Raw genomic sequence first — 72,089 nt, 5'->3', positions numbered from 1 at the left:
TTACAAAACATCGTACGGCCGCCCTTAGTGTGAGGTTCGGAACACCCTGTGGAACGTAGAGGCCCAAGTCTTCACATGAGACAGTCCGGCCAGTTTGTTGTAAATTTAGAACGAGACTCCTTATTGGTTAAAAGTAATATTTTAGCGGAGGGGCGGAGCCGAGTACTGGCTTCCAGAAAGTCCAAAACGTGGAGTCAGCGGGTTGGCCAAAGAGAGAATTCGAGAGCAGAGAGGGACGTGAGTAAGACTTGTTCAGAACTGTGTCCTTACGTAGGTTAACACTGAAAGCATAGAAGTTGTTGATTTATTTGTAGCCTTGTCATTGTGGAGAGTTTTGTAAAATCGACTGAGTGGCGCACTGGAAGACGCCCAGACACAGAAGGTAGAGTTTGTCTGGATAATGAAGCGAATACTACTTCTCCTCCGGCCATTGAACATACAACTTCACCTCCAAGAGCCGAGCAGAAAACGGACGAGGGCCGGATCCCTCTCGGCCAGCAGCACTTAACAGCAGGTCATGACTTCTGCTCACGTCGTGCAGGATACAGCAAGATAATACCAACTTCAGCAAACGACTGAGGAGACTCAGAAGCTACTGATATGCGTAATGTTAGGATGGAACACCAGTTTCGGATCATGTTATTTCACGGAGAGTTCTAGGGCACATTCAGTTCATTTCTTGAAGTAGCATCCATGTGTTAGATTACCAAACTTTCAGCGTAATCACGCTATCATTGGACAGATACCGCAAGTTCGTAAATGTGCTGATGGGTTATCAGGCGATAAGTTCACACAACCCCTTCTACTTTGGTCTTTTCCAAGACTTTTGTATTTCTCGTGTTTAATAACTAATTAACCCCTGTACTTGCGGTTTCTGACCTTCAACCAGGTCGCATGACTAAATTCATGTCTATGTTTACTAACCACCACTTCTGATAAATTAATTTGGTTTGGAATCCTGTTCAATTTGGTGTTTAGACGAGATCTTTGGCTCAGGTTAAAGATATTACTATATGGTCAACCCAAGAATCACGTCTCATTATGACATTTTTATTAAATAAATTTATTCGTTGCGCACAGTTCAGTGAATTCACATTAGACTATGGGAGTTCAGTAATGTCGCAAACGACCGACCTTTAATACTAACGTCAGCTGTAAAGGTGCTGGAAACTGCCAGCAGAAGCTTCTTGCAGATACGATCGAGACACCGTGGTCAAGCGTTGTTGAGTATCAGCAACATCTGCAAATGTTCGTGAACAACTGTGTTCACAATTTCTTTGCTTTCCTTCAGCACTGCTGCTCTCATTCCCAAAGACAGGCGCTGGTCATCCGCAAGCATCCGTCGTACTCGTTCGATAATGTCTGGGATCGAGCGTGTTGATCTGAACGCCGCTCATCCTGGACACCGTCCTTTACGTTTCTGAAGCTTTTAAGCCACTCACATACAAGCATTTTACTCACTGCTTCAACACCGTGATTGAATGCTTATGGAATATCGTCTCAGTTACGCGATTTCCTGTCAGAGAGGTCACAGTTCGTAGTAATTGACAGAAAGTCATCGGCTAAAACAGAGGTGATTTCAGGCGTTCTCCAAGGTAGTGTTATAGGCCCTTTGCTGTTCCTTATCTATATAAACGATCTGGGAGAGAACATGAGCAGCCGTCTTCGGTTGTTTGCAGATGACGCTGTCGTTTATCGACTAATAAAGTTATAAGAAGATCAAAAAAATTTGCAAAGCGATTTAGAAAAAAATCTGAATGGTGCGAAAAGTGGCAGTTGACCCTAAACGATAAAAAGTGTGAGGCCATCCACATGAGTGGTAAAAGGAAGTCGTTAAACTTCGGTTACACGATAAATCAGTCTAGTCTAAAACCCGTAAATTCAACTAAATTCCTAGGTATTACAATTCCGAACAACTTAAATTGGAAAGAACACATAGAAAATGTTGTGGGGAAGGCTAACCAATGACTGCGTTTTATTGGCAGGACACTTAGAAAATGTAACAGACCTACTAAGGAGACTGCCTACACTACGCTTGTCCGTCCTCTTTCAGAATACTGCTGAGCGGTGTGGGTTTCCTTACAAGATAGGACTGACGGAGTACATCGAAAAAGTTCAAAGAAAGGCAGCGCGTTTTGTATTATCGCTATATATGGGAGAGAGAGTCACAGAATTGATACAGGATTTGGGATGGAAATCATTAAAAGAAAGGCGTTTTTCGTTGCGACGGAATCTTCTCACGAAATTTAAACCACCAACTTTTTCCTCCGAATGCGAAAATATTTTGTTGCCACCGACCTACATAGGGAGGAACGATCACCACGATAAAATAAGCGAAATCAGAGCTCGTACGGAAAGATATAGGTGTTCATTCTTTCCGCCCGCTATGCGAGATTGGAATAATAGAGAATTGTGAAGGTGGTTCGATGAACCCTCTGCCAGACGTTTAAATGTGATTTTTAGAGTGGAGATGTAGATGTAGATGTGCGCTTGCAATAACTCTCCACGAGTCTCCGTCGCCGTTTTCCCTAATATGAAACAAATTTTCATGTGATAACACTGCTCCACTTTGCGCTCTACATTGAAGTGACAAAAGTCAAGGGATACCTCCTAGTGACGTACGACGTGTCGGACCTCTTTTTACCCGGACAACTCGGAGTAGTATGCAGACAACAAATTGTTGAAAGTCGCCTGTAGAAAGTTTGAGCCATGCTTCTTTATATCCGCCCATAACACGAAAGTGTTGACGGTGCAGGATTTTGTGCAGGAACTGACCTCTCGACTATATCCCATAAATATTCAATAGGATTCATGTTGGTCGATAAGGGTAGCCAAATCATTCGAGAATCAGTCCATAATGTCCTTCAAACCTATTGGGCACAATAATGGACTGGAGACATGGCGCCCTGTCATCCTCTAAAATTACATCGTTGTTTGGGAACATAAAGTCCATGAATGGCTGCAAATGATCTCTGTATTGAATCATATTATTGTTTCGTTCTCTTCTGTTCTTATATATACAGGGTGGTCCATTCATCGTGACCGAGCCAAATATCTCACGAAATAAGCGTCAAACTAAAAACTTGCAAAGAACGAAACTCGTCTAGCTTCAAGGGCGCTGCCATAGGTCAAACGGATATCAACAGCGTTTTTTAAAATAGGAACCCCCATTTTTACTACATAGTCATGTAGTACGTAAAGAAATATGAATGTTTCAGTTGGTCCACTTTTTTCGCTTTGTGATAGATGGCGCTGTAATAGTCACAAACCTATAAGTACGTGGTATCACGTAACATTCCGCCAGTGCGGACGGTATTTGCTTCGTGATACATTACCCGTGCTAAAATGGACCGTTTACGAATTGCGGAAAAGGTCGATATCGTGTTGTTGTATGGGTATTATGATCAAATTGGCCTACGGGCGTGAGCTGTGTATGCTGCTCGGTATCCTGGACGACATCATCCAAGTGTCCGGACCGTTCGCCGGATAGTTACGTTATTTAAGCAAACAGGAAGTGTTCAGTCACATATGAAACGTCAACCACGACCTCCAACAAATGATGATGCCCAAGTAGGTGTTTCAGCTGCTGTCGCGGCTAATCCGCACATCAGTGCCGGACAAACTGCGCGAGAATCGGGAATCTCAAAAACGTCGGTGTTGAGAATGCTACATCAACATCGATTGCACCCGTACCTTATTTCTATGCAACAGGAATTGCATGATGACGACTTTGAACGTCGTGTACAGTTCTGCCACTGGGCACAAGAGAAATTACGGGACGATGGAGGATTTTTTGCTCTCGTTCTATTTAGCGACGAAGCGTCATTCACCAACAGCGGTAACGTAAACCGGCATAATATGCACTATTGGGCAACGGAAAATCCACGATGGCTGCGACAAGAGGAACAACAGCGACCTTGGTGGGTTAATGTATGGTGCGGCATTATGGGAGGAACGATAATTGACCCCCCATTTTATCGATGGCAATCTAAATGGTGCAATGTATGCTGATTTCCAACGTAATGTTCGACCGATGTTACCAAGATGTTTCACTGCAGACAGCATGGCGATGTACTTCCAACATGATGGATGTCCGGCACATAGGTCGCGTGCGTTTGACGCTGTATTGAATAGTATATTTCATGACAGGTGGATTGGTCGTAGAAGCACAATACCATGGCCCGCACGTTCACCGGATCTGACATCCCCGGATTTCTTTCTGTGGGGAAAGTTGAAGGATATTTGCCATCGGGATCCACCGATAACGCCTGGCAACATGCGTCAGCGCATTGTCAATGCATGGGCGAACATAACTGAAGACGAACTACCCGCTGTTGAGAGGAATGTCGTTACACGTATTGCCAAATGCACTGAGGTTGACGGACATCATTTTGACCATTTGTTGCATTAATGTGGTATTACAGGTAATCACGCTGTAACAGAAATTCGTTCTCAGAAATGATAAGTTCACAAAGGTACGTGTATCACATTGGAACAACTGAAATAAAATGTTCAAACGTACCTACGTTCTGTATTTTAATTTAAAAAACCTACCAGTTACCAACTGTTCGTCTAAAATTGGGCCATACTTTTATGACTATTCTTGCACCATCTATCACAAAGCGAAAAAAGTGGTCCAATTAAAACATTCATATTTCTTGTACATTCTGAGCTGTGGGGTTGATCTGTTATTCTGTTATTCTGCGCAACGGGTTAATCTGAGATTTACCCTTTACCCTGTGGCTTCTGCTAGATGCAATTTCCACCCCCACACTACTACAGAAGTCAGACAGACGCTCCTAACGTTCTATAGAGAAGTGCCTGAAAAACTTTCAGCAATAAATATCTTCTGGAGTCGTCGGTTTAAGGAAATGACACAAAAATTCACAAAATTTCTTACGTAACTAGTGGGATAGTTGGGTACTGGAGTAGTGCTAGTTAGTGTAAGAAAAACATGAAACTAACGAAAGTTATTATTTATTTTGCAAAAATTCTGGGAAATCACAATGGCACTTTCAGTTATGAATTGAACAAGTTATATCCTGGTTCTTTTCGGAATGTGAAATTACCTCTCAAGGATAGGATTCGCTAATGAAATTTCTATACAAGGTTGACTTGTCAGAATGGCTGAAAGGCGCGCCTACTCAACTTGAATAATTATCCTTTAGAATGTTGCTAGGTACGGTCGAGGCTGTCGCGTGTGAAATGCAGTGAAGTGTACTGTTGTGGAGGAAATATGGGGCTCACAATAGCTGTAGCGCACAATACCGTAAGCTGCGATGACTGCTGTCTGCGCCGTTCGCTGCTGACAAATAAGATAACTCTCTTTCTATCTGGATTGACCTTCGCCAATCAAACTCTCCCTATGCCTTGATGAAGTCATGGATTCCTATTCGCCCCTAGTCGAACTATTGGCGTGGTACACCGGTCAGATAACCAGTCCACCGCGATGCCACTCAAAATTCGCTCACAGGCGTTTAACTATAACTCTGTCTGTTCACACCGCACAATAAGTGTGTCGGCCAACACAGTGAACAACGATTAATCGCAAGGACTCAATATAGAGTCGCACTTCGATTCGCTCTCGACAGAGGTGCTCTCCCAGTGAAGTACTGAGGAGACTTGTTCCTCGCTCCAAGAGCGACAAGGGAACGGCGCCTCTCCACGCCAGACGTGAAGGGGTATATCTTTCGGTCTCTTCCATTATTCCTTCAGCTCAAGGCGTCAGAAATATCGTCTGCCAATCAGCATTGCTCTTCTAAAACGGGAGAATGACGTTTCGTTTAAGGTGAACAATCCGGAAATCTGTAGCATTGGAGTTTGGCGTTTGCTGTCTCCCTATGAAAATCTCTGAAACTGCATGCTGTGTGTAAAGAATGCGTAGGCTGGCCACTCCCACACAATGTAGCGGAATTTGCTTTTAAGCCGGACACGGGGTTGTTCCCCCCTTTCACTCGGGCCCACGCTGTGCGCTACAAGGTCGGTCACCGGCCGACATAGGCTGGGTCGTCCTCTGAAGGGACGGGCGTCCCATTGTGTGGCTTCTCTGCCAAACCAAAGGCTTCTGTGACCGTCGTGTCTGGAATGTATGTGTGTACGCCAGCCACGAGTATTTCAACCACGGTGCGCTTACTTGTTAATTGCATATCGTTTACATGAATTCATACAACATTGACTTTATCTTATCGAGCTTGGGTTCGAATGAAGCGTCTTGATGTGCGGAATATGATTGTGAGGGCGGAATATGTAAGCAGTGAAGGTCAGGAGACCACGACGTCTTAGAACGTACTACACAAATATGTAATATAAAATGGGCGTTTAAAAAAACCCAGTTGATATCCGTTTGACGTATGGCAGCGACATCTAGCGGGTCAACCATAGCACCATCTGGTTTCCCCCTTCAAGCTAGACAAGTTTCGTTCTTGTAGTTTCTACGTTTGACTCTTATTTCGTGAGATATTTGGCCCGGTCACGATCAATGGACCACCTTGTATAAGCTATATGTAACGAAAGCTAAATTAACGAGTTGTTTTGTGGCAAGGATAATGTTTTGATACATCGTTAAATATCTGTATGAAACAAAGTAAGAAATACGCACTTCAATTCATTAATTCGTGTATCTTCACCATTTTGTTTCGGGAAATGGTAGCGTGCGGTCGTGTGCTTGGAACGTCTTACCAGCATTGTTAAAAATGTGTTTCTTCACCGTTCATTAAAAGTACTCTGAAATGTTATTAGAAAAGGAATATTAATTCGCACAGTTATAAAGCTAACTCCTGTCTGTTCATCATTTCACTCGCCGCCGAGATCCTGCACCGAGAGATTCGCTACAGACAAGAGTAATTTACGCGGTATCCGGAGGAGCGTTCCTGCATCAACATTGTCACACTCAAGACTAAACACAATGCAATTAATGTGGAGGTAATGACTCAGACTTGATAGGTACATATTGAACTTGGTTTAATTATACTAAGAATATTGCGCTTCATGCGATTGATCGACAATTTCAATGGTTGCGGTAATTACTTGGTACCGCACGCTATTGGAAGCAGCAGTACGTAATGCAATTGTGTTTATTGACCTTGAATGTAATGATATTAAAGTTCTGTTGATACTGGTACCAGTTAAATTCCACCCAAAATTGTGCACAGATTTATAAATTACCTTCAAAAAATTTTTAAGTAATCTTTCCAATCAATTTTTCCAATTATTCAAGCAGTTATTAATTCATTTCCATTTCCTCATCCCTATTCACCTTCAGGTAGCCAACATAACAATTTCCGTCCAATGAACGGCTCAGTTGTACCAGAGCACCTAGTCCATTCCATGCAAACACAGCACACACCATTATGGAGCCACCATCAGCTTTTACAGTGCCTTCTTGACAACTTCAGTCCATGGCTTCGTGAGGCCTGCACCGCACTCGAACTCTGTCATCAGCTCTTACCGTCTGAAATGGGCACTCATCAGACAAGGCCACTGTTTTCCAGTCATCTGCTGCCATAGCCCATTAACACCAGATTTCGCCGCACTGCCCTAACGGATACGTTCGTCGTACGTCCCACATTGATTTCTGTGGTTATCTCATGCAGTGCTGCTTGTATAAGTACACTATATGATCAAAAGTATCCGGACACCCCCCCAAAAAATACGTATTTCATATTAGGTGCATTGTGCTGCACCTACCGCCAAGTACGCCATATCAGCGACCTCAGTAGTGATTAGACATCGTGAGAGAGCAGAAAGAGGCGCTCCGCGGAGCTCACGGACTTCGAAAGTGGTCAGGTGATTGGGTGTCACTTGTGTCATACGTCTGTAAGCGAGATTTCCACATTCTTAAACATCCATAGGACACTGTTTCCGATGCGATAGTGAAGTGGAAACGTGAAGGGACACGTACGGTACAAGAGCGTACAGGCCGACCTTGTCTGTTGACTGACAGAAGAGAGTCGTAATGTGTAATAGGCGGACATCTATGCAGACCGTCACAAAGGAATTCCAAACTGCCTCAGGATCCACTGCAAGTACTATGACAGTTAGGTGAGAGGTGGGAAAAACTTGGATTTCATGGTCGAGCAGCTGCTCATAACCCACACATCACGCCAGTAAATGCCAAACGACGCCTCGCATGGTGTTAGAAGCGTAAATATTGGATGATTGAACAGTGGAAAAACGTTGCGTGTAGTGACGACTCACGGTACACAATGTGGCGATCCGATGGCAGGGTACGGCGAATACCCGGTGAACGTCATCTGCCAGCCTGTGTAGTGCCAAAAGTAAAATTCGGAGGCGGTGTTGCTACGGTGTGGTCGTGTTTTTCATGGAGGAGGCTTGCACTGCTTGTTATTTTGCGTGGCACTATCACAGTACAGGTCTACATTGATGTTTTAAGCACCTTCTTGCTTCCCACTGTTGAAGAGCAAATCCGGGATGGCGAATGCATATTTCAACACGATCGAGAGAACCGTTCATAATGCACGAATTGTTGCGTAATGGTTACACGACAATGACCTCCCTGTAATGGACTGGCCTGCGCAGAGTCCTGAACCTGAATCCTATAGCATACCTTCGGGGTGTTTTGGAACGCCGACTTCGTGACAGGCCTCATCAACCGACATCGACACCTCTCCTCAGTACAGCACTCCGTGAAGAGTGGCCTGCGAGAGTGGAAGCTGTCATCCAGGCTAAGGGTGGACCAACACCATATTGAATTCCAGCATTACCGATGGAGGGCTCTACGAACTTATAAGTCATTTTCAGCCAGGTGTCCGGATTCTTTCGATCACATAGTGTACATTAGTACTGACAACTCTGCTCAGACGCCACTGCTCTCGGTAATCAAGTGTAGGCCGGGGTGAGAGATAATGCGTGAAACTTGTTAGTCTCGGCACACCCTTGACACTGTGAATCAAGGAATATTGAATTCCCTAACCATGATAGGAATTGGATGTCCCATGGGGTCTAGCTCCAGCTACCATACAGCGTTCAAAGTCTGTTAATTCCTGTCGTGGGGCCATAATCACGTCGGAAAGCTTTCCACATATCACATGAGTACAAGTGACATCTCCACCAATGCACTGTCCTGTTATATCTTGTGTACGCGATACTAACCTCCATATCTGTTAGTACATATCTCTATCCCATGACTTTTCTCACCTCAGAATATTTTGTAATGACAAGACTGCGAAGAATGCTTGGGGGTGATCGCAGCTGTCTTGGAAAATGAGAGCAGATGGGTTGAAGATAAGCAGAAACAATATAGATACTACTGTTCACGAACGTCCATAGACTTTGCAGATACCCAACAACGCGTGACCACGGTGCTTCGAACGTATCCACAACAAGCTTTTGCTGACATTTCCCATCACCTTGATAAGCGATGTTAGAAGTGTGTTGTAGCTAACGGTGATTTCTTTGAAAGTCAGTGTACATATCTTTCTCGCAACTCTTTTTTCCTTTACTTTCGGAGACCATCTATCACACTTTTCAGACGCACCTTGTATGTTGTACATTTGTGTGTCTGCCTCCTAAGTAACAAGTGAAAGAAAGCATAAAATACGCGCTAAATTATTCAGCTGAGGATTGCCTGTTTGAAAATAACATTTCTGAGCAGACGCCATCAGATGACTATTTTGTACTGCTTACATGTCTTTAAACACAATAATTCCCTTTTCAAAGAAATGTCGTGATGAACGTGCGTAAAGTAATAGAAAAGAAACATTCGATTTGCGTTGATGAATTGTCATGGAAGCACTAGTAACTATTGTACTATGTATTAATTCGTAACAGTTGTTAATGAGGCAGGTATATGTTCTTTCGGTATATTTATGTTACGTTATTCTTCCTTTTCGTTCACGGGGCATTGGTTTGCACCCAGTACTCACACTGAGCAGGATCAATTCCCCTCTGTCTGTCCAAACTTAGATTCTCCATTTTTTGCCTAAGTCGCTGTAAGCGAAAGCCGTGATGGCTAGTTTGAAAACGACACGGCCGATTCTCTTACCAAGCTTGTTCCAGGAGAACCTCTACTCTGTCTTAAATCCGCAAGTCTAGATGAAACATTATACAGGGTGAATTACCTAAAACTTTGACCTCAGATATTACGGAATTTGAAAGTGCTAATGATGTGCGGTTTTCACAATATGGATTGGCAGTCGGGGCTCATATTGTAAGCCAATAAACAGATTGTAACAATACTTATAAAGTGTATTTCTCATGCAAACATACACTTTTTGAATGGAACAATGCCTATTGAAATTAGCAGACTAAAAGTAGGGTAAATTATGATGTCAGAGGCGTTTTTTGCGTGATTCTAGTGCCAGCCGTTTACGAGATATCGTATTTTGAAAAGTTCCCACGTCGATATTTGTACAGAAGCTGAGGTAGTACACACTAAAGAACAAGAAGAGCGCATACACTGGTTATGTGGATTCTGTCAGGTAACGAGACAATTGACCATCACAGATTGTGTTCAAAATGACCACTGGCAGCAGCAATACACGCTTCCAGTCTGATATGGAACGACTGCCGCCCACGTGACAGCATTTCAGCGGAGGTGTCCGAGGAGGCTGCAGTAATAAGTCGTTACATATTATCGGGTATATTTGGTATGTCCTGCTAGACAGTGTCTTTTAGCTTTACCCACAGGAAAAAAGTCTACAGGAGTCAAATCTGGGGAACATACCAACTAAGACACAGGTCCTCTGCGTCTAAACCAACGATTAAGAAAGAATTCTTGAAGACATGCTGTAGTACTTCTTGTACTATGAGCTGAACAATCACCATGTTGGTACCACAGATTCCTCCTAGGCTGCAAGGAAACATATTTTAGTATCCATGGAAGATGTACTGTTAGGACACTGTGATAATTCATTGCTCCTTCTGTGAAAAACGGGCCTATGAGCTGATGCTTCGCTGTCCCACACCACACGTTTACACTATATGGACGCTGACATTCCGGGATTTGTCAGCAGGCCAATAGTGCATGTTTCGGTGGTTTACCTGGCCGATATTGATAAATGTGGCTTCACCGCTAAACAAGAAACGTGATATACAGGGTGGTCCATTGACAGTGACCAGGCCAAATATCTCACGAAATAAGCATCAAACGAAAAAACTACAAAGAACAAAACTCGTCTACCTTGAAGGGGGAAACCAGATGGCGCTATGATTGGCCCGCTAGATGGCGCTGCCATAGGTCAAACGGAAATCAACAGCGGTTTTTTTTCTTTTTTTTTTAAATAGGATCTCCCATTTTTTATTACATATTGGTGAAGTGCGTAAAGAAATATGAATGTTTTAGTTGGACCACTTTTTTCGCTTTGTGATAGATGGCGCTGTAATAGTCACAATCGTATAAGTACGTGGTATCACGTAACATTCCGCCAGCGCGAACGGTATTTGCGTCGTGATACATTACCCGTGTCAAAATGGACCGTTTACGAATCGCGGAAAAGGTCGATATCGTGTCGATGTATGGCTGTTGCGATCCAAATGCCCTACGGGCGTGTGCTATGTATGCTGCTCGGTATCCTGGACGACATCATCCAAGTGTCCGGACCGTTCGCCGGTAGTTTAAGGAAACAGGAAGTGTTCATCCACATGTGAAACGTCAACCACGACCTGCAAACAAATGATGATGCCCACGTAGGTGTTTTAGTTGCTTTCGCGGCTAATCCGCACATCATTAGCAGACAAACTGCGCATGAATCGGGAATCTGAAAAACGTCAGTGTTGAGAATACTACATCAACTTCGATTGCACCCGTACCATATTTCTATGCACCAGGAATTGCATAGTGACGACTTTGAACGTCGTGTACAGTTCTACCACTGGGCACAAGAGAAATTACGGGACGTTGACAGATTTTTTTGCACGCGTTCTATTTAGCGACGAAGCGTCATTCACCAACAGCGGTAACGTAAACCGGCATAATATGCACTATTGGGCAACGGAAAATCCACGATGGCTGTGACAAGTGGAAGATCAGCGGCCTTGGCGGGTTAATGTATGGTGCGGCATTATGGGAGGAACGATAATTGCCCCCATTTTGTCGATGGCAATCTAAATGGTGTAATGTATGCTGATTTCCTACGTAATGTTCTACCGATGCTACTACAAATGTTTCACTGCATGACACAATGGCGATGTACTTCCAACATGATGGATGTCTCGCACATAGCTCGCGTGCGGTTGAAGCGGTATTGAATAGCATATTTCATGACAGATGGATTGGTCGTCGAAGCACCATACCATGGCCCGCACGTTCACCGGATCTGACGTCCCCGGATTTCTTTCTGTGGGGAAAGTTGAAGGATATTTGCTATCGTGATCCACCGACAAACTCTGACATGTGTCAGCGCGTTGTCAATGCATGTGCGAACATTACGAAAGGCGAACTACTCGCTGTTGAGAGGAATGTCGTTACACGTATTGCGAAATGCATTGAGGTTGACGGACATCATTTTGAGCATTTATTGCATTAATGTGGTATTTATAGGTAATCAAGCTGTAACAGCATGCGTTCCCAGAAATGATAAGTTCACAACGGTACATGTATCACATTGGAACAATCGATATAAAATGTTCAAACGTACCTATGTTCTGTATTTTAATTGAAAAATCTATCTGTTACCAACTGTTCGTCTAAAATTGTGAGCCATGTGTTTGTGACTATTACGGCGCCATCTATCACAAAGCGAAAAAAGTGGTCCAACTAAAGCATTGATATTTCTTTACGTACTACACTAATATGTAATAAAAAATAGAGCCATCTAGCGGGCCAACCATAGCGCCATCTGGTTTCCCCCTCGAAGCTTGACAAATTTCGTTCCGTGTAGTTTTTTCGTTTGACGCTTATTTTGTGAGATATTTCAGTATTTTATCACGATATTTTACCTCACTTTGTATGTCATTTCTACTTCTCATTTTTATTTTAGCTGTATCTTTTCGCATAGAGGGCGGGTTTGCTTTGCAACGACCCCTTATGGTTTCTCGTTGTCATAGTCAGTTCTCGATGTATCACTTTATGTTTGACCTCTGCTTGAGACAGTGTTACTACTCAGGCACATATTCGTTGAAAGGTAAATTTGTATGTGCATTTTAAATGGTTTAATGCGTCTATATACATTTAATTGGTTTTACGTTGCTTTATGTACATTTATTCATTTGGTCACTGTTATTAATTATTTTTATTTTTGTTCTTGTATTTGTAGCACCGATGATGACTGTTAATCAGTTGTAATCGATTTGCAAAAGTAAATAAGAAAACATGATTTTGTGACTGCAAGTTCTGGTAATTTTATATTTGGCCCGGTCACGATCAATGGATCACCCTGTATATGGAGTATACTATCTTAATGCCCATGTACAGAAGTTAACACGATTCTCATATTCGCTCTCATGCAACTCTTGATGTAGAGAGATGTGGTGAGGATGGAACCTATGTAGACTGAGAATGCCTAGGACACTTGCCTGACTCATTCCACATCCTCGTGCGATTGCGCGGTAACTAACGTGCGGATCAACTGCAACAGCAGCAAGAACGTTCGTCGTCACTTGTTCCCTTCTGTTACATGGGCTAGGTGTTAACCATCATTTCAGGTAGCTGTTTGAAGAGTCTGATAAATAATTGCCAAGATGGTAGCTGTCTTTTGGGATATCTTGCTGCATACCCGTATACCCGTACAAGACCGAACTGCATTCTCTCTGCACTCCCCACACATAATGAGCATGTCGATTTTTTCTGCAGTGGTAAATCCCATCATCCACTCATGGCCTATTTCTTGGCCTGTCACATTAACTGATTATCAAGACGTAAAGCATTCAAGCAAGCTGTAGGCAAATATAAAAACATCCTAAGTAGCAACTAAGCAGGTTGAAAGTCGCAAACAAGTGTCGGTGTGGAAACTATGCACAATACGATATATCTTAAACGACTCACACTAGACTCCTGCAGCAAACGCCACTGTCACTCTAATTTACCCCATTTCTAGTTTCTTAATGTCAATAGGCAATGTTCTATTGAAAAAGGGTTTGTTTGCACAAAAATAAACTGTTTACGTAATATTAAAGTCTGTTTATTGGCTTACAATACGAGCCCCGGACTACAAATCAATTTTGTGAAAACCGCACATCAACACCACTTTCCTTTTCTGCAAAATTTGCAGTGCAAGTTTTAGGCGTTTCACAATATGGTTCAAATGGCTCTGAGCACTATGCGACTTAACTTCTGAGGTCATCAGTCGCCTAGAACTTAGAACTAATTAAACCTAACTAACCTAAGGACATCACACACATCCATGCCCGAGGCAGGATTCGAGCCTGCGACCGTAGCGGTCACGCGGTTCCAGACTGAAGCGCCTTTAACCGCACGGCCACACCGGCCAGCGTTTCACAATATATTCTACTGTTTGATACGCATCGTGTTTCCTAAACAGTCAGCCTGAGTTTATTTCGTTGCAGAAATTCAGTATCCTGTTTTTCAGAGGAGATGAACACGTCTAGCATTGATCACGAAAGTAGTTTGGAGTGGTGGCCCATTCTCACCGAACGAAATAAATGCCACCAGCGGACGAGGTCAGCTCTCACCGGCCACGACTCCATGAATATGCATGTCCCCGCGGAGGTTGTTGGGAACAGGCCAGTCTTATTAACACTGGACTCCAGCCAGTAGTAACACAGCAGCTATCCTCCCTTCTTTTGTCTCCTTTTTTCTCCTAAAGAAGTGAGAAACAGGTGCTGCGAATTAATCTTAACGACGGTGCTGAAACGCTGCGAAAAATACTTCTCAACGGTAAAGTAAAAAAGCAACCGCAGGCATACATTCCACACTGTTTTTCTCATGATATCTTTCATCGAAATTTTCTGTTTGCTATGCGATTACCAACTCATAACTCACAGGACAGAAGCAAATTATGGTCCACAAGACATCCGTTCTTAACTTCTCAAGGTCCTGCGCTACAGAATGGAATGCCTTCACTAATTCTTTGCAGTGTTCGATGTTCTACACTAGCCTAAAACAGTGCTTATTCTCGTGGCTCACCAGCTGGTAGAATTTTCCCTGAAAACGGGCATGTCATTTGGTTGTTAATTGCAACGAGTGTTCTGACATGAGAGTAACAGCATATTAGCAAACTACACAGGGTGTAACATAATTACGCTTCAATAATTTGGGAGATTTTGATATTTTTGATGCAAGAAACCGATATCTGAAAATGTTAAATAAAGATTTTACAGAACTACGAACTTTCTACACATTCGGCAGGATTAATGAAACACCAAGATACTGTAGTTTGGAAAAGTTTGTTGATAGTAGATTACGATCAAATACTGTAAACAGAATCTGTAGCTTCACACATACATAGCCTATCACTTAAATTACCTATGGATCTTATTGCACTCGCATCCGTAGCGAGCAGTCAGCGCGTCTGATTCCTATTCAAAGGACCTGCTGTCAGTTCCCGATGCTGCAACGGACTCCGCTTCAATGAGGATACGAGAAACGGGTGAACTTAGCCTCGTGGAGCCGAATGAGGTGCTACTCGAACGAGAAATAGCAGCTCCAGCGCGTAGAAAGATGACAAGGGCTGGGAGTGTAGTGTGTTGATACATTGCCCCTCCATACTGCTTACAAACGCCGCCGTTACGGCAATTTTTCACGGCCGCTGGTCAGCATCGCGTGGATTTTTTTAGCCCTACCATTTAGTTACTTTTATTTACTCTGTACTTGAACTTATTGTTGAGATTTTGCGTACGCTTTGGAACGTCACTGGAAACGAATGGCAGCCTTGATTTGACGTCCGTGGATTTCACCAGCACTCTCGAATATTAATTCCTGTTTTTACAGGACAGGAACTATTACATATATCAAGTCGCTTAACACGAAGCCTCCCTTCCGCGTACTCTTAGCTCATTACTAAAACATAAAAAATGCCAGAGAGTTTCTTGAAGAATTCGTCTCTGCAAAAGCTGTACACTTTCATTACTGGAATATGTGTTAGACTCATCAAAATGCACAACCACTAGATTGTAAATATCCTCAGAGTGTGCCTGAGAATAAATGGAGTGTCCGAAAAAAAAGGTCCCATTATTTACAGAGATTTTAGATGTAACAAGCGAAGAAAGAAAGTTTGCATAAACATTGGTCGTAAACCTCATGTTTCCGGAGCTAGCGCTATAGTCAATGATCGCCATGGACATTTGGAAATTTTTGTTAAGTTCCTACAGGACCAAACTGCTGAGGTCATCGGTCCCTAGGCTTACACACTACTTAATCTAACGTAAACTAACTTACGCTACGCTCAACACACACACCCATGCCCGAGCGATGACTCAACACGTGGCACGTGAATCGTGGCGAGGCGCCTGAGACCGCGCGGCTACTCAGCGCTGATCGCAATGTTTCTGCGCTACTCTTTGCAACATGTGCTCGATTTGACCGCCATCAACAGCAACGCAGCCTTCCACCCTACGTCTCATCGAATCACGCATTCGTTGGAACACCCCTGGTTGTTTCCGGATTGCGTGGCAGACACTGCACACGCGTTCTCGTAGTGTATCCACATCATTTATGGGGACAGCATTCAGCAAGATCTTTACATGTCCCTACAGGCTAAAATCCACAAGACGGGTAGATCAAGGTATTGGCCCTCCTGACCAATCCATCGCTCATATGAGATTGGTGTTAAGTCGTACCTCATCCGAAGTTGAAAATAGGTCGAACCCCATCACGCATTTATCACATTTGCAGTCGTTCATGTACAGGGTGACAATTATTGAACTGTATGAAATAACATCGTGGTAACTTCTGAGTGGTTTGCGTTAGGACGTTCAAATTGTACGGTTGGTCGCCGGGCATGGTGGGAATTAGCATGCGCTGTATGATTTGGTTTAGCGATCAAGCCCACATTCATTTGGATGGATTAGCACACGTTTGCAGAAACAACTGGCAGAATTTCAATCTGGCGGGTCGATCGTGTGGCAGCAGAGCTTGGATTCACTACACACGGAAAGGATAGAGCAACGGTTCATGAATTACTGTCCAGGCAGCAGACTTAGTAACACCTTCCGCTGCAGCTATTCGTCGAACATTCGTTACAGTCTGTCCTCCACATGTTCTAATGGCCGTTGTGCCACATAACGTGCGCGAGTTGTGTGAAGTCTGCAACGGTCCCGTGATCGTGATGCAAAGGATCCCGTTTCTGAATGTACCTGAATCACGGTACTAAACATCTTTACAGATGGCGTACGGCGTCGTGGATATTTGACAACCGAGGGGTACATGTCTGCAGGCTGTTTCCATCTGCGTGTCCGTAGCAGAAGAACCATATATGCCACCTTCTGTGTTGAATATTAGGCCTCCATTGGACAGTAACCTACTGCTGTGTCACAACAAATAATGCGCCATATGAACACGACCGGTGCACCAGATGAAAATAACACATGAAAATAATATACCTGGCCAATACACTAAGTACTGTAGCTCGTTGTGGAATTTTGTACGTGTTCTTATGTTGGGTGTGTGATTGATAGCAAACACGCGTTGTTGCGTAAAGGTCTAGTACGTACTCTGTTTCCTCATTTGTCTTGCGCCAAAGTGTTCGGTGTGCGAAATTTGCTCCTCGTACATACGCAGGTCATAACTCCAAAAATATGAAGTTTATGAACGATGTTTATCGAACTTTTTCTCTTCCCTTGATGCATGCTACATGAACTGTAAATATTGGAAATTTTTCGCCTTGTTCATATCAACGCATCTAAGACGTCTCATATTTCGACAATTATTGCATTTCTCTTGCATACTGTCCTGAGATCTCACTTCGACCAAGTAAGTCTTATAGTTCCGCTGCAACACTTTGGAATTTTCGCACTGTTACTGCTTCTGTTACTTCACAACAGTATAATGCAGCCCTTGACAATTTTTACGTGTCTTAACTAGAGCCGTTTAGTGTATGTAGCTGTCATGAGTGCCCTATAATTTCGTTTTATCATTTTGTGGATGACGATGACAGAGAAAGGACAGGATGAATTCCAGTACTGACATACAATAACTAGTCAAGACATTACGACTGCTGGCTTAATAGCGTGTGGTCACCTCTGAAATGCAATCCAGAAGCGAATCTGCGTGACATGAATTAGACAAGACACAGCCAAACGGCGTCCTTCCGGTTCAGATCAAGCGAACGTGGTGGCCGGTGGGTCAACGTGAGTTCACCATCGTGCTCCCCAAACCATTGTAGCACGATTCTGGCCTTGTGACATGGACAGTTATCTTGCTGGAAAATGCAGCCCTCATCGGAGATGACATCAAGCATGAAGATATGCACGCGATCTCATCGAAGACCTGGAGAAGGTCCGCCGTAGCAAAATAGTGCCTCCATCGGTCTGCTTCTGTGCTGAGGTGCACGCTTCGAACAGCCTTTCACCTGGATTACGGTGTACCCGGACATGGCCATCGACATGGTGTAACAAGAAACGTGATTGATAGAACCAGTTAAAAAATTTTCTTTGATCTACGGTCCATTCTCGATTATCTGCAGCCTCTTCAGCAGTCTCAACCCGTGGGCCGTGGCTTCTGACCGCTGCTCGTAGGAGTTAAAACCTCAGCGCTCTGTATGCTGGCTGTGTAGCGCTTTTCTTGTCAGCGGAAGCTCACTGTATTCAAGGGCTCTTCAGTCACAAAAGTGACTGTAGATGCCACGATCACCCCAGCTCTTACAAGTTGAACAGAGGTGAGCAGCTACGACGGTTGTGAGTTTGTGACCAGCCGCCGTCTTAGCGTCGGTGAGCATGCTTTGTGCATCGTTTGCCTTCATGGTTGGTGAGTTTGCTGATAATTAAATTCATCTCTGAGTTCACATTCACTAGAGTTCGTGGTTATGCTGCTAATCGGTCAGTACACAAGAGACTGGGAGCTATTTCAAATGATACTGGGCTAATTGTTTGAAGTGCCCTGCCCAAGTTTCCGTTACCTTTCATGCTTGTGAACAAAGTTCTCCATTTTTCCTCTCCTCGCACTCTCCCTTATTTCAAGGATAGATCGTTTTAATTCACTGCTTTTCATACGATTGAAATTTTTATATTTTATATTCTAGTCCTGAAGCAAAATTCATTAGGACCTGTCTTCATAAACTTACGGTTATACTCGTATAACAGACTACCTCGCCACTTGATTATGTGTTATTGGAGGAACAATATGCAGTCACGCTCATAAATTAAAGATAATGCTGATACATGGTGAAACAACGCTCTGGTGGGGGTTTTGCGGGTTTATATCACCTCAGGGTATGACCATGCGGTGCATCTGACCTGCGGACGTCGCACGGTGGCGATGGCAGCAGTCCACATACGCAGAGGTGTGTTGGTGCATGTCAGAGTACGGTGCAGCGAGTAAGTGTGCACACCTTTGGTGAGTGTGTGTTGAAAATGGCTCAAAGAACACATATTGAAGACGTTCGGATGGGTAGAATACTAGGGCGACTGGAGCCTGGTCAAACACAGCAGGTCGTGGCACGGCCCCTCCGTGTGCCACAAAGTGTGATCTCAAGATTATGGCAACGATTCCAGCAGACATAAAACGTGTCCAGGCGCTACAGTACGGGACGTCCACAGTGTACCACACCACAAGAAGAACGATATATCACCATCAGCGCTTGCAGACGGCCACGGAGTATTGCAGGTAGCCTTGCTCGGAACCTTACCGCAGCCACTGGAACACTTGTCTCCAGACACATAGTCTGCAGACGACTGAATAGACACGGTTTATTCGCCCGGAGACCCGCAAGGTGCATTCCTTTGACCCCTGGTCACAGGAGAGCCCGTAAAGCCTGGTGTCAAGAACACAGTACATTGTCCTTGGAACAATGGTCCCAGGTTATGTTCACCGACGAGTACAGGTATAGTCTGAACAGTGATTCTTGCCGGGTTTTCAACTGACGTGAACCAGGAACCAGGTACCAACCCCTTTATGTCCTTGAAAGGGACGTGTATGGAGGTCGTGGTTTGATGGTGTGGGGTAGAATTATGATTGGTGCACGTACACTGATGCATGTCTTTGACACAGGAACTGTAACAGGTCAGGTGTACCAGGAAGTAATTTTGTACTCCTTTTCAGAGGTGCAGTGGGTTCCACCTTCCTCCCGATGGATGATAACGCACGGCCCCACCCAGCTGCCATCGTGGAGGGGTACCTTGAAACAGAAGATATCAGGCGAACGGAGTGGCCTGCCTGTTCTCCAGGCCTAAACCCCACCGAGCATGCCTGGGATGCTCTCGGTCGACGTATCGCTGCTCGTCTTCAAACCTCTACGACACTTCAGGAACTCCGACAGGCACTGGTGCAAGAATGGGAGGCTATACTCCAGCAGCTGCTCGACCACCTGATCCAGAGTACTCCAACCCGTTGTGCGGCCTGTATATCTGTGCATGGTGATCATATCCCATACTGATGTCGGGGTACATGGCGTTTTGTAGCACACATGCTTCAGGATGATTTTCTCAATTTATCACCAATACCGTGGACTTACACATCAATATCGTGTGTGTTGTCTATGTGCCTATGCTATTAGCGCCAGTTTTGTGTAGTGCCACGTTTGTGTGGCACCACATTCTGCAATTATCCTTCTCATGAGCATGAGTGCAGTAGTTTTTACCAGAACAGACTCATTTTATCTTGTCTATAGTTTCTCTGTGTTGTCCTATACGTTATAGTAATTAACCATTAACTGAACCCCTGCTAGAAGAGAATTAACTCGGATCCAGCCACGGTCGAGACTGCAGCGAACATGCAAGTGAATGACAAACCTCACCACTTGCATAGAAATAGAGAAATTGTCAGCACAAATAATTATCTTGCCACGTCTCTTCAAACCAAAATTCGTTAGTACTCTGTAGCAGCCAACAACCGCTATACGTAGATCCTGAGGGAGTTAGATTAGGAAAAGCGTCGCTAAGTGTAGCAGATAAGATGAGTTATTTGGGTTCAAATGGTTCAAATGGCTCTGAGCACTACGGTACTTAACTTCTGAGGTCATCAGTCCCCTAGAACTTAGAACTACTTAAACCTAACTAACCTAAGGACATCACACACATCCATGCCCGAGGCAGGATTCGAACCTGCGACCGTAGCGGTCGCTCGGCTCCAGACTGTAGCGCCTAGAACCGCACGCCCACTACGGCCGGCAGTTATTTGGGCAGCATAAAAAGTGACTATGGCCGAAGCAGAGAGAATATGAAATGCAGATTGGCAAAAGGAAGAAAATCTTTTCTGAAAAGGAAAAATTTAACGTCGAAAATAAATTTAAATGTCAAGAAGATTTTCATGAAGGTATTTCTCTGAAGTGTAGCCGTCTATGGAAGTTAATCGTGGACGTCAAAGAGTTCAGACAAGTGGAGCACAGAAGCTTTGAACTGTGGTGCTACTGAAGGTTAAACAAACCTACGCCTATAGCATTTATGGACTTGGGGAACGCTATTGACAGTATTGACTGGAATACTCTCTTTGAAACTATGAAGGTAGCCAGCGTACAATTTAGGGAGCAAAAGGCTATTTACAACTTGTATAGAAACTAGACAGCAGTAATAAGAGTTGAGGGAAATTTAAGGGAAGTAGTGGTTGAGAAGGGACTGACACAGATTATTCATTCTGTGTGCTGAGCAAGCAGTAAATGAAACCAAAGAACAATTTGAAGTATGGATTAAAGTTCACGGCGTAAAATGAAAAACTGTAGGGTTTGCAGTTGACATTGTAATTCTGTCGGAAACAGAACAGGTCTTGAAACAGAAATTGAACGGAATAGAAAGTGTCTTGAAAGGAGAATATAAGATAAACGTCAACAAAAGCAAAACACGGATAACGTAATGTAGAAGAATTAAATAGGGTGATGATGAAGGAATTAGATTAGGAAACGAGACACTTGAGTACTAGATGAATCTTGTTATTTGGGCACCAAAATAACTGATGATGGCAATAAAACCGTTTCTGAAGAAGAGAAACTTGTTAGAAACGAATATAGATTTAAGTGTTAGGAATTCTTTTGTGGAAGTATTTGTGTGGAGTACAGCTATGAATGGAAGTGAAAAATAGACAATAAACAGTTAAGCGAAGAAGCGAATAGATACTTTTGAAATGTGGTGCTACAGAAGAAAACTGAATATTTGATAGGTAGATCACGTAACTAATGAGGACGTACGGAACAGAACTGCGAAGCAAAGAAATTTGTGGCATAACCTGACTAGAAGAAGTGACCGGTTGATAGGAGACAGTCTGAGACATCGAGGGATCACTAGTTTAGTACTGGAGGGAGTATGGCGGGGATGAAGAGGCTTGCACAGGAAAGAGTAGCGTGGAGAGCCGCATCAAAGCAGTCTTCCGATTGAAGGTCACAACAACAACATAAACAAAAATGTTGTCAGGACCGAAGTGTCAGTTAAAACACCCGACAGGGTAGCCGAGAGCGCTAACGCGCTGCTTCCTGGACTCGGGTAGGCGCGCCGGCCCCGGATCGAATCAGCCTGGCGGATTGACGACGGGAGCCGGTGGCCAGCCAGCCTGGATGTGGTTTTTAGACGGTTTTCCACATCCCGCTAGGTGAATACCGGGCTGGTCCCCACGTTCCGCCTCAGTTACACAGCTTGCAGACATCTGAACACATTCACACTATTTCATGGATTCCACTAGACACAGACCGTTGGGGTACACTAGTTCCGTCCTGGGGGGTACGGGGTGGCGGCAGGAAGGGCATCCGGCCACCCCTAGAAACTTAACATGCCAAACCCGATTAACCATGGCCGACCCTGCGTAGCCGCGTGGCAAGGCGCAAGCGATAGATAGATCGAAGTGGCAGTTAACTTACGTTGTAGCATATTTAGAATTCAACAGTAACATACTTTAATTTATATGAACACAATGTCTGTGCGAGTCCAAAAGTTCTTCTTCATACTCTCTTAGCTCTGGAGCTCATAAAAGTTTCGAAAACATCCTCAAGTTTCACAACACTGCCAGTGACGTTGTCCTTCATCAGTGTGGAAAGTAATGAAATTCAGCTTGTTGCAGCCGTTCATATTAACCCGCTTTCCGACTTTTAATGACGTGTTTTAAGGGAACATTCGGGAGGATCGCACTACTGACGTTGGAACCACGGCGCTCGTGAAGCTAGCCTGCCAGCTTGTAACTGCGTGATCTGTTCCCTGTGGTCTGAACATAATATCACTCAAACATGCAGACGGAACAGATAAATTTTAATCCTCGCAGGGTTATAGTCATGCAAAGCGCTAAACATTCCCTAAAGAGTAATGACAGTTATTACTTTTTATGCTCGCAGCGATGCGAGCGCACGAGCAAAAGGAGCTTCGCGGCCGGGCAGAACGTATTAGCGCCGGTCCCGCTGCTCACAAAGGACCAACCAGAGCCGCGGTCCGTGTAGCCCACCTCATTAGACTCCTGTATAGTTCAATTAATTCAGCGCGCCGGCGCGAATGGCTAGAATGTATTAGATCCACCACGGCGGGTTCCTCCCGAACAGTGCGCGACCGGGCAGTAATGAATTAACATCGACCACCCGGTACGGAATGTCTTTATTATGCAAATGGCAGAGCCGGCTGTTTAATAGAACCTGTAATTTATCACCTGGTGCGCGGTGTTTTCTTTACTGCACGGCTCTCGGGGGCCGATTTGTTAAATTAATTAATAGCGCCACAGGTAGGATTGCCAAACAGGGTACACGGAGATGGAAGCATTCCTTCGATTAACCGTTAAGTTTCAATTGATATCTCTGTTTGGGTGCTCTTGGCCCTGAAGAACGGTGTTGTCTGAACGAGGCTAGCTTCGGATTTCTTCCTCACAAACGACATGACCAATCTGTAATTTTCTGAAACTTAAAAAAGGAGGAATGTTTTATTTCTCTAAGAGCAACGAAGCCCTGTCGCTGCTATCAGTATAATTATTTAGTTTATGAGTGTTTTCACGGGTGAAAAAAATGACAGCGATTTGTTATACGGTAGTCATTATTCAGCTCGCTAATTGACATTTCCGCCTCAGAAGACGTAAATCTAGCTTAAGTTACTAATTAGCAGTAAGGGAGCTCGTCGCTTGCGTTTCTCAGAAACAGTCGATAGATATGTCGTCACCAACTGGTTTGAGATATCAACAAGTCAAGATGAGGGCGAGCAGGAACGGAAGAGGGGGAGGGGCTAATGGGAGAACATTCGAGGGATAGGAACAAGTGAGTGGAATACTGTTGTAGTTTCTCAAATAAGAAGACACGTTATGCTAAAGTTAAGAAAGGAGGTATATGTTTCAAAAATGACACCTCCATATTTGAAACTTCCTGGCAGATTAAAACTGTGTGCCCGACCGAGACTCGAACTCGGGACCTTTGCCTTTCGCGGGCAAGTGCTCTACCATCTGAGCCACCGAAGCACGACTCACGCCCGGTACTCACAGCTTTACTTCTGCCAGTATCTCGTCTCCTACCTTCCAAACTTTACAGAAGCTCTCCTGCGTAACTTGCAGAATTAGCACTCCTGAAAGAAAGGATAATGCGGAGACATGGCTTAGCCACAGCCTGGGGGATGTTTCCAGAATGAGATTTTCACTCTGCAGCGGAGTGTGCGCTGATATGAAACTTCCCGGCAGATTAAAACTGTGTGCCCGACCGAGACTCGAACTCGATATTTTATTGAAAGTTACTTACAATGACATTCACATTTATTCTCTGCAAGCCAACCAACAAAGCACGGTGGAAAGTACTTGTTATCTGTAGGCGTGCTTTGCTATTCCATTCCGTTCGTGCAGTGAACATGGGAAAATGATTATATTTGTCTGTACGTGGGTCAGTCCCTCTTATTTTATTCTTTTCGGCTCTGCGTAACATGTGAGAGCAATACAGTAAATAAGGGCATTTTTTTCTGCTCCGTAGATTGATAGAAATGACACAGTGTGATAGGCACCAAGGAAAAAAAGGAGGAGAGGGATTCGATTTCTTTAGTCTGAAGAGGACTAAAGCTGAGGAGATTGTTTGGAGGCTGATGCCTGATAATGGCAACAGTTGGCTTAGTGGATGAAAAATTTACGAGTGGATGAATCGTTTTAAACGTGGACGAGTGACTGTTTGCAATGAAGAGCCTTCGGGTAGGCCATTCCCTTCAAGATAAATCCCACTCTCATACAGAACATTGGAAACCTTGGTTTTTAAACTACTGGAGCACCGCCGTAGAGAACTGACCTACTTATCCTCAAATTACTTTCGCCTTGTTAGTCCGACGAAGGAGCAGCTACCAAGTTTTCGTCTTGTGACGAGGTTGCATGGCGATGCAGGAGTGTATGCGCACGACGCCTCCAACCTCCGTGCAGGAAGAAATTAGGAAGCTGGCCAATAGATGGACCATGTGCATAGAGGATGAGGGACATTGTGAGAAGAAATGATGTTACTTGAAGCGCGTTTCCCAATAAAATCTTTCTTTTTAAAGAAATAACCTTTAGTTTTTGAACTTTCCCTCATGCGTGTCGTATGTAGCGGAAACTCCCACAGTCTAAATTGAATATTCGTTCTCTAAATTTGCGCTAGATGGTTTCACGAGAACATCATTGCCTTCCAAAGACTCCCACATAAGTTCCCTGATCATCTCTGTTATACCGCCTCATGGGCTATACCAAACTGATACGACCTTAGCAGCAAATCCCTGAATTCATTCGGTATCCACTGTCACGACAGTTTCATAACAACTCCAAATTTTGGCGCATTATTTTAGAGTTGCTCGCACTAGCGTCTTGTAAACTGTTTCCATTAAAGATGCGTTGCTCCACTGATTTTAGAAAACTCCGAACGAAACTAAATCTTCCATTCCCCTTCGCTGCTACTGATTTTGTCTGCTCGTCTCATTTAATATCACTTCTTGTACTTAAAAGATGTGACAGTTCCAGAACTGAAGCACTCAATTTTTAACTTGATAGTGTCGTGTTCTTTCTCTTTAATGATTATAAAGAATCCGCCTCGGTTGCAAACAGAAACCGGATGTTGACCTAGGCTTCGGCGCGGATAACCACGCCTTCTTCGGAACACACTAAAACTACAAACTGCCTAAAGAGGCATGTTCCAACATTAATTTAGGAAGCCCAAAAGTCTATTAATGTTGGACCATGCCTCTTTAGGCAGTTTGTAGTTTTATGTGTTCCGAAGAAGGCGTGGTTATCCGCGCCGAAACCTAGGTCAACATTCGGTTTCTATTTGCAATAGAGGCGGATTCTTTATAATCATTAAATTATTCACGGTTGCTGACGCTCTGCAATGTTAAAAGTTCTCAACTTTCTTTACCTTTGTTGTGGTACTGATTTCCCTTCAAACCCATTTAAAAGAGTACTATCATTTATATAAGGTAACTAAGATATTGTCACTTTCATTCCATTTTCTTTGCTTTCACAGATCTGTTCCCACACTCAGTAGGCCCTCATTTTTTTTCACTAAAGGACATTGCGAGACTGTATCGAGTGACTTCCACACGCCAAGGATCACGTCATCAACATACGAGGGGTGTTTAGTAAGTTATGTAACACATGTTTCATAATTCCTTTTCCATTTTCTTTTCGTTACGATACGTTTCTGGAAACATAGGCGCCACCATCGAATAATGTGATACTAATGCTAACACCATATGCTAAATTCTTTATGTACACTGACTACTTTATACCTTCCTATGCTCAGTTACTTCGTCTGTGAAGAGCGTCGTGGACCTTCCAACGTTATCCATTAGATTATTTCATCTACATCTACATCTACATTTATACTCCGCAAGCCACCCAACGGTGTCTGGCGGAGGGCACTTTACGTGCCACTGTCATTACCTCCCTTTCCTGTTCCAGTCGCGTATGGTTCGCGGGAAGAACGACACTACTGAAAACACAAAAATAATGTACCAACCACTGCCGTAGAACTAACTAAGAAACTACAGGGAGAACGCTACAGGAGATCAAACTGTTAAGTATGACGTGAAACAACAGTGAAAAAAGAAAAAAAGTAAAAATGAAAACTAGCTTTAAAATTTACAATACAGAGTCTGCTTACAAAACACAAGCGATCGCAAAATATCCAAACTCTTATAACGAATTCAATAATACGGTTAAAAATTAGAGAAATAAACAGTTACATTCCACTTCTTCCCGGAAGTAATTAAGAAGACTAGCAAATTAGCCGATGTAAACAAACTAGGTAGTACTACTGCTGACATCACGACTAAAGCTTAGTGTGTGTGCAACCAGACCATTCCGTAGCAGACGACGGCGAAATGTCGACGCATGCAGGCCTACGGCCGTCGAAGTGCTCCCGCGCCGATCCTTCACTGCTTACAATACTGTACTGTCTGTTACGGTACTCTGAAGAAGATGACCAATATCCTGCGGCCCAGAACCCACTGATCACTGTGTATTATTCTTTTCTATGGACTCATTCCACTCATGAGCAGTCCGAGAATTGTGACTTTACTGAAATAGGATGACTTTTCAGGACTAACTCAACAATTTGCGCATTTCATTATCTTATCAAGGATCTGTTCCTCATAGTGCATATTGTTGCTACATTAATACCGATGCATATCTAAATCTACGCCCTGCAAGACACTTTATGTGACGGATGTACTTGAGGTACTCTTATTACACTCATCGACACAAAATGAGCTGTATTCATAAGGATGCTGCCCGGCTAGGCTTGCGGTCTAACGCGCTGCTTCCCGAGCGGGAAGGCGTGCCGGTCCCCGGCACGAATTCGCCCGGTGGATTAGTGTCGAGGTTCGGTGTGCTGGCCAGCCTGTGGATGGTTTTTAAAGCGGTTTTCCATCTGCCTAGGCGAATGCGGGCTGGTTCCCCTTGAAACGTCCCCTTTGAACAAATTATACACGACTGTGCTTTACCTGACACACAATATTTTTTAGCGCAACGCAATCTGACTTTCAAAAAAATCCCTACGAAAGAATGGCCCTGACTAACATTAACCTATACGTTTCACAAATCACTTACCTCACAAAAATCTTCGCTGCTCAAGCTACTGCAATACAGCGAGCGCCACTACTGCCAGCTAAATAAAAGATTCAAACTACTGAAGGCACTAACTACTGATAGGGATAGTTAGCAAATGAAAGATATTAATAAAGAACAAACAATGTATTTACCTTGATATCATCATATATAAATATAGCAGTTCATGACAAATTTCAAAACTCCGCCATCTCTCTCCCCACATCCACCACTGCTGGCGGCTCACCTCCAACTGCGCAACGCTACGCGCTGTTCACAGCCAGCTGCCTAACACTACAATGGCGAGTATTACAACAATGCAAAGCAGCCACAGACTGCACACAGCACAGCCAGTGATTTTCATACAGAGGTGGCGTTACCAATAAAAAAACCTAAACAGCCTACTTACATAGAGAAAACATAAACAGCCTACTTACATAGAGAAAACATAAACAGCCTACTTACATAGCCCCCATCCTCCCCACAAAAAATTTTACAAATTTTTTTTTGGGCAGTGGCCAATTATGATTTGATAAAATTTTTCATAATTACAATAACAAAGAAATCAAATGCACACACTTATTGATACAATGTTGGTCAAAAGCTCAAATTTTCTCACAGTCCATAAAGACAGTCCTGATCGTTCATTACGGTAAAATAGTAGTGTTTTTCTCAAAGTCTGAGCAGTAGAAGAAAATGCACACGGAAGTAGTGGATTTCCATGCAGTCTTGAAGAAGTAGTGTTGTCCTTCCAACGGAAAGACAGTGCTGACTCTCGACATGCAGACAAGTAATGGGTCACAAAAGAGCAAACCCACAGCAGAGTCATTCGAAGTTTTGAAGAATGTTGGTAGGTAGGTCATCACAGAGTAGACCCACTGCAGTCCTGGTAGAGATTACGGTTCTAGTGGGCCATCAGAGGCGCAGACCCACTGCAGTCCTTGTAGAGATAGCCAGCAGCCATCTGTTGTGACTGTGCAGGTGCACAATCACCATCGAAGAGTCTTGCGGATAATATAGCAAGTCCATAAACCACCACTTGTGCACTCACAAAGTTTTTGAAATTGTCCTTAGAACCAGCAATGCTGTTATCCAGTCCCTTGCTGAGTTATTAACACACGTGCAAACACAAACAGTCCCAACTTCTCACATATTGTCCATATACTATGACCAACAGAAACGTGTGCAGTGAAATGTAACTAACAAGTTAATAATATCATGAACTGGTGACAATTACAATTTTATAACATAAGAATACAATAACAAAGGAACAAAATACATCATTAAAAACATAACAATACAGATAACATTTGTAGTACCGGCTTTACAACAGAATAGAAATAAACATATACATCAGTGGAATTATGACATGAGTACATACATAAAAGATCACAATAACTTTTGAAACATCAACTTCACACATGAGCATTAAACAGAACAGAATTAATAATGTCTAACATCTTTACAAAGTAAATAACATAGTATCAGAAAAATTCTACAATGTAACTCATATCCGCTAAACACATAAAGACAGGAAAAACACAAATATACAAGAGTACACAAACACATAGCAGAATAACACAAAAGGAAAGGGCAGGGTTTGTTTTCAGTGTAACATTTGGTACTGCAGTCCAACCTAAAACTTCATTCCATAGATCTTTCGTCTTATTTCAAAATTTGTTTCCACCAAAAAAATCCTGTCAAAGCATGCTTTCTGTATTTATATGTTCACATATTTCTTACCTCATTATTTATTTCCAAGAAAATCCTACGTAAACCTGTTGTCCCTAAACCCTACTTTTTTGCTCATATCCTCTTTCAAAATACTTTTTTTGGCCAAACCATTTTCTTATAGCTTCTCAATGCATTTCTTCCAATTCATCACATCTCGTTCTCTCATATAGCCTACCCCATCTTAAGCTAACTTAAATCTACTGAGCTCAGATGCTAAACTAAGGGACGAGGCAATGCAGCAGCACAAAACAATTAACACAAGCAGCAATGACAAAAAATACAGATTGGCAAAGCTAGCAGCAGCAAATGTAATAACTTATATCAAAACATGACATAGCTCAAGCAGAAAAAAATATTACACTAAAAATGGCCATGTCTAATACCTATGTCACATCTTAACACTAGAGTGATGCATCACAATTTATTCTACAAAAGAAATTACCAAGTACTTGAAAAGAAAATTATGAATGCAGTTCCTGTGAAGGTAAATGTCGCTTTGTGCTCCATCATTTTTTTGAAAAAAGTTATTATATACTCGATCTGTAGACAGAAAATATTTATATTAGTACATCTATAAAATTTTATTTTAACCAATGCTGCAGTGCAGCTAGAAACTAGATATCAAATGAAATAAGCAACTATGTACAAAGCAAAGCATAAGAACATCGTTCAATAGTCATGTGGCATTTCATAAGTAGTAAAAAAATCTCTCATCTAGAAAGACAGCAGTCATAGTCAGGTGTGTAGACAAACTATTTCTTGTCATTTCATTAGGCATTTCAGTAAATATCAGAAAGTACGATATGTTTCCAAGTAATTAGCGTGTCGGATTTGCGATGCTTTCTCTAAAGGAATGACAATGGCCAGGATAATGGCCTCCCTTTTTTTTTTTTTTTTCTGTGCTCTGAAAGGCACCCGCCAATGGCCCTCTCTCCAGGCGTCCGACACAGCTGGGTGCCCACGACGCATTACGTGCAGGTGGTCACTTAACTTTCTTACGGAAATATTTACGACAGCAGTTTGCGCTACAGTGACAGTCTCACATAAAAATATTTCACAGGTCAAGAATTAGCGTTGCAAATCTGTAGAAAGAAAATCCTATAAATATAAGTGTCCAAATAAAATATTCGTCAGCATTGTGATACAGTCACGCATTTACGCACATTTCATAACTCTTAAAGTACGATTCTTGGTTTCCAACATACTTCTTATTCCTCATATACGGTAGCAACATCTTATTGATCATAAGCATATCTCAACAGCATAGTACACATCGTCGTCGTAATAATAACATCATAACACCTCAGTCAAACCTCAAAATCGTCGTAGCTTCCTCCAATAATTTCAAAACCTAAAAAAAATTCTCTGCTCATTTCAGCAGTGTCATCTACCTCAAACGTACTTTAAAATCATGCTCCCTTACCAAATACATCATTCAAAGCTCTCATAGTATCACAATGATTCCGAAAAAATATGAACAGTTTACAAAGTACAGACAAAATACAGTTTCATAAGTGTGAAGTTACCCAACTGTGTATTGTGTAAACATGTGTCACTGATGTAGTAAAAAAAATGTTTATCTCTCAGTTAAATGATCAGATAGCTGTGTAATTTATGTGTTAGAGAAATATGGTACCGATGTGTAAAGTTGTATAAGCAAATACCATATTAGCTAGGGTTCCTTGTGGTTGCCACACACATGGTACACAAAGTAGGCGTGTACCCCCTGAGGATTAATGTAATTATACCCTCAGGTGTTACAGATTACAGCAATGGAATGAAGTGTATCACGGAAAACTTTCTTTGTAATTCAAAAAATCTTTAAAAATAAATGTTTTAAGTACAAAATTAATCACTCAAATACGTGTACTGTAGCGCTAAATGTGCGTCTTGTTGCAACATAATCTCTGTGGAAGTGTCGTAGTTATCGTCCTCCGAAAGCTAAGTTCTGCAGAAGTCAATGTACTTACCTCATAATACACAAAAGTGAAATGCTTTGCGTATAAATGTCTTAGTTATTACGCTTATTGCCGTGATGAAGAAAGTACTGTACAGTAACGTATTGTTGTGCTACGGAAAAGGCAGTCTCATTGTAGCTATACTACAAAAGTTACTACTAAAACCTGTTTTACTTTCCAGAATAAAACAGAAAACTGTGCAGATATAAAACAGAAACACTGCAAAAGCAACATTGTAAATTTTCACTCATTAGTAGCGTCGTGATAAAACCGTGTAGTTGTCACATAAACTAACCACTGTGTCGTCTGGTATCTCACAGAAACTACTTTAAACCCAGAATGTATTTTCAAGTAAACCAAAATGTTGCATTAAAATCTCATTAGCAGTACTGGTAAATGTTCTAAGTATGTGAGCCTTATAGTCGTTACGTAATCGTGCAACAAACAAGCAAGAATGTACACACACAATAACACTGTGACGTCTGTTCACTATAACAATGCATTCGTCATTTCTGTTTCAATAAGTTCTCTTGGTCCTTGACTGTATATTTAACTTCAAACATTGTTGCATATTAACAGATTCTAAGTCTGACAAAGCATACTAGAAATGTGAAGTGAAAAGTTTTATGGCAATGACAAAGTTAAAAAGCAGATTATCTCTCAATAAATGGTTTTACTTGTGAAATGTGGTGTAAACCTTTGCTCTTCCTAGTACTCAGAGTTTGAACTTGAATGCAATTGTCATTTGGTATTCGTCGGTAAAGAGTACTGAAATTTTTTTCTCAAGGTTAGCGTCTATGTTATTTTTCTCTGAGCCACCTGGCGCACGCGGCTGCCTGCTGTGCGAGTCATTGTCTGTCTCTTTGTTGGCGCGCGTCGTTATTGGGATTAGGAGACCTAACTTCTACAAATTCGCCTTGCCGAGAGGGCCCAGCCGTGTTAGAATCCCGCCAGTTCTGATGAAATTGACGTCTGTCGTTATGTTGATACTTTACATAGTTTCTTGTTTGTCGGTCATGTGGTGGAGAATTTCTCCCTGAATCGTAACTCTGCGCCGAACTGTTGCGTCTGAAGTTATTCTGTCTCCCTTGATAATAATTATTTTGGTTCCCATATTGCCTGTTTCTCTGATAGTCTCTGTGATAGTCATTACCGCGGAGAGGTGATCTTTCCCTGTAATTATTACTGCTCTGCCAACGGTAGTCATACGGGTGGTGTCTGTTTTGGTCACGATTTACGTTGTAAGAATAAGCTTGTCGGGTCCAGTTATTATTTCTGTCGTCACGGAATTGTGACGGATGTGACCTGTAGTGATTGTTGTCCTGTTTTCGCATCCCGCGACTGTCTGTGTCAATTTCTAATTCTTGTAACAGTCCCTGAAAAGCTTCAATGTCGTCTTTGCAACGTCCTGCTAAAATAATGTGTCGTAAATGTTCAGGCAGTTTGATTAAGCAAATGCGGATGAGTTCTGAGGGGCTGTATGGGTTTGACAGGTATTGATTCTTGTGCAACATGTCTTCAAAATATTTCACAAGACTGGAAAATTCAGATTGTTCGAAACGTTTCATCATTATGATGCTATGTTTTACTCGGTCTTGTCTGGCTTGAGACCAATATGCTGAGAGGAAGGCATGGTAAAATTCTCCTTCACTGTGGCAATCGTGAATGACCGATCGCATTCTTACAGCTGGTTCATTCTCTAAGTAGCCACACATAAATTCTAATCTGTGCTCCAATGACCAGTTGGGAGGAAAACAATGAGAGAATTGATGGAGCCACGCTTGTGGATGAATGTCGTTGGCAGAATTCTTAAACGTTTTGAATTTACGTGTAGTAATGAACAGCTTATAGTCAAAATCATCATGTCGGCGAGTCGCATGTCGGTCATTGTTACGTCGCTTCGGCGGTTCCAACTCAAAATTCGGTGCACATTGCCAATTTCTTTCATAACTTCCGAAATGCCCTATGTTATTATTTTGTGGCTGTTCCGTATTTCTATGTCCCTCTTCCCTTATTGGGGCGCGAGTGTCCTCTGAAATACGTAATTCTTGTATTACCTGTGTTAGCTGATCTTGTACTTCCCGGATTTCTCTTTGGTGTTGCGTATCAATTTGATTCAGATTTTGTTTCAGTTTCCTAATTTGTTCGCTCTCTTCTGTGTTATTAAAGACTACCGGTTTTGTGTCAGTCAGATTATCATCTACCTTCGTAGATAAATTATTTAGCTGATCCGAAAGTTCAACTACTTTCTCTGATAATGAACTAATTTCCTCCATGTGTCTTTCTACTGTGGCCTTTAAGTTTTCCTGAGTTTTTGTAAGTTGCGTAACCGAATCGGTAGATGCAACTGAGTCAATTTTAGCTTGCAAGGTCTCATGATTTTCATGAACAATAATTTGCAGTTCTTTTATGGCTGCTTCGTGATTCTGTAATGCATTTTCATGCCGCGAAAACATAGGTTGAAAATGCTCACAAATTTGTGTTTTTACGTCGTTACAGACTTTTTGACATTTCGATTCGATTTTATGTAACTCAGTAGTTAAATCTTCACGTGTTTGTTCAAGTGTGGTGTCTAACTTTTGAAGATTTTGTTCCATTTGTTTCTGATTTTGTTCAAGTGTTGTGTCTAACTTTTGTAGCTTTTGTCCCATTTGTTGCATTAACTGTAATAACAATGCACTGGTGTCTGAAACATGTTCCTCAGTGCTTTTCGGCAGTGAATTTGCACCGGCAACATTCACATTTTGACAAGCGGAAAACGTGTCTTGACTCATTTGGGAAAATGGTGAGGACGCAAAACCTGAATCTACAGTATTTGCAAAATTGTGTCCTGTCATTTCGGATTCCTGAGGCGAGCTGTTGCCGACCGATCGATCGATAATGCTTCCCTCTTCACTAATTGTTTCACTGTCCACGCCATTGTTTGCCGCCCGCTCCATTTCCCTATGCATAATTATCAAATTACTACTTTGAACATCAGTTAATTCATTACTCGGTGGCGCTAACACACTGCTTTCATTTTCACTGTCATTTCTCAGTTTACTTTGGAGCCTAGTATCACGTTTTTCACACGCCATTATTGTCACAGTATTTCACACGACAACACAGAAAAGCACAATTTGAAGAGCAAAAATAAGAGAACACATTAACATAACACTGAAAATAATATCTAGTTAATTGCAGCTGCGAAATACTTGGTGCAAATCTACATGCATGCCACAACTGTTTTACTGTACAACAATGAAAGACTGCAATTACAAAGGAGATTTTCTCTACAACTACGCGCTAGAAATAAAATCTAAACTAATTACCCAAACTACAACAAAAGATCAGAAGATTCCAGTGAGGTATCCTCGGCTAAGGGTCGACATATGAAACGTCCCCTTTGAACAAATTATACACGACTGTGCTTTACCTGACACACAATATTTTTTAGCGCAACGCAATCTGACTTTCAAAAAAATCCCTACGAAAGAATGGCCCTGACTAACATTAACCCATACGTTTCACAAATCACTTACCTCACAAAAATCTTCGCTGCCCAAGCTACTGCAATACAGCGAGCGCCACTACTGCCAGCTAAATAAAAGATTCAAACTACTGATGGCACTAACTACTGATAGGGATAGTTAGCAAATGAAAGATATTAATAGAGAACAAACAATGTATTTACCTTGATATCATCATATATAAATATAGCAGTTCATGACAAATTTCAAAACTCCGCCATCTCTCTCCCCACATCCACCACTGCTGGCGGCTCACCTCCAACTGCGCAACGCTACGCGCTGTTCACAGCCAGCTGCCTAACACTACAATGGCGAGTATTACAACAATGCAAAGCAGCCACAGACTGCACACAGCACAGCCAGTGATTTTCATACAGAGGTGGCGTTACCAATAAAAAAACCTAAACAGCCTACTTACATAGAGAAAACATAAACAGCCTACTTACATAGAGAAAACATAAACAGCCTACTTACACCCTTATCCCGCCTCAGTTACACTATGTCGGCGACTGATGGGCAAACACTGTCTCCACGTACGCGTACATCATAATTACTCTCAAAGGCTTTTGATTGTGTAAATCATGAAATTCTGCTAGAGAAGCTCAAGTATTGTGGCATGAGTGGGACAGTGCACAAATGGTTTAATTCGTACCTAACTGGAAGAGTGCAGAAAGTTGAAATAAGTAGCTCTCGTAACATGCAAAGATCAGCACATTCCTCAAACTGGGGAACTATCAAGAATGGGGTTCCACAAGGGTCAGTCAGGGGTCCTTTGTTGTTCTTATTATATATTAATGACTTGCCATTCTATATTCATGAAGAGGCAAAGTTAGTTCTCTTCGCTGATGATACAAGTATAGTAATCACAGCTGAGAAACAAGAATTAACTGATGAAATTGTCAATACTGTCTTTCAGAAAATTGCTAAGTGGTTCCTTGTAAACGGACTCTCACTGAATTTTGATAAGACACAGTACATACAGTTCCCTACAGTGAATGGTATGACGCCATCAATAAATATAGACCTTAATCAGAAGCATATAGCTAAGGTAGAATATTCCAAATTTTTAGGCATGTCCATTGATGAGAGATTAAATTGGAAGAAACACATTGATGATCTGCTGAAACGTTTGAGTTCAGCTACTTATGCAATAAGGGTCATTGCAAATTTTGGTGATAAACATCTTAGTAAATTAGCTTACTACTCCTATTTTCACTCATTGCTTTCATATGGCATCATATTTTGGGGTAATTCATCACTGAGGAATAAAGTATTTATTGCACAAAAGCGTGTAATCAGAATAATAGCTGGAGTCCACCCAAGATCATCCTGCAGACATTTATTTAAGGATCTAGGGATATTCACAGTAGCTTCTCAGTATATATACTCTCTTATGAAATTTGTTATTAACAACCAAACCCAATTCAAAAGTAATAGCAGTGTGCATAATTACAATACTAGGAGAAAGGACGATCTTCACTATTCAAGATTAAATCTAACTTTGGCACAGAAAGGGGTGAATTATACTGGCACTAAAGTCTTTGGTCACTTACCAAATAGTATCAAAAGTCTGACAGATAACCAACAAGTATTTAAGAAGAAATTAAAAGAATTTCTGAATGACAACTCCCTCTACTCCATAGAGGAATTTTTAGATATAAATTAAGAAAAAAAACAAAAATATTAAAAAAAAAAAATAAAAAATAAAGAAAAACAAAAAAACACAAAAAATAAAGTTGTTATATTAACTTAAGTATGTTGTTAAATTAACCTAATTATGTCATGTATTGGAAAATTCTACTCGTTCCACATCATTACGAAATATCGTATTCATGATCCATGGAACTAGTATTAATCTAATCTAATCTAATCTAACCTGTACCACACAAACATTTGGGGCTACACTCGTATGGTATGAGACGCTCTCAGGGGGTCCACTGGGGGCCGAACAGCACAATAACCCTGAGTTCGGTGTGAGGCGGCGGTGGGGTGGACTGCTGTGGCCTGTTGTGTGGTTGTGAACCACTGACTACAGTGGGGCGAAGCCTCTCCGTCGTTGCTAGGTCCCCGGTTCAATCCACAGTACACAATACACACCCATAAGGACCTCTCCGAGCGACAACAAACTGCCTGGGTATGTTTCACATCATCAGCTATGGCAATGGTTGCTTTTGCACGGGCTGATGACCACAGATGTTAAGTCCAATGGTGCTCAGAGCCATATGAATTTTTGCACGGACGGCTGTGCAGTCAGGGAGAGTGGGTGGGGCCGTGACGTCGCGGCCATCGGTTGGTATAAGAGGGCCCCAAACCGCCGTGCCGGCCAGTACGACAGCGGGTAGCGTCACTTAGCGCATCGCTAGAGCGTGCGCTATGCCCGAGCCACATGTTCAATAGCGGGTTGCCCAGCTAGACGAGCATTGACAGGTGCTGCATCGAAGGGTTGCAGGAGGCTGGGTGGGGCTACCGCCGTACTGCGCGCCACACTGGTCTTACAGGCACTATGATAGCACGTTGTTGGCGGCAATGGCTACAGAAAGACACGCATGCATGACATGTAAGATCTGGACTTCCGACAAGTACCACAAGAAGGGGACACTGATGGATTGTCTGCCACACGCGAACAGATCCAACGGCAATGATAGGGGCCATTCAGCGAGATGTGCTGCGCTCTCTGCTACACCCCGTAAGTGCCAGTACCATTGGCAAGTGGTTCCATGACGCAGGGCTCGCCGCACGCTTACGTTTATGACGCCTGCCACTCATAACACCACAGTGTCATGCCCGATTCATTGCTGTAGACAACGACGGACATGGGATCCTCTAGACTGGCAGAGGTCATCGTTAGTGACGAGTTTCTTTTTTGCCTTGGAGACGATGGCCACCAGCACCATGTCTCGAGACACAGTGGCGAGCGCCACGGAGTGCGGTTTGTGATCTCACATCACACGTCCGTCCAGGCTGGTGTGACTGTGAGGGCAGCGATATCGTGTGATACCCTTTCACAGTTAGTCTACTCAATGGGCTCTGTGGCAGCCGCACTTACTTGGAGAAGGTCCTGCATCCCATAGCTCTGCCTTCCGATTACGCCCACACGATGCCGTGGTTCAACAGGACAACACTCGTACACATATCACTTCCGTCTCCCGAGCGTGCTTTGCACCTGTGGACACTCTGCCGTGGCCAGCCGCATTGCTCGACCTTTCCCTGCCGAGACTGTGTGTGGTGCCACGGATCGTCGTCATCAGTATGCGTGAACTACGTCCTGTGAAACGCGTGACGCAAGAGTAACGTGGATTTGATTCCTATATGGGGCAGGAATGACGATTGCGGAGAACACTCCTTCCTATTTTGTAGTGTTTCTTTCTCTGGTAAGTCTTTATGTAGTTAGTAATCGTAGCAGCCGAGCCGTGGCCAAGGCGGTGCCGTTACGAACTGGGGACTCGAACATCCGAGTGGTGGGCGACAGTCTTCTGCAGACCACCACCTGCTGCATCGTGAGTTGATACCAGAGCCTTGGCTCTGCTGTCTGGTCTTCATGCAAGCTTCATCCCTTCACTGTTCGGTATCAACGCAATCATCATGCGCAATGCGACTTCACATCTGCTATTCAATTAGGTACATCGCGAGTTTATTATCAGAGTTTCTCTCATCCCTCCCTAGAGTACATTTTCCAATCCAAAATCATAATGAACTAATTTGCACGGATTCATATTCCGTTCTGCACTCATCTCCAGTTATGAGATGAACATATCTGTAATTTCATGTCCTCTGTTGCTTTACATACAACCTTCGTCAATAAATCATGATTTTAACGAATTCCACTTCAATTTCAGTAGTTGGACGTATCCTCCTCTACCCCACGATTCTGAATTTTATACAAGAGCCACAGCTACGATTCATTTGTCGGAGCCACCCACATGTTCCGCTTCCTTGCGCATACCTCATTATCATACATGTAAATTGTAGTGGGACGAGAGGGGATGCTCGATGCAGATCACTAATTTAGTACGTACTTGTAATCCCATAAGCACAGTGGCGTCTTGTGCCAGGTGCAAGCGGCTTAGGATGCAGTATCTACACCCGAGACTGCATCCCAGACTTGTACAACCCTTTACCGCGTTGTCTGGGCGCTTGTAATCGCAACTCTGGGGACTCTACGTCACGTTTTGTGGCAGTGTAGTGGAATAAACTTTGGTCCTTCAAAGTTGAAAGTGTAATCATTTCGCATGTGTGGTACCATCTAACTACCTGCCAACTATGTTCGCAATGCGCCCTGTTCTTCTGGGTGTAACTATTTTTATGAAGCAAAGTGTACTTATCCCTCCTTGCTACCCCGTTTTAAACGATATGTGAGAAGAACGTTCGTCCACAGGCCTCCATATGGTATAGAATTTCTCAGATTTTTCCCGTGACGACAATTTTGCAAGATGTACGCGAGAGAAAGTAATGCGTTGCCTGACTACTCTTGGAATTTAAAGATTAAAACTCTCCAGGAAGCTAAATACCTGTCTTGTAGCGTCTGCTACTGTACTTTGTTGAGCATCTCCGCAATGACCTCCTGTTTACTGAACATTGAAGTGATGAATGTGCTGCTCTTCTTACAAGTTTCATTATTTTCTCCATTACTCCTTGTTGGTAAAGGTCCCAGGCTGACAAAGAGCACTGAAGAATCGGTCTAACGAGTGTTTTGTAAGCTATTTCTGTCATTTTCCTAGGATCATTCCAGTGAACCTAAATCTGACATTTGCTATTTCTACAGATGTTTATGCAATGGTTATCCTTAAGATGTTTTCGGACGCCAACTCGTACACGTGTACACGTTTTACGGGTGTTATTGTTTCATTGATTGTTTTCCACTCACGTAATTGAAAAGTAATCGGTCTTATCGTTTATTTATGTGCAGTACGCTACATTTATTTATGCTGAGCGTAAATTACCACTTCCGCCATTAAGCAGGTGTTCTTGCATTTCGCCACAATTTTCTAGCGTTCCGGCGTTCCTGTATACAACTTCAGCATCCCTGATCAGCCTCTTGGCTGTCATCTGGGTACTTTAGTAGCTACCGTACAATGACGGTAAAAAACTAAGGTTTTTCTTTGTACTATGAAATGGTACGTTCCTGTATTAACTTCGTTTGTGCTCCACTCTGATCAATTTGTAAGGTGATATATTTGTTTAATTTGTTATGTACTCTAATTTGTGGACTATGGTGCGACCATCCTTAGTAAAGCTATTTCGGAAGTCAGACCACAGTATTTTAGCCATCTTTGCGTTATACTCCGTTCCAGTGCCAATATGATCACTGAGGGACTGTACAGATGACTTAGATAGGTTTCCAGAATGAGATTTTCACTCTGCAGCGTAGTGTGCGCTGATATGAAACTTCCTGACAGATTAAAACCGTGTGCCCAACCGAGACTCGAACTCGGGACCTTTGCCTTTCGCGGGCAAGTGCTCTACCAACTGAGATACCGAAGCACGACTCACGCCCGGTACCCACAGCTTTACTTCTGCCAGTACCTCGTCTCCTACCTTCCAAACTTTACAGAAGCTCTCCTGCGAACCTTGCAGAACTAGCACTCCTGAAAGAAAGGATATTGCGGAGACATGGCTTAGCCACAGAGGTACTGGCAGAAGTAAAGCTGTGGGTACCGGGCCTGAGTCGTGCTTCGGTAGATCAGTTGGTAGAGCACTTGCCCGCGAAAGGCAAAGGTCCCGAGTTCGAGTCTCGGTTGGGCACACGGTTTTAATCTGCCAGGAAGTTAGATAGGTTTGTTGACTTTGCGTAGGACCAAAACCTTTTAGAAATTTTCGGTAGATCGATGTACAAAAATATAAGTTTATGCTCTTTTTTCTGATTTTGGCTTCGTCCACCTTTTGTTTCTAAAGAAGGCCTTAAGTATATTTAAATCTTTGATGAAAATCTTTTTGCTTTCGTTGTTAGCTTCTGCCCTCTCTAGTGAACCAAACTGATCTCAACACATCACAACCTCTATCAGCAGATATATGTCAAAAGCTTGCTGTACAATGTTGTTGAATGTTATCTACTGATATACTCTTGTTTCATTTTCATGTTTTATCTCCCACCAGGTTATAAGAGTGCTAATAAAAATAATTGAAAACTACTTCGAAATGAAGCTTTTCTTGAGAATAGAGGAAGCACCTACTCACAGAGCTTGAGGCACCCTGCTGAAGTTTTGAAGACTTATTTCCTCTCATGGAACAATAGTATTGTCATGTCGCGAGTATTCCGGTAAGGATCATTTTGGTGGAACCTATATTTAATCACTAGAAGCACAAATTCAGAGACGATATGTTTAGTACAATAAAATCAACACAGAGAATTTATATTTACTCACCAGTATATCGTTGTCAGTCGTACTGGCCCTGCGGACTATTTACATGTTGTTGCTAGGTAACGGCTCACAGATTATAGACAAGGTAATTGAACCTTTTCAGGAGTGGAGTTTAGAAGTACTTTTCTGCGGCTATAAATCGACAAGTAACGAGAAACTGTTCTGGAGGTGTTTACGGAATCCTTAATTTTGCAAGAAGCGTCTAGAAACTTGTATGCACACAAGTGACTTTCAGACTTTACAGGTGAGCTTATATTTATTGACGTAAAGTTCACCTTTCACCATCTCTTTTTTTCGTTTTTCTTCTTTGTAGAACGCATATAAACTTGCTGGTTTACGTATGGTTCTTTTCTTTTTATCTTGTCCTCTGAGTTACGGTTAGGTGAAAATTAATACTTGTGTAGCATATCCGTAATTTTTCTTTCATTTTCTGTGTACAACAGTTACCTAAACGAAAGTTTTAGTGTAACACCATATTTGTTTACGAAATATTATGTTAACATAGAACATAACCACAAGTTCCGCTTGCGTAGATCTATTTTTTTTTTTTTTAATTTGTGAAAAGGTCTTATGGGACCAAATTGCTGAAGTCTTCGGTCCCTAAGCTTACACACTACTTAATCCAACTTAAACTAACTTACGCTGAGGACAACACACACACACACACACACACCCATGCCCTAAGGACGACTCGAACCTCCGACTGCGGGAGCCGCGCGAACCGTGACCAGACGCCTGAGACCGCGCGGCGTATATCTATTGAAAAGTCATACAGTCGGAGAAGTTGCACTGAGTAACTATGATAGAAAACAGAAAAACATATAACAGATTTCGTTAAAATCGCGTACAATGGATATTGGTGTAATACTTGTAGACTGAGATGCACCGTGAATTCCAGATACTCTGCGTAAAACTTGTACCTATTACCAAGTCTAGTGGGCACACGGAAAAAGATGGAAACCGAATTCAGGAGTGCCAGTAGTCTAGAGAGACCCTCAATATCACATCGATGTTGCCCATTTTTTTCTGTTGTACATACTAACGGCATCTATATAAATAACTGAAGCAGAATGATATATTCTGATGCAGTCTCTGCAAGACGACCTGTTTTATCCTCTTACGGACGAAGTGACTGTCGGTAAACATTACCCTAAATATTTAGGGAAAATAAGTTAAGTGACCATTCAGACAACTCAATAACTCAGAACCAGCTTCTGAACAGCTGGCGTTTAGATTGAATGACAAGAAATCACATTATACTGGAACAAAAATTAAATTCTGCCATACAACACAAAAAAGTTTGCTATCCTTTTCCTCAGGAAAAATAAGCCGTCAAGATATTCAAAGTCTGGTAGTGGAAATGAGCTTTCACAAATCTATCTAGATGTTTCCGTCCGTTTATTGATAGCTCTACATGGACATTGAAGTGTACACTTACGTAAAACAGCAACAGAATCTAACAGGCAACAGTTGGGCCCTGGTGCCCAGATAATTTCTGGAGTACTTCAAATAGTGTAATAGGGCAATCACAGTTAATAGTTTACATTAATGATGTAGTGGATAACGGAAGATTCGTAACACTACGCGCAGACGATGTTGTTATTTATAGAAACATTGAAACCCCAGAAGACTGCAGTGAAATGCACGGAGGGCTGTCTAGGATCGACGATTAGTGCAGGCAGTGGCAGTTGATCCTGAAGGTATTACACATACATCGGGTGACAAAAGTCATGTGTTGGCTCATATTACGTGTCGGACCTCCTTTTGCCCGGCGTAGTGCCGTAACTCAACGTGGCATGCCTCAACAAGTCGTTGGAAGTCCCCTGCAGAAATATATAGTCTTGCTGCTTCTATAATCGTCCATAACTGCGAAAGTATTGCCTATACAGAATTTTATGCATGAACTGACCTCTCGATGATGTCCCATAAATGTTCGATAGGATTCACGTCGGGCGACATGGGTGGCAAAATCATTCTCTCGAATTATCCAGAACGTTCTTCAAACCAATTGCGAACAACTGTGGTCTGCTGACATGGCGCATTGTCATCCACAAAACTTCCATCGCTGCTTACGAACATGCACTCCGTGAATGGTTGCAAATGCTCTGCAAGTAGCCACTCATTAACGTATCCAGTCAATGACTGGATCAGTTAGAGCATAGGACACAGCCCATTCCATGTACACACAGCCTACACCATTTTGGAGCCACCACCAACTTGCACAATGCCTTGTTGACAACGTGGGTCTATGGCTTCCTGGGATCCGCGCCACACTCGAACCCTACCATCAGCTGTTAACAACTGAAATCGGGTTTCATCCGACCAGGCCACGGTTTCCCAGTCGTGTAGGGTCCAAGCGATATGGTCACAAAACCAGGAGAGGCAGTGCCGGCGACGTCCTGCTGTTAGCATAGGCTGATGCAATAGCCCATAACGCCAAATTTCTCCTCAATGTCATAATGGATGCGCTCGTCGTATGTCTGACATTCATTTCTGCAGTTATTTCAGCAAGTGTTGGTGTCTGTTGTAACTGACAACACTACGCAAATGTCGCTGCTCTCGGTCGTTAAGTGAAAGCCATTGGTGACTTCGTTGTCCGCCCGTGACGGGGAATGTCTAAAATTTTGTATTCTCAGCACACTCTTGACACTGTGGATCTCGGACTATTGAATTCCTGCAGCGATTGCAGGGTTGGCGTGGTTACAACGGATTTGGCTATGTTAGTGTTAGGGATGTTCGGATGCCCTTCCTGCCGCCACCCCGTCTAGTGGAAATCGTGAAATAGTGCCGACGAGTTTCAAGTGTCTGCGACGCGTGTAACTGAGGTGGTTCGTGGGAACCAGCCCAGTATTCACCTAGCCGGATGTGGAAAACCGCCTAAAAACCACATCCAAGCTGGCCGGCACACTGACCCTCATCGTTAATCCGCCAGGCGGATTCGATCCGGGGCCGGCGCGCCTACCCGAGTCCAGGAAGCAGCGCGTTAGCGCTCTCAGCTACCCTGGCGGGTCTAAATGTGATGTCTCGTTCGTCTAGCGCCAAATACCATTCCGCTTTCAAAACCTGGTACTTCCCATCGTGTGGCCATAGTCATGGCGGAAACCTTTCCCAAATGACAGCTCCACCAATACACTGCCCTTTTATACATCGCATATGCGATACTACCGCCATCTGTATGTGTGTGTATCGCTGTCCCATAACTTTTGTCACCTCAGTATAAATAGGTGAAGAGATACAGTCCTGTTCGACTACGCTGTTGGTGATAAGCCACTGGAACCAGCGGCAACCGCAAAACAGCTACATTATATGACTTTGTAAGTCTTTTTAATATATACATGCAAGAGGTGCACATAAATATTGAAACACTCCCACCGCTCTCAGATGAGCCTCATTCAGGCAACAACAATCCACATATAAAATTACAAACATTAACAGATTCTGAAGTATCACATTTCAGTTCACCATACACACACACACACACACATATATATATATATATATATATATATATATATATATATATATATATATATATATATATATATCGAAGGTAATGGATCAATGTGACTTGAACAGACGTGCAGGTTCCCACACAGACGTACGCTCGAACCGTACCGTCATATCAGTGAAACTGAAAGAGGTTGCATTATTGGAATGAGAGAATGCGATTCATCCATCCGGGAAAATGGGGAAATTGTTGCTCGTGTAGGACGAAGTGTTCCAGCAGTGCAACGGGTGTATGAAGAATCGTAGAATGCGAAGAGATGGGTCAGGTCGCACCACTCACGCCACCCGCCCCCCCTCCCCCCCCCCCCTCCCCCTCACCAAGAAGATAGACACCTCATCCAAACAGCTCTGGCGCAATAGTGAAACAGTGTAACACATCATACACAATTCGAGGTGACAATCTGTCGCTAATTATTATGGTATGGGTTACGTGTGTGTCGTCTACTTCTCCGCCTACCTTTTACGAATGTGCAGAAACATGCTAGACGGCAGTGGAGTATGGAACGACGTCGCTGGAGAGAGGAATGGTATTACGGCAAGTTGAAAACGAGAGTGAATGAGAGAGGGTGATATTTAAACGCGTGCGTATGATAAGCCCTTTCTCTCGAAAATTTCTCTCGTACATACTTCCTCTGTGTTACCACAGATGACGTGTCACTGATCTCATTTGTACTAAAATGGCATTTACCACAGATGACGTGTCACTGATTTCATTTGTACTTAGAATGCAGTACACGTGAGGTGCCTATTTGCTTCCACCGCCTTGAGCGTAATACAGAAGTTCAAATAAATGTGCAACACCCTGAAGTCTTCTAAAGTTGTTGTTCCCTGCGCAGAAAACAGCACGCAGGTCGTGAATCCGTTATCTTGAGGCTGTAAGAAACTCTTAGCGAGGAACTGATATTATGTGAATTATTAAATTTCGATTTAGTTTGTTTGTATGGGATGCCACTCGCTTTTTATTGGCAGAACACGGGAAACTGCACAACTGCGTTCCACTTTAGATTCACAAATAATTTGCATTATTCAACAAAATAATGAACTACGTATTTCCGTAATTGCTATCACACTGTTCTCAGCTACATGTTCGTATAACCATACATTGCTAATAAAGTCTTAACGTGATGCCGACCATGGCAGACAACATGTCTGTCCTCCGAGATTGCCGAACTAGCTATCAGATTTACGAACTAGACATTGCAAATTAAGTCTTAATTGATAACGCGACAGAGAACATGTCTGTCCTCCGACGCTGCCGAACCAGCTTCGATCGTACAGCCGAAACACTTCACCCAGCATCCAAGTAAGACGCGATCCGATGATCTCCGAAGTGCTTCGTCTGCCTTTCCGTTTAGCAGTTATTTATCTTTATGCTGGTTGTTAATACTTGTGAAATAATGAAATTATAGCACACTTTTGAAATATGCTTTAATCTGAAGCGCACGTAAATATGGTGTTTAGTTTGTCTAATGTTAATAACAGAAGATCATCGTTTTGGCGCGCAACTTCCAAACGGAGCAGCCAATCGCGGCGAAGGACCACAATTTAGGCGGTCTTTCTCACGATACCCGTGCCAAATACACCATTTGTCATCGGTAGCTCACACGACATTACATCGTCTTCCCACTGCTGCCTTCTCAACTGCTCTAAGAAGAGCTTCTTGTACCTGCATATGATGGCTGTAAAGCCAAAAATATTACAGCAGCCGGCCGGGGTGGCCGAGCGGTTAAAGGCGCTACCGTCTGGAACCGCACGACCGCTACGGTCGCAGGTTCGAATCCTGCCTCGGGCATGGATGTGTGTGATGTCCTTAGGTTAGTTAGGTTTAAGTAGTTCTAAGTTCTAGGGGACTTATGACCACAGCAGTTGAGTCCCATAGTGCTCAGAGCCAGCCATTATTACAGCATCTGATAGGGTTTTCAGACGAACCCAGGTTGTGTTTGTGTGAAAATGATGGCCGCATTTTGGTTCGCCTCAGACAGGGGGAGCAGCAACACAGTGATTACATTTACACAAGACATACAGTGTCAACTCAAAGCCTTATTGTGTGGAATGTTATTGGGCAGAACTACAAATCACAGCTGGTGCCTGTCCAGGGCACTATGTCCAGAGTGACCTACGCGAATGATACCCTGCGATACATAGCCATTACCCTTTCAGCAAAGGGCACGAGACGCAATTTTTCAGCAAGACAATGTCTGGTCACATGGTACTGCATGAACACATGCCTTCATGGTGTCACAGGATGTCGGTTGGCCAGACTTGTCACCAGTCGAAAATGCGTAGGATGTGGTGAAGCGATGGGTACAGTGCTGCAGTACAGCGCTAACCACCGCAGATGAACTTTGGAACCAGATCAATGCAGCATGGATGGTTATACCACAGGACGCCATACACGTCGATGCGCCCACACACCACCATATTTCCCAGTATCAAGACCCATGGTGGACCCACTAAGTTAAAGGTTACATGCTAAATTGTGATGACTGAAACGCTAATCGTTTCTGCAGAACATACTAATGTACATGTCCTATGGATATGAACGTCCCGTCTATTATTGTTCAAGGTGTTCTGTTTTTCTCTGAACATCGGTGTACACATATCTCCTTTGACTACAATGCACCAAGAATTAATTTCCCAGATACAACAACTTAGATTTATCGCCCATATTGATATGCATATGTAAACCACAAATTAACCCCCAAAATTATTATTACTATATACACTATTATACACACAGAACATGTCAGTTTGCTTCCAATATTAACTTTCACTCTTTCCCAACATAGTTTCCAAATATAGCTGCAGACAGAGATAAACGAGAAGTCAGTATCTTAAGCATCAAATAAAAAAGCAGTGTAGTTTCTGATTTCCTCTGCCAGCAGCACCTGCCAAAAATGCAGACATCAGGTATTTTTTTCCTGTTCCTTCCAGTATCAAATTCTACAACTCTGTCCTTCATAAAAATATTACAGTCACATTTGTACAAGTTAACATTCATGATCAGTCCTCTAATCACAAAACATCTTATGCTAACACAATACTGACTGATGTTAACTTCGAATAATATTTCTCTTTTGATGGGCTTAGTACTTGCCCGTGTGCTACCTTAATTTTTATTTCTGTCACTGTCAATTCCAGCACACCTAAAAATTTAATTTTTTGCTAGGAAGATTCTGAAATCACAAGCAAACTTGAGCCTGAATCCAATAATGCTCTATTTTCAGTTTCTCCCACACTGATAACAACAGATCGACCCTCAAAAACATCAATTTTGTTCAGTTCTGTCTCTTCTAATAAATCATTTTCTATTTATTTTCAACTCTCCTTTCGGGTTATACGTATTCTCTTACCTTCACCACCATATTTCCCATCATTATCCCTTTGAAACATAACCGTAAAAGCATTCCTAACACCCTCCTTTCCACTTCATTCTCCTCGTTTTTGGCAACTCTAAATTTTAATCACCACATTCCTCAGCTTATAAAACTTTGTGTATTTTTGTATAGGATATCCACTTCTCCAAGTCACAGTCAACCTCCTCTTTTACTAACCGATCACAATTAACATCATTACCCAGAAGTGCTTGCTCAGCATTTAAGAAAACATAGCTTTCAATCTGATACTCAGGGCAACTTTCACTAACAATAATCTCCTCATTGCTACGCCACTCCACTCCAATACTCAACTCGTCACCATTACAATAATAATTAACATATATAACCATAGATATATCCACATTATCAGTAAACATCTTACCATAGTCTACTTTGTTACAGTAATCGTCATTAACACGACCCTGTAATCCAAACTGAACGATCTTATCCACACTTTCTGCACACATTTCCACACTATTTACTAATGCCATTATATCTAACCCTCTCGTCTTACCACATTCATTTTTATCAGCATCGTTGCCCTTTAGTTCCATACCTACCTCTATTTTCACTCTAATGTGACTGCACCACCTATGTCAGACAATTCAAGAAATCTCAGCTGAACTTAGACCTACACTATCTCCATCACCTCGTGGTTTACAATACTCATCTCTACTAAACATCTCTTCAATATGAAAACTAAACGGTTCGTTGTTAAAATTAGCTTTATTCAATTTATCCTTATGATCTCTTTTATTTCTATTATTGTATTTAATATATCCTCCCCAAATCCCTTTTTACTCAAGACAGCATTCATATGCCACATTCCAATATCTTTTCCCTCCCTGCTGCATTTATTTCTCATCCTATCATGCCCTTGTTTGGCCCTGTTCATACCACAATTGCTAGCCATCAGCGGAAATTATATGAGACACTATTTAGTTTTCCGACTGTCCGCTATGTCTGCTTGCATCTGGAAATTCCTCAACTGATACACCAAGCTTATCATTCCTCCTCTGTTCAGAGTTATCACTTTTCCCTCCAAATTGTGGCCTGCTCCTGCAATCCCTATCCTGACTGGTATGCCCATTTATTTCCTCTCTCCAGCTGTCGTTATTGTGCCCATTAAAATTATTATGATTTCCCCTTTTCTGATGATTTCCAATCTCCCTCTCTCCTATACATCTGGTCTGTAACAAAAGGGCCCTGTCCATACTCTGTACAAAATTCAGGATTTCTTCCATAGAATCTGTTGCACTGTGGATAAGATCCCGCTGCAAATGTTCTGGTAACGTTCTCTTTGAAGTTCAGATCTCAGTCAGTACACCCGAAAGCTTATCTAAATGATTCAACTTATTTAATTTATTACCACACAACTATTTCGTATTTGCTCTCCTACTTCTGTAGTTTGGTCCATTTAAAAAATAGTTTTGCAGTCTTAACTGCTTTGCCTGTCCCCAAAATTAATTATGAATAATGTTTCAGAGGTTTTAAAATAACAGAACTGCTCAGCATTTTGAGTAGCCAAAGTATGAGCTCCCCTTTCCAATTCCGTTTAAACAAATTTCGTGTTGGCAATATCATACATCCATGTTAACAATAATCTTTACATACAGCCACAACATCAGCTACATGGTGCTTATTATCCCCACTAACTGGTTTCACTTGATATCTGTACCTTATAAAATACCTCAACAAAAAAATTCTATTTCCCGATGCTACATTATTAACAGTTTTCTTTAATACATTTATTTCTCCGTCCAATTCTTTTTTATATATATTATAACTCCTCTGTGACATTCGGAGACCCCACTTTCATAGATTTGACTTTCGCCTCTGCTTTTCAAATAATGTACTTTTTATTGCTGTGCCTAAGTCTGCCCCAGAAGATTACGTTGTGCTGTTTCCACTTAGCTGTCTATTCTTTTTCCACCCCATCTACTTTATTGTTAACCTGTTCTACCCTTTTACTATTATTTTCAAGTTTATCCTCAACCTCTGTGTATTTGCTTCCCAGCTGATTAATGTTCTAACTTACAGTGCTTGTTTTATCCTCAAGCTCTGACCTGGCTTCGCCACTAATCGTGTCAATTTCAGGTTCCAATTTCTCCAATTTAAGCCCAAAGTCAAATTTCTTTTCCCTAAACTAGACAACAGACGCATTAAAAACTAAAACTGCAAGGTAATATCAGAAAACATACAATAGATAATGGACAAGGCTCCAAGGAATATTTTGATAAATTTTATACACATATATTGCGTGTAAACTAATAAAAATGCAATCAGGGGTTCACTGCATAACTTCTACCAAAACGTGTCTTCACAAGGCGGACTTTTTTCTTCAGCTCTAGAATACAAATTTAGGCTAAACGTTTATGTGTATTTTGAAACATTGCACTTAAACTATTTCTGTCCACTGTTTTCACTTACATGTAGTCAACCTTAAAAGTCGAAACCTTCCAACCGAAGCTGGATCTTGGGCTGTGCCACAGGTCAGTCTGTCATCACAACCGAGATTTCGGAGCAGGGAGTCCAATATCACACTCCAGCAAGGCTTTATCAATAACTACACGGCAGAAATTTTGGGTTATGGAACGGCTTAAATTAGTGGAGAATGGAATTTTCATTATTCACTGATAGTGTTCTTCGCATTTATTTATCATCTCTTTCAAATCATATAATGACTTCAATGATACCCTCATACCCTGAACCAACACTCATTTTTCACACATATGTTATCACTTATGGCTTTTCTATGCTGCGAGTTCTTCATGAGTGGTCATTAATCTTAACGATTCTCTCTGCTGGACGTTGATTGATACATAAAGCAGACAGTAATCTAAGTGGGTGCATTTGGAAATTCACGAAGATTGTTAAACTTTTCTACTGACGCTAATTACCAGTAATATGATTCAAAGTATACAACTGGTAATGTTTCCGGTAATGAAGGCAGCTGCGAGGGGAAGATTTCACACTTGGCAATAAGCGATCTCACTATGCTCATTCACAAGCTTAGGAAGCAACATTTCTGTAACAATTTTCCCAGCTTTGCTGTGAATGATAATTTGAATTACCGCTATATCGAGTGAGTGAAACTGTGGTTCAAATATTTGTGAACATAGCAAAGAGGTTAGAATCCGTATTCTAAACACGAACTCGTACCGTACTCTGTGGCAATTTATAATATTAACATTTTCACACTTGTTCCATTCATGCAGAATTAAAGCCAATGAAAGCACAAATGTGAAACATACTTACTACTGACTGTTTTATCGAGATGAAATTTTCTCTGTGGAGAAGTATAGCTTTCGTATACGGTCACAAAATCGCGGAAATAGGAGAAGTTGCAAAACTCGTGCATGTCAAAGAAATAGCATTGGAAGGGTGCGGAAGGGTACAGGTTTTAATTTGTTAACTGTAATTTTAAATTGCGACAAATTCCAACTAATAATCACAGTTGCCGAAAGCAGTATTCACGTAACTCACTGATATCGGAAAGTCACAGTTTAGCCCATCTCTACTGGCTTCCCTTTCGAAAAATGGTTCAAATGGCTCTGAGCACTATGGGACTCAACATCTGAGGTCATCAGTACCCTAACTAACCTAAGGACATCAGACACATCCATGCCCGAGGCAGGATTCGAACCTGCGACCGTAGCAGTAGCACGGTTCCGGACTGAAGCGCCTAGAACCGCTCTGCCACAGCGGCCTTCATTTCCATCATTCACAGTGTAGCTATAGAACTCAAGTAGGCTGTTGGCAAGGACGCTGTCTGCCAAACGCTGAGAAAGCATCAGCTGCTGATGAACGACTGGCGTTAATCGGCAGGGGTGTGCAGACCTGGTTGGTCGGAAGTCCGATGCTACCTGCGACACCTACAAAACTGTCGGGAACTGCACGGTTGGAAGCCCAGGTAGCAGTGTGAGGGCCATCCCTGCCCGACCTTCCTACATACAACACGGCAAACTGACGGACGAACGCGGAGCCAGCAGAGGCTGGCGAGGGCTATCGCTGTGCGTGTCGGCTAATGGGCAACAGTGCCGGAGGGACTGCTACCGCCGCGGAGCGCCGCTGGGACGCGTGGAGCTGCCGGCTGCGGGGACGCCGCAGTTGTAACCTGGTTAACGAGTAATTAACGGCGGCCGCAGCCACTTCCCGCGCCGCCCGCTCTCGCACACTCACACATCTCGTTACCATGCAAATTAGGAGTGATTTCACAGCGCCGCAATAATGTCTGTGTCTCGGTAATTAATTCACAAGTCGGCCGCCGCCGTTCACATTCGCCCTCTTTCTTGGTCGCCGCGCGCCTCCTAATTAAACGGATTAACAGGAATTAACACCGGCGGTAATTAATCCCAATAATTAACGGCGCTGCTTGTTGGCGTCTCTGCAAGTGGGCCGCCGGACAGACCTGCCCGCCTCCAGTCGGCCCCGCTCTCCGGCCGCTGGAATGCCGCTGGAGAGCCTCTGGAAAGGCGAAACTACCGCGCGCTCCAGTCAATTCGTAGCAGAAATCGCCGAAGTCATGTGTAGGTCCAGACAATGCGGGAACTAAATTTGGAGACGTCGCTGTCCAAAGGGGCACTTGCTCGTCTTCTGTAGTATAAGAATACGAATGGACAACAGTTAGGTGAGACGGCACGATGTGAATAATACAGCGAAGATAGTAATTTGAAGCATAGATTCAACAGTAATTTGAAGCATAGATTCAACATGTAATCTGTTTTGATCATCTTTCACACAGCTGTAGTGCCAGCCGGAGCGGCCGAGCGGTTCTGGGCGGTGCAGTCTGGAACTGCGCGACCGCTACGGTCGCAGGCTCGAATCCTGCCTCGGGCATGGATGGGTGTGATATCCTTAGGTTAGTTAGGTTTAAGTAGTTCTAAGTTGTAGGGGACTAATGACCTCAGAAGTCCGATAGTGCTCAGAGCCATTTGAACCATTTTGAACACAACTGTAACACTTACGTAAATACAGCACACTAGTAACAGCTTCCCCCCGCCCCCACCCTACTCGATTATTTATAGAATAACTATGTTTTGATGAAAGCTAGTTTTTAAGCATCTCTCTGCGTTTGACGTCATATGTCGTGAACTATTTGTCGTACAGTTATATAATTTTGCAGGTACAGTCAGTTTGATATGTGAATACAGTCTGCAAGATGTGATGCGAATAGAGTTGATAGTAAATTAAACCATCGTGCCTTGTGCTGAAATTTTACTGCATGAAAAATCGAAGAATGTAGTAAGCCATAAACTTTTTTTCCTCTCATTACTTTATTAGGCTGTCAGCGAGAGGAAGTTCCGAAATCGTTTCAAATTAAGTGTAAAGTTTTTTAGAAGGCGCCAACTACAATCACTACCAAATAGTGGATGAATATAGTCTGGATAATTAGCACGCCAGTAAATATTCTGTTTCAAGCCATATACACAGATTTTAACTTTAATACTTGATTTATTTTTGTTACATCTGTAATGTAAGATCACACCTCTTAAACCATCGAATCCCAAAATTATGCTAAAAATTATTTAAAAATGTTTCACAAAATTAATCTTTATTGTGCCGCGCGGGATTAGCCGAGCGGTCTCAGGCGCTGCAGTCATGGACTGTGCGGCTGGTCCCGGCGGACGTTCGAGTCCTCCCTCGGGCATGGGTGTGTGTGTTTGTCCTTAGGATAATTTAGGTTAAGTAGTGTGTACGCTTAGGGACTCATGACCTTAGCAGTTGAGTCCCATACTTTTCACACACATTTGAACAATCTTGATTGTCATAGTAAGCAAAGAAGACATGAGGAAATCGGAAAAAGTAAACAACCAGCTGCTTTAAGGAGGTGGTTACACTTCGGAACATGATTTTAACAGTTTCTGCAAAATAATCTTCATCGCCATAGTAAGCAACGAAAACATGAAGAAAATAGCAGACACTAAAGAACCACGTTGGAACCACAGGGGCAACGGGTTCCACTCACTCCTCATTCGTGTGATGCATCTGAAAGCAATATCGCACTTTTCCTAGATAAATTCCTGCATCTTGAATGCCCAAGCAACTCATAATGCTTAAAGGAAATTCTAGTCCTAAAAAAACAATCGAAAATGGGTCTAAAATTTAATACATTTATTTCAAAACTAGCTATATACTGCTCCAGTGGTTTCACTTAGAAATCACTCATAAAGACAGTAGTAAAAACTCAAGTGTATGTGACAATAACTTGAGATATACGAGGGTTGGAACTTAAATAGTGGCAACTACTTCTTCACAACCGAAACGAAAAAGTTATATGTTTGCACCTGTTCTGTCCTTCAAAGTAGTCACCACCGTTGCGAAGAACCCGTTGTCAGCGATGTGGAACGCGTACTATACATTTAGCAGAGCCTGTTCTGTTGATAGTGCGGATGGCGTGGTCTAATGCCTGTCGAATCTCTGGAACAGTTCTGAAGCGAATGCCACGAAGTGGTTCCTTCGTCTTCTGAATCAAATCAAAGTCACAAAGACTTAAGTCCGGGAAGTATGGTGGATAGTACAGTACTTACCAGTCCCATCGACCGAGCAGAGCAGCCACAGCTTGCGCTGTATGCGCTCGAGCATTGTCGTGCAAAACGATGGGTGGGTTGCGCAGAAAGTGTCACCGCTTCTTTCGCGAAGCTGGTCTCAGGTAATGCTCTAAAACGAACGGTAGTACTGTGCATTGATGGTCTGCCGTGAAGGAACGTAATGCGTTAGGATAACACCATCACAGTCGTACACGATAATCACCATAACTTTAGACCGCTCCATTCGCACCAGCAACAGAACAGGCTCTGCTAACGGTATACTACGCTTTGCACATCGCTTGGCAACGGGTTCTACACAAAGCTGGTGACTACTTTGAAGGACAGTAAGAGGTGCAAACATGTAACTTTTTTGTATCGGTTGTGAATAAATAGTTGCCACTATATAAGTTCTAACCCTCGTATTTACTTCCATTGGCAATGGTCTCCTCAATATGATCACTATAAAAAAACACGCACTACAATCTCCTACAGTCACATAGCACAGTGTCCGTGCCGACTGTTGCTTTCAGCGGGCTGCTACGATGCAATACATTCGTGGACTTAACAGGCGGCTATAATTAAAGTGCAACTATTCACGAAGGCCCAGTGTGGGCTGTAATTATCATATGGCAGCGAAACTTGGTACATGTGCTAATGGGTTAATGTGGAACAGATCTGCATTGAAAAATAATCAGTTCCAATTTTCACCACCAATTGTAAATCTAGCGTTATACAGCAACTCGTCAACAACTCCAGTGCTCATACTGAACAAATTGTGTAATTGGCGATTCAGAATGAAATCAGCATTGTGCCTTTCTCACTTGTCTTACCTTTCCCCACGTCTCATTCTTAATCCATTACATATGGAAACATTGCTGAACATCTTTCTTGCATTAACAACGCCAGATTTGCTCCTGGTGGCCAAGCTTAGAACTAATTTTTTCCAGCGCAAGTCGATTCCGCATTTTCACATTAGAATACCTACCAAGTTTCGCTAACATGCGATAATTACAGCCCACACTGGACCTCTGTCAGTAGCTGTACTTCAGTTGTAACCACCTGATACCTCAGTGTACAACTAGATGCAACAGTAGCTGTGGGTTGATGCGAAAATTAGCGGCACTTCAATGACAAATTAATAAAATGGTAGTTTTGAGGCAGAAATCATTGGTACCCAAACGGATAATGAGTGGAGTACGAGAGTATTTTACAATTTTTAAATTCACTCAATAATTACGTGAAAGACTGAAAATCAAATTTTTTGCCTCTGGAAGTTTAGTAATATACACTGAGAAGCCAAAACATTATGACCACTGCCCACAGCGAAGTTGTGTCCCAGTGCCTGGGAGTGAGCGTCTTGGAAATGCGAAGCTGAATGGCTATTGGCGTGCTACTGTAGGCATGTATGGAGAGTATGGACAGTGGTTGAATAATGCTGAAACTGCGAGTAACCGACGAGAAGTTGGATCCCCATACCTCATCACAGAACATAGGAATCGGAGGGTTGCCCGCTCTCTAAAGCAGGATAGATGGCGATTTGTGGTATATATGACAACAGTGCTGGCGCAGACACAGGTGTTTTGGAGCACTCCGTTCAGCGCACAGTGTTGAACATGGTGTTCCATAGCAGAGGACCCCTACGTGTTCCCATAATGACCCAACTACATCTTCAGTTATGGTTACAGTGGGCACGGGATCATCGAAATGCACTATGCGACCAAAATTATCCGGACATCTGGCTGAAAATGAGTTACAAATTCGTGGCAACCTCCACCGGTAATGCTGGAATTCAATATGGTGTTGGCCTTTATGACAGCTTCCACTCTCGCAGGCATACGTTCAATCCGGTGCTGGAAGGTTTCATGGGGAAAGGGAGACCATTCTTCACGGAGTGTTGCACTGAGGAGAGGTATCGATGTCGGTCTGTGAGGCCAGGCACCAAGTCGGCGTCTCAAAACATCCCAAAGGTATTCTATATGATTCAAGTCAGGATTCCCTGCAGGCCAGTCCTTTACATGGATGTTAAAGGTGCAGCCGCCATCTTCGAATTGCTGTTCGACAGTGGGAAACAAGAAGGTGCTTAAAACATCAATGTAGGCCTGTGCTGTAGTAGTGCCACGCAAAACAACAAGGGGTGCAAGCCCCCTCAATGAAAAACACGGCCACACCATAACACCACGGCCTCTGAATTTTACTGTTGGCACTACACACGCTGGCAGATGACGTTCACCAGGCATTCGCCATACCCTCACACCGCCATCGGATCGCCACATTTTGTACCGTGATTCGTCACTCCACACAACATTTTTCCATTGTTCAATCGTCCAATGTTTACACTCCTTACACCAAGGGAGGCGTCGTTTGGCACTTACCGGCGTGATGTGTGGCTTATGAGCAGCAGCTCGACCATGAAATCCAAGTTTTCTCACCTCCCACGTAAATGTCATAGTACTTGCAGTGGATCCTGACGCAGTTTGGAATCCCTGTGTGACGGTCTGGATAGATGTCTCCCTATTACACATTACGACCGTCTTCAACCGTCGGCGGTCTCTGTCACTCAACAGACGAGGTCGGCCTGTTGTGCTGAACGTGTCCCTTCGCGTTTCCACTTCACTACCACGTTCGAAGTCTCATTCTGCGCTCTCACGATGTCTAATGACTTCTGAGGTTGCTGCTATGAAGTACTTGGCAGTAGGTGGTAGCACAATGCACCTAATATGAAAAGCATATGTTTTTGGACGTGTTCGAATACTTTTGATCACACAGTGTAGGACCTCAGATCAGAGGATCAGCCTGGTCGGATGAATTTCTTTTATTGTTAAACTAGTTGAGAGTCATGTTCAGATACGCCGCAATCCAGGCGAAAAGCAGCGTGTTAAGGACTCAGGCTGGTGAAAGCAATATTTTACTATTGGGGACCTTCACCTGCGATAATAATCGAAGGCACATTTACAGCCGTAGACTACATGAACATCGGAAGGGCCTGCTGTAACCTCTTATGCTTGTTGTCTTGCTTGGCAAGATATCTGTCCGTGTCACAAAGCCAGAATCATGCTTCAGGCGTTTGAGGAGCACGCTGATGTCGTGGCTATCAACTTCGGCTCATCTGAATCCGATGAAACCCAACTGGGACGCTAACGGGCGCCAGCTCCGCGCCCACAAATCAACCGCCCGTAATTTTCGTAAAGTGTGTGACTGGTGCCACAGACTTCTGGAATCCTATCAAGTACTTGTAGAATCCATGGCACGCAGAATCACTGCTGAGTTGCGTTCCAGAAGCAGACCAACGCACTTTTAAGTAGGTGGTCAAAATGTAATTCTTCATGCTTTCCCGGCGATCTGTTGATATCTTGGATATTCGGGAATCCAGCCGAATGTTCGTGTCGTTCTCGCACGATATTTCCACAGCGTGCCTCGCTGTCTTCTTCAGGTGCTACCTGAGACTGGTCCTTGGATCGATCGAGACCAGTATTTATGCCTGGGAGGAGCTGGGCGTTCCCTAATCGGTCCGCGCCGAGTCGAGTGTTCCATCTGTGGTCCGTGCCCGCCAGACTCGGCTTCAACGGACCCCTCCAGTCGCGGATGTTCCGACTGCCGTCGGCGCCCGTTTTGGCCGTCCTCAACCTTTGTGGTTGTCATCTGAGGTGTGTCAGACCCGATCTGAGATGTTGGGTACTCTATCTCATGACTGTTACGCCCAGCTCCTCCCAGGCATAAATACTGGACTCGATCGAACCAAGGACCAGTCTCAGGTAGCACCTGAAGAAGACAGCAAGGCACGCTGTTGAAATATCGTGCGAGAACGACGCGAACATCTGGCTGGATTCCCGAATATCCAAGATGTCAGGTGGTCATAACGTTTTGGCTCATCAGTGTAGATGCTGCTGTAGTATGGTGCATTTCTCAAGATTTTTCGAGAAATCGACGTTGAAAGTTCTGTGCGAGTACCCATTTTTCTCATTTTATTACGATGGTTATTTGTTCGTATATAAGTGAGAGTTACCAATTATTTTTGCATTCGGAGAAAAAAGCTAATGATTGAAAGATCTCGACGCAGCGAGAAACGCCTTTGTTTTAATGTTTGCCATCCCAGCTCACGTAATCATATCTGTAACACTCTCTTCCCTTTCCCACGATAATACAAAACGTGCTTCCCTTCTTAGAACTTTTTCATAGTACTCCGACAATCTTTTCTGGTAGGAATCCCATACCACACAGCAATACTGCAGAAGAGGGGGAACAAGCGCAATGTAGGCAGTCTCATTAGTAGATTTGTTGTAACTTCTAAGTGTTCTGGCAAAAAAAAAAAAAAAAAAAAAAATGCAGTCTTTGGTTCGGCTTCCCCACAACATATATGTGTTGAGTTGAATTGACAACCTTTAAATTTGTATGGTTTATCGTGTAACAGAAATTTAACTGACCTCAGCCGGCCGCTGTGGCCGAGCAGTTCTAGGCGCTTCAGTCCGGAACCGCGCTGCTGCTACTGTCGCAGGTTCAGATCGTGCTTCGGGCATGGATGTGTGTGATGTCCTTAGGTTAGTTAGGTATAGGTACTCCTAAGTGTAGGGGACTCATGACCTCAGATGTTAAGTCCCATAGTGCTTAGAGCCATCTGAACCAATTTGGAACTAACTTTTTTTTCTGTGAAGTTAGTTGTCATTTTTCACACCATACAGATGTATTGGGTAAATTATTTTGCAATTGCTTTTCATCTTTTCATGACTTCACTAGATGGCTGACGGTACCGTCATCTGCAAACATTCTAAGTTGTGACGTTGGTGTCCGATAGCATAGAAGAGGCCAAGTATAAAATTTCTGGCAGCGATGACAACTGCTGATAGAGCTACGGCGACGACAATTTCGAACTGTTTTAAGAATTGTGAATACATCGAGCAGGCAGGGATTCAACTAAAAGAAGAGAACAGTGGTGAAATGGATTCGGGTTTGCGCGATACCTGGAGCCTTCGTCCTCATTAAGGAGAGAAAGTGGTATTTGACGATTAAGTACATTTTGAAGATTATATGCAAGTCTGCAGTGCTCTGACTGACGCTGAAATTTTGGCTATTCCGTGTGGCAAGAATGAATACAATGCCGAAGCAGAAGAAGATGAAGTAGCAGAGTAGATTCAATTTGTGATTACAATAGCGACAAAGACGACACCAAAAAGCAGAGGAAGTATTGTCGACATTGATAACAACAGAAGATACACTTGACTAACACATGGGAGATCAATGGAGCAGAAAACGATTACTGAATTCTTCGCAAAATAAATTCGAAGTTTTTTGTGTGTATTCTGTAATCTCTATGTGCCTTTCACTTGAAACGTTAAAACAAATAAAATTAATGAAACAGGTAAAAATGAACTTTATTTCATTTTCCACTTCTCCTGGCTCAAGAAATACAAATGCCATTCGAAATTTGTTTGTTTATTTATTTTTTTTCTGTCTTCTGACTGATTTGATACGGCCCGCCACGAATTCCTCTACTGTGTCAACCTTTTCATCTCAAAGTAGCACATCCAACTTATATCCTCAGTTATTTGCTGGATGTATTCCAATCCCTGTCTTACGCCACAGCTTTGGAAAAATTTGTGGTAAGGTACTATGGGACCAAACTGCTGAGGTCATCGGTCCCTAAGCCTACACACTACTTAACCTAACTTCAACTAACTTCTGCTAAGGACAACATACACACCCATGCCCGAAGGAGTACTCGAACCTCCGACGGGGGAAGGGGGGGCGGGGGGGGGGGGGCGCGAACCGTGACAAGACGCCTGAGATCACGCGGCTACCCTGTGCGGTGCCACAGCTTTTACCCCGTACAGCTACCTCTAGTATTCTAGTATCATGGCAGTTATTCCCTGTATTCTCTGATGTCTTAGCAGATGTCATACTATACTGCCCCTTCTTTTTGTCAGTGCTTTCCAAGTATTCATTTCCTCGCCGATTCTGCGGAGGACGTCATTTCTTACCTTATCAGTACACATTTTCTCAAATACTTCGGTTCTCTTCTGTTTCGGTTTTCCCACAGTCAGTGTTCCACTGCTGTACATTGTTGAGCTCCAAACGTATTTCTTCCTCATATTAAGGCATATGTTTGATACTAGTAGATTTCGCTTGGCCAGGAATGCCCTCTATGTTTGTACTAGTCTGCTTTTTACGTCCTTCTTTTTCTGTCCGTCATGAGTTATTTTGCTGCCTAGGTTACAGAATTCCTTAACTACGTGTACTTCGTGGTCCCCAATTCTGATCTTAAGTTTCTCGCTTTTCTCATTTCTACTACTTCTCATTACTTTAATCTTTCTTAGATTTGTTCTCAAACCATATTCTGTACTCATTAGACAGTTCATTCCATTAAACATAGCCTGTAATTCCTCTTCATTTTCACTGAGGATAGCAATGTCATCAGCGAATCTTCTCAATGATAATTCTGTACACCTTCGATGTATAGTTTGAACAGTTCGGGAGAAAGAGTACATCCTGTCCTCTTGTGTTGTGGTCTTCAGTCCGAAGATTGTTCTGGTGTAGCTCTCCATGCTACTCTATCTTGTGCAAGCCTCTTCATCTCCGAGTAGCTACTGCTCTGAATCTGCTTCTGTACTCATCTCTTGGTCTCCCTCTATGATCTTACTCCACACGCTTCCCTCCAGTACGAAATTGGTGATCCCTTGATGTCTCAGAATACGTCCTACCAACCCATCCCCTCTTTTGGTCAAGTTGTACGACAAATTCTCTTCTCCATAACTTCATTCAGTACCTCCTCATTAGTTACGTGATCTACCCATCTAATATTCAGCATTCTTCCGTAGCACCACATTTCAAAAGCTTCTATTCTCTTCTTGTCTAAACTATTTATCGTCCATGTTTCACTTCCATACATGGCTACGTTCCACAGAAATATTTACGGAAGGGACTTCATGACAACAAATTTCTCTTCTTCAGAAACGCTTTTCTTGCCTTTGCCAGTCCTGCATTTTATATCCTCCCTGCTTCAACCATCATCAGTTATTTTGCTTCCCAAATAGCAAAACTCATTTACTACTTTAAAAGTCTCATTCCCTCGGCACCACCTGCTTTCATTGGACTCCATTCCATTATCCTTGTTTCGCTTATATTGATGATCATCGTATACCCTGCTTTCAAGGCGCTACCTATTCCGTTCGACTGCTCTTCAAAGTCCTTTGCTCTCTCTGACAGAATTACAATGTCATCAGCAAACCTCAAAGTTTTAATTCCTACTCCAAATTTTTCTTTTGGGTTCTTTTACTGCTTGCTCAATATACAGATTAAATAATACAGGTCACAACACTGTCTCACTCCCTTCTCAACCACTGCCTCCCTTTCGTGCCCATCTGTAACGCTACCGCCCTACTCGGACGTACGTTAGCTCTATAAAGCCTGTACTGTAATAAGTTCACGGGATTCACCTTATAAATAAGGATTTTAGTACATTAGTTGACCGCGCGTACCTAATAGAAGCAAGATCGGACTTATTCTCAGTCAATAACTACAGTGATTCATCAAGCAGATGTAAAGTATAATTAGTCGTTCGCATGGACAAGAAGTACACACAGTAGATGCTAACAACGATTAATAATTCGGTCGCCAGCCTACTTAGGCAATGATTGAGTTTTTCCTTGCACAAGTGGGTGCATGTACAAGCATAACTACACGTAGTAAAGTTGCGTTATATGGCAAAGTTTGGAACCAGAAAAATCCACTGGACTAAAGTTTTCTCCTTTAGTACTAATTTGGACGAGCTAAATTTACACAACACCACACAGTAATGATTACTACGAACTGCATTTGGTATATTGATCAGACCGAAATCGGGCATAGATTGCCCTAGCATCGACAATCTTGAAAGTACACACACAATGTCACTATTAAGGATGGAAAAACACTAGTACACTTAGGGTTAATATATAATTTAGCTTTACTGGTCAAATCTGATCAACACATTTCAAGGTTTGAAAGAATGGACAAGAGAAGGGGGGGGGGGGGTGGCCTGAAACTGTGATGGTCGTTATACTGAAACTATTAAGTACTGAAGGCAAATTAACACTCAAAATTATCAATCTCTGGATAACTACTCTTTTGTCTCACTTCTGAATTATTTAACTGTCATTATTTCTGTCTCAGATTAATTAAATAACATCGCTAACTCAATCCAACAAAAACTCTCTTCCAATTTAGTCACACTTTTGCTCTTTCTCAACATTTGCAATAACACATAGAAATTTAAGGCTCCTTTATGGCATATATTAATCTACTGATAATTTTCATTAACACTAACATTAAACTTTCAGTTCAGGATACTCGGGTTGCACAATACGAGGTAAGGATCCTGTCTAGGTCAGCGATCAGGATAAGTCATGGCTGAAGCAATTCTGGTAAAAGTCACGTTATTATTGAACAGTTAGAAACATTTTCGACACTGGTCCACACAGATGCACTTCTAAAGATGAAATAAATGTTTGACCTGTGCAAGTCGGTGCGGCGGTTGGCGGGCAGCGAGATAGCGGGCAGCACGGCACACATACAAGCACGGCTAAGGCTCACACAACATCGGCACTTTCCATCTTCTTAGCGTCGTTATCTTTCCAATTTTGTGCCTCAGAATATAGCCATGCCAAGTAGTCGTCGGAATCGGTTCATCCGAGGCTCAGTGGAATCCACTTTTCCTGGGTAGCCTCCTCGGTACAGTACGTGTACTTCCGACTGTTGTTCGCCTCCGACTGTTATAATGTGCCCGTTGTGCCGAACCGCGCCAGTGTGCGTTTTCCCGCCTCGCCTGCCTCCACCTTTTCCCGCTCCCCTACAGGTAGGGTATTCACCACAGGTTTTCTACTACACATATCCTAATGCATTACCTACGTATGGACCAAGTGTATAAATTACAATTTTCACATCTTACAATAGTTTTAACATTAAATACACTTTCCTTTGATTACCACATTATTTGAAATCTAACATAAATAATAATATTAATTTCAAAAGTTGCTCACAGTCTCTTTAACATAACGATACGAACCGAAACATAAGTTCAAAACATTGCTTAAATTAATTTATCTAAATTCATAAAGAAAAAAATTATTATATGTACAGTTGTCGTTACACATCGACTCTTATAACTGCCGTCTGGTTTCTGTACAAATTATAAATAACCTTTTGCTCCCTGTATTTTACCCCTGCTACCTTCAGAATTTCAAAGAGAGTATTCCAGTCAACACTGTCAAAAGCATTCTCCAAGTCTACAAATGCAATAAACGTAGGCTTGCCCTTCCTTAACCTATCTTCTGTGAGAAGTCGTAGGATCAGTATTTCCTAGCGTGTTCATACATTTCTCTGGAATCCAAACCGATATTCCCCGAGGTCGGTTTCTACCAATTTTTCCATTGTTCCGTAAATTATTCGTGTTGGTATTTTGCAGCCGTGACTTATTAAACTGATACTTCGGTAATTTTCTCACCCGTCAGCACATGCTTTCTTTGCCACTGGGATTATTATATTCCTCTTGAAGTCTGAGGGTATTTCACGTGTCTGGTACATCTTGCTCCCCGTATGGAAGAGTTTTGTCATGGCTGGCTCTCCCAAGGCTGTTAGGAGCTCTCACGAAATGTTGTCTACTCCCGGGGCTTTTTTCGACTTAGGTCAGTCGGTGCTTTGTCAAATTCTTCACGCAGTATCGTATCTCCCTTCTCATCTTCCTCTACGTCCTCTTCCATTTCCATAATATTGCCCTCAAGTGCATCTCCCTTGTACAGGCCCTCTAAATACTCCTTCCACATTTATGCTTTCCCTTCTTTGTTTAGGACTGTTTTTCCATCTGAGCTCTTGATATTCATACAGGTGGTTCTCTTTTCTCCCTTTAATTAGTCTTTACGCAGTATCTATCTTACTCCTAGTGATATATGCTTCTACATCTTTACATTTGTGCTCTGGCCATTCCTGCTTAGCCATTTTGCACTTCCTGGCAATTTCATTTTTTAGACGTTTGTGTTCCCTTTCGCCTGCTTCATTTATTACATTTTTATATTTTCTCCTTTCATCGATTAAATTTAATATCTCTTGTGTTACCCAAGGACGTCTACTAGCCCTCATCTATTTACCTACTTGATCTTCTGCTGCCTTCACTATTTCATCTGTCAAACTATTCTTATTGTATTTTCCTTTCCCCTGTTCTTGTCAATCGTTCACTAATGCTGCCCCTGAAATCCTCTACAACCCATGGTTCTTTCAGTTTACCCAGGTCCCAGCTCCTTAAATTTCTTACTTTTTGCAGTTTCTTCAGTTTTAATCTGCTGTTCATAACCAATAAATTTTGGTCAGAGTCCACATCTGCCTCTGGAAATTCTTACAATTTAAAATCTGTTTCATAAATCTCTGTCTAAACATTGTGTAATCATCATCATCATCATCATTTAAGACTGATTATGCCTTTCAGCGTTCAGTCTGGAGCATAGCCCCCCTTTTACAGTTCCTCCATGATCCCCTATTCAGTGCTAACATTGGTGCCTCTTCTGATGTTAAACCTATTACTTCAAAATCATTCTTAACCGAATCCAGGTACCTTCTCCTCGGTCTGCCCCGACTCCTCCTACCCTCTACTGCTGAATCCATGAGTCTCTTGGGTAACCTTGCTTCTCCCATGCGTGTAACATGACCCCACCATCTAAGCCTTTTCGCCCTGACTGCTACATCTATAGAGTTCATTCCCAGTTTTTCTTTGATTTCCTCATTGTGGACACCCTCCTGCCATTGTTCCCATCTACTAGTACCTGCAATCATCCCAGCTACTTTCATACCCGTAACCTCAACCTTGTTGATAAGGTAACCTGAATATTATATAATCTATCTGAAATCTTCGGTGTCTCCAGGTCTCTTCCACGTATACAACCTTCTCTCGTCATTCTTAAACCAAGTATTAGCTATGATTAAATAATGCTCTGTTGCAAAATTCCACCGGGCGGCTCCCTCTTTTATTCCTTTCCCTCAATCCATATTCACCTACTGCGTTTCCTTCTCTTTCTTTTCCAACTATCGAATTTCAGTCCGTCATGACTATTGAATTTTCGACTCCTGTAACTGTGTGAATAATTTCTTTTATCTCATCATACATTTAGAAAGGTCCCCTTAAAAAATTATAAATGACTGTGCTTAAGCTGACACACAATATTTATAGCGCAACGCAATCTGACTTTCAAAAATCCCTACAAAAGAATGAATCACTTACCTCACAAAAATCTTCGTTATTCAAACTACTTCAATACAGCATGCGTCAATACTGCCAGCAATATAGAAACCTAAACAGCCTACTTACATAACCCCCATGCACCCCACAAAAATTTTACAAATTGTTTTGGGCAGTGACCAATACAGATTTGAAAATTTTTTTCATAATTACAATAACAAAGAAATCAAATGCACACACTTATTGATATGCTGTTGGTCAAAAGCAAAAATTTTCTCACAATCCATAAAGACAGTCCTGATCTTTCATTTCTCAATGTCTGAGCAGTAAAATAAAATGCACACGGAAGTAGTGGATTTCCATGCAGTCCTGAAGAAGTAGTGTTGTCCATCCAACGGGAAGACAGTGCTAACTCTACAATAATTCATTCATTATGCTGTCTGTAGTAGCTTATCCACGTTACTATTTTTTTAAGTCATTATGAAAACTACTCCTGCATTACCCCTATTTGATTTTGTATTTATAATCCTGTATTCACCTGACCCGAAGTGTTGTTCCTCCTGCTACCGAACTTCACTAATTCCCACCACATCTAACTTTTACCCATCCATTTCTATTTTTAAATTTTTTAACCTGCCTGCTCGATTAAGGGATCTGTCATTCTCCTGATGGGAACGACCTGAGTAGCTCCGCCCGGAGAGCCGAATGGGGACTATTTGACCTCCGTAATATTTTACCCAAGAGGATGCCATCATCATTTAACCATACAGTAGAGCTGCATGGCCTCTGGAAATATTATTTCTGTAGTTTAAACTTGCTTTCAGCCGTTGACAGTACCAGCACAGCAACGCCGTTTTGGTTGATGTTACAAGACCAGATCATCAGTCATCCAGACTGTTGCCCCAGTAACTATTGAAAAAAATGCTGCCTCTCTTCAGGGACCACACGTTTGTCTGGCCTTTCAAAGATACCGTTCCGTTGTGATTGCACCTTCTGTATCGCTGATTCATGCAAGCCTCCCCACCGTCGGCAAGGTCCTTGGTTCATGGAGGGAGCACATCCTGTCTTAAACCCCTTTTAATCCGAGTACTTCGTTCCGGTCTTGCAGCCTCATTGTTCTCTCTTGGTTCTCGTACATATTGCACAGGGAGGGTGAGAATTCCCCGTACTTCTCTAACACCTGTTTAATATCAAATGTTATTATGCAAGTTGGTAGCTACGTTTCTTCTCATTATTATTAGAATCAATTGTTGAAATTCACGCTTTCGGAGTCGGAGTCGAGTTTTAATTTCTAGCCGTGGCATATGTGAGTGGTCATAGTTAGACTATCAAGGAGCGCTTAGTGGCAAGTGTGTGGGTGCACGAACGACAACACACAGGGCAGACAATGAGACAGATTATAGGAGTAGTCCAAGAAAGATATGATAAGGCTCCACCATGAAAGGCCTGTTTTTCCTTTTGGCAGCGTTAAAGACAGGCCGAGGACCGGAAGACACGAGAAGGAACAAGGCCCGGACACTTTTCTTCGATTGAACAATCGTCTTTGAAATCGACACGTAAACGAGCTTCGGAACCCTGTTTACGGAGGACAACAATCTGAGATCTCAGGAAGAGACACCTGAAGTTCAGATCTTTTCGATCGACGTTTGTAAACGAGTTATCGGATATAGACCGGAATGAGAACGTTTTAGCTTTCGGGATTTGGTACCTCAATTTCCAAATGCAGTGAACCGTAGCAAGTTTATATTTTTAGATGTATGTGCCATTTATCGCAGCTCATGTGCTAGAAATGTTGTCGTTTGGGCCAAAGAGAATACTCATAACACGATCAAGTTAGAGAAGAACCTGCCTCACGTGATGATATGAGCAGCGATGACATCACATCTTCTGGGATTGCACTTTTTTTAAGGGACTGTGAATGGCGCAAATTATTTACATATGTGACATACATAGTTAATACCCCAATTTGAGGAAAGGGGCCTCACAGAACGCATATGGTTGCAGCAAGACGGAGCGCCGCCTCACTACGCTCAAGTACTGTGCGAATTCCGAAATCAAGACTTTCCAGGACGGTGGATAGGTCGTGGACCATCTGTAACATCAGCTCCCTTGAAATGGCCACCAAGAAATCCTGACTTCACCACATCTGACGACTCGTTATGGGGAGTCATTAAGGTTCATGTACAGTATTTGCACGTAATTATGCTCCAAACGAAGGACTAGGCAGTGGTGTTAAGAATGCATTTCGCACTATAACGCGGGACATGTTCAAAATTTGTCTATAAGAAACTGGAGGTGTGTGTAAATGTGTTACAACATGGTAGGGAACTTACCAATATATTGCACACTTAATACATAGCTAAGTACTTGAGCTAAAACAAATCCTATCAATTATCATTCGATACAAAGGGTACGGCGATTTCTCGCGCACCCTGTGTATTACCCGCCTTTCCCTATAGCTTACCCCTGTTCTTCTCTGAGTTTCGAACATGTTGCACCATGTGACATTCTCGAATCCTTTTTCCAGATCGAGAAACCCTATGTCTTGCTTCCTTTAACAACCGCATCGTCGGAATTGCCTCTGGTGCCTTTACCTTTTCTAAAGCCAAACTGATTGACATCTGACAGATCCTCAATTTTCTTTTCTACTCTTCTGTATATTTTTCTTGTCAACATCTTCGATGCATGAGCTGGTAAGTTGATTGTGCGATAATTCTCGCACATATCGGCTCTTAATATCTTCGGAATTGTGCCTATACAATTTAGCTTACCATCATTTTACTTCATTCTTGAAGGGTTCTCCTACTACGACTTTTTGTTGACTCCATTTTACAAACTTTCGTTAAATCGAACTCTTATTATTGGAACTTATAATGAGAAACCTTGAACTTCGAATCATCGAGAATCGACTGCGCTACAGTAAGACGACGGAGGAGGACAACCAATTCTTTGGATTATCGAGGTGTAAGAAGTGGAAGGGGAGCCTGCAGTCAAGACGCAAAAAACTGCACCTGGTTCAACGTACCAATAGTGTTGAGCAGAAACCAACACGAGAACACCAGCTGTAGCCCTATCATTAACAAAAAGTGCTAGATTTAACTTCTGTTTTCTCTTGTGAATCATGCACAGTGACTAGGAAATGGTTGCTGCAGCACTGGGGCTGTCCCAAAGGATTCGACGGTACGCAATGTACAAAAACAGTGTGTAGAAGGGGCACCTATGGGGAGAACCCACTACCATCATCCTCTTGCCTGCAGAAAAGGAAGTGACGATATTTTAGGTCTCTTTTCATACTAACATTTCATTTTCGACTACTATTGAGCTGAAACTCATACTACGTACGTTAACTATCCACCTACAAAAGGATTCACATCTCTTCTGCTGAAAAACTGCTCTGTTCACTATTGAGTTTGGGACTTTACCTTTTGGCCAGCGACAACTACCGTCACCAGTCCAGCAGTGGCCAAGTGCACAACCTGTTAAATGGGGCCGGCCGCTGTGTCCGAGCGGTTCTAGGCGCTTCAGCACGGAACCGCACTGCTGCTGCGGTCGCAGGTTCGAATCCTACCTTGGGCATGGATGTGTGTGATGTCCTTAGGTTACTTAGGTTGAAGTAGTTCTAAGTCTAGGGGACTGTTGACCTCAGATGTTAAGTTCCATAGTGCTTAGACCCATTTGAATTTTTTTTTTTTTTTTTTTTTTTTTTTTGTTAAATGAGACGTCCGCAGAGTGGTTTTGTTGCACACCATTGCGTTATGCTCTTAGATAAGCGAGTAACGAATATTAAGATGGCCAAGAGATCGGTCAATGAAATAGTGATATAAGCCACATGAGTAAAATAATGAAATACGGAATTAGGGCTACGATCCCTCGGGGTATTAATCTACGATTAGCAAACCTTTGAGTTATGGTGTTGCTGTATTCATAGGATGATGAATGATGGTGCTATAAATATTATACACTTGGTACAGACGGAATCTGAGTCAGTTCTAGCAGAGCAGTTACAGGTAAATAAATAGTATTTTATATCACAGTAAATGTAAGTTGCATTACGTTCACAGCTTGAATTCCCAACTCGCAAACGGAATATTATACAAAATAGTACAGACGGAATCTGAAATACTTATAGCAGAGCAGTTGCAGGCAAATAAACAGTTCATTATGGCACAGCAACTTTAAGTTGCACTATGTCCACAGTTTTAATTCTCTACCCGCATGCTGATACACCGAAACTAATTTCCGAGGAGTACAATATGCTACACTTTCTCCTTCGGAAATGGCTCCCACCAGCAAAAGAGCACAATCTCTGCCTTGAATGCTCTGTCCTCAGTTTTGTCACGTGCACACTAGCCTAGCCAAATTAATATCCATAGATCTGACCTTCATTCATTTACAAACATTTTTTATAATATTCGAATAGTTCAACCAAATACAATACACAATTATGTGCACATCTATAGTTATCACGTATATAATATTTTCTTGTCACAATTATTTTTTAACACACTGCGCGAAAATGAACAGCAATTGCTTGTCGAAACACTTTATTCTTTCTTATCCGTTTCTTATTACGTTATTCAAATTCCTCTACAGTTATTAATATGTAAATTTATTAATGATAGCGGTGGATATAACTGTCTTTCCTAAAGGTAATCAAGTTCATCACAGAGGAACTAAAGCAAAAAATTGTAAACGAAATAAGCGCTAACATGGTTGATTGGTTTTTCTGTAAACGTACGAACCTGATGTACAGGAAGTCGAGATAAGCAATGTGACATAGGGCACTCGTCGTCTGTCAAGCCGGGAAACAACCAACAACTGCCCCACGAAACCCACCTAATCTACAGCGCATGCATGACGTTTGAGATTTTAAAATCTCCTCGCCTTCTTACGCCACCGGTTTAATCGATTTTGACCGTTCGAAGCTCATTTCTTTTTCTTTGTAAAATCAGCAGTGAATAATAAACACACATTGTTCTTGCTCCTGCAACAAATAAAATTTACATGTTTCTGAATTTTACTTCAAAATTTTATGAATTTTAACAGCTTAAAATGAACAATCAAATGGTTTTATTTTCTCTGTGTAAAATACAGTGCACACAAGGGTTAAGTTTAGATCGAATTTTAAACGTTAATCTTGTTATAAAACGTTTACAAAGGTACTTTTTCTTTCTTACCATCACGAGAGAGTTTATGTTAGTGACGTTAATAATTTTTTTTTTAATTAAAAAATCTGCACAGCTAAGCATGTGGCATTACGGAGCGAGAGGATATTGAAAACTTCGCGCAGCGCGTATGCGCTATAGCTTAGGTGGTTTTTCTAGGCCAGCTTGAGGTTGCATCTGCAGTGCCTGTGTTACAAATGTGCTGTGCAATACCATTGAGACATTCATTTCATACGGCTGGCGTTCACCGCAGTTTCTGTTCCTTCAGATACGCATGCATGTCTGACATACAGTGACATATGGAACTTTTAGGTAGTGTAAGAGATTAATGCTCCAACTCGCGACAAACGGGAAATCTAGGTTCGAGTCCCGCTCCAGGACAAATGTTCATTGTCACTAATCCATTGTGCAGCTGATGTCTAGTCGTATTACGTTTAATTCATTTACTTCAATTTGAGATTGTTCCCAGCTTGATAGACGAGAAGCGCTGCACATTAAATTGTTTGTCTCTATATTTCCTACATCTAAAAATGGCTCTGAGCACTATGCGACTCAACTGCTGAGGTCATCAGTTGCCTAGAACTTAGAACTAATTAAACCTAACTAACCTAAGGACAGCACACAACACCCAGCCATCACGAGGCAGAGAAAATCCCTGACCCCGCCGGGAATCGAACCCGGGAACCCGGGCGTGGGAAGCGAGAACGCTACCGCACGACCACGAGATGCGGGCTTCCTACATCTCAGTCGTAT

The sequence above is a fragment of the Schistocerca serialis genome, chromosome 4 (assembly GCF_023864345.2).
Source record: "Schistocerca serialis cubense isolate TAMUIC-IGC-003099 chromosome 4, iqSchSeri2.2, whole genome shotgun sequence".
Taxonomy (NCBI): Eukaryota; Metazoa; Arthropoda; class Insecta; order Orthoptera; family Acrididae; genus Schistocerca; species Schistocerca serialis.
Note: the sequence above shows the minus strand (reverse complement) of the source record.